The sequence below is a fragment of the Myodes glareolus genome, chromosome 7, assembly GCF_982192425.1.
Source record: "Myodes glareolus chromosome 7, mMyoGla1.1, whole genome shotgun sequence".
Lineage (NCBI taxonomy): Eukaryota > Metazoa > Chordata > Mammalia > Rodentia > Cricetidae > Myodes > Myodes glareolus.
The window spans coordinates 98407596-98479684 of NC_142032.1; the positions used below are offsets into that span (position 1 = coordinate 98407596).

The window sequence follows — 72089 nt, forward strand, 5'->3', positions numbered from 1 at the left end:
GCATTATCTTCACAGCGGCAAAAATGTTGACAAGCAGGCAAACATGATAGCTGAGAATTGTACATCCAAATCCTAAAGGCAGCAAGAAGAGTGAGCTATTGGGCCTACTTTGAGTTTTGAAACCTCAAAGCCCATTATTAGTACACAAGTACACTTAGTACACAAGACCACATCTCCTGTTCCTCTCAAACAGCACCAATTTCTGGGACTAAGCATTCAAATACACGAACCTATAGGGAGGAATTCTTATTCAAACCACCACCTTCCACTCATTGGTCACCACAGGCTTGTAGCCACATCATAACCTAAAGATTATCTTCTTGTTCTCTTCATTTTGTCTTCCAACAGAACATAAATTTTTACTTTCAGTGGAGTTGCATGGTGCTATTCAGTTTTCTGTAAAATCAACTTAAAGGAGAAAAGCTTAATGTTGTTTAGAGTATCTGAAAATTCAGTTCATGACCAGCTCATTTCTTCTCATGGTTCTGTGAAAAGCATATCACCACAGTGCAAATATGGGACAGAGCAAACAAAATACTTAGACCGACAAATAGACAAAAAGCAGAATACACCATTCAAATGCTTGCTTCTGAATAACCTACTTCATCCAAATAGGCAGTGCCTCCTAAGGTTTATGTTGTCACCCAGTAGGAGCACCAAATGGATACTAAGTCCTAACATGTCCCTTTGGAAAGAAAGTTTAGATATGAATTGAATTACTGACCAATCAATACATTATTTCATTTGGTTTATACCTAAAACATTATAATCATGACTGGAAAATCTAGGATTTTCCTCATTTTAACTTTTAAGAGACTTGAGCTTTATGCTCTACATTTAACTTGTGTTTCCATTTATACTTAATTTTACAAATGCTTATAATTTTTGAGTTTTTTTTACAGTGTGATTTGATCATATATAGCTATTTCCACCATCTCTTAACAGACCCACCTCTGTTCCCTATTGACTAAACTCTATATCTTCTCTTTTATTTTTCCAAACCCAACAAGTGCAGTCTTGGGTGTGTGTTCATCCACAACAGCATAGTCAACTACATTGAGGAAAACTAACTCTCAGTCTCAGCAGGTTTCAGATATCGTGGGTCCCTGTGCCTAACTCCATTGTCAATGCTGGGATTTTGTTAGACCTGGATTTGTGCAAATCTTGTGCATTGAACTCAAAACTCCCAATTGTTGTTAGTTCACATATTCTTCTTCCCTGATGTATCTAGAAAATACTGTTTCTTTGCAGTTATCTACCACCTCTGACTCTTCAATCTTTCTGCCTCATCTCCTGCAAGGATACCTAAATCTACTAAATTGTAGGTATGATAATGATGTCCCCAAAATGGCTGGGAACTGCAGTTTCTTATTCTCTGAGCCATGAAAATTTGTGAGTCTCTCTTAACTGCAACCTTCTAAAAAAAGAAATTTCTCTAATGAGGTTTGATAGGTACATTGATCCATGGGTGTAATCATTAGGAGTCACACTAATGCTATGTAGATTTAGAAGACAGTAAGACAAGGTTCTCCTATAGGGCCTATGACATGTGTAGGCACAGGCTCACTTAATGGTACCAGGTTTGGGTATCATCTTTAAAAGTTTGTAAATCTGGAAAAAAGTGATCCATTGGTCCTGTTATATTCAGGTCACTATTGCCATAGAAGGCATGTCTTTCCAGGTTGTTTATTAATGTACCTTACAGAGTTTTCAGATGGGTAAGATTGTTGTACATTTTTTTGTCAGAAACAAAAAGGCATTGACTGAATGCGTGAGCAACAGATGAAGTTCTGAGTAAATGTGTGTTATTGACATAACATAGCACGTCAAAGATTCCAATAATTCAGAACAATAATTCAGGCTTCCGCTTCTGAGGCTCTGAGGGAAATGATAAATTCTTCCTCTGGTCTGAGTGTAAATGCTGACAGTGTAAACAGAAACTTTCTACCTCAGTGTCCTCCTCCTGCATGACTGCAGATTGTATTCCTTCCTGAGATTGCTTTTCTACAAAGTCCTCCTACTACGATGAGCTAAACTGCCTTCTCCTTCAGATGTGTAAAATAAACACATTGAATCTTTGGTTTGTGCTTGGTGCCTTCTAAAAGGTTTTTGTACCCTGATAAACCTCTCCACTGACACAATAATCAAATCATACCAAATCAAACTAAATTAGAAAAAGCACAGTTATAATGTTTACTAGTTATCCTGGGTGGTGTTCTATCTCCCCAGTGTGGAGACAGGAAGGAAGACTGGAAACCATGTGTTTGTTCTTTGGGTTGCTGCTTAAATACCCTGTGGGAGTGGTCTTAAGCATCTCTAAGGAGGGGTCATCTTTTGGCAGGCTTTGTGGGAGGTGGAGTCTGGACTGAGGAAACTTCCAGGGGAGGGGGCTTGGGATGAAACTTCCACCCAAACATCCCATACTCTTTCGGTATATGGATGCCAGGTGGTTGGGATGGAATTTCCATCAAACATCCCAGACTCTTCTGGCATATAGATGCCAGGTGCTTGGAATGGAATTTCCATTAAACATACCAGACTCTTTGGGTATATGGATGCCAGGGACTGAGGTGAAGCTTTCACCCAAACATCCCAGACTCATTCCAGTTCATATCTGGCTGCTTCCTGGAAGCATGGGCAATGTGTGGGAGGGGAGAACTGAGAGTTGGTGGGCTTGCCCTCAATGGGAGGTGTGACTGGAGAGGCATGCAGTTACCTGACATCCTGGAGACCTCAGGCATTTGTTCCTTGAGGGAAATGAGAAGGCAGGTTGCTAGGAGAAAAAGTAGATTGTTATCATCTGTTTTTGTTGTACTGACAAAGATGACTGTGCCAGGAAGAAGAGCAGATAGACTCTCCATTGTGGCATCTTGGAAAACGGGAGGGTGGTAAGAACTAACTGCTGGACAGACCAAGTATCCTGAATATGTGCCCACTTGAGACTGAAGAAATGGTAGTAGCATTGTGTCCCAGAAGCTTGGCAGCCAAAGTATTGGCCCCTCACTGTGTGAGGTGCTGTTCAATAAGGTCAGTGAGATCTAGGAACTAAATGTTCGAGGAGTATCTATCTGTCCCTGGAGAAGAGAGGTGCTGTAGCACATGCACCACTCCAACATGCCACCACTTTTACGAGCACCAGAGTGAGTTTTCAAAAGTTCCACATGTAGTTTCTTATTGACCTGGTGACCTGAGGCCAGTCCCAGCAGGGGACATCATGCTATTGCCTCTCTCTGCCTCTTAAGTCAGTCTTCATTTTCCCATGCAAACTGTCATCATCTTCTTTAAATTTTTTTATTTATATATTTTTTTAATTATGAGTGCATGCCAGAAAAGAGCATCAGATCTCATTAGAGATGGTTGTGAATTACCATGTGATTGCTGGGAATTGAACTCGGGACCTCTGTAAGATCAGTCAGTGCTTTTATCTGCTGAGCCAGCTTATCTCTCCAGCCCCCAATAATCATTTTCTTGCTTCTCACTTTCTCTATTAAGCAAGACCTGCAATTAAATACATTAATAATAACATTCATTGTATTATTTAGATGAGAACAGGCCCCCATTGGCTCAGATATTTCAATGATTGGTCTCCAGCTGGTGAACCTGTTTGGGAAGAATGAGAGGGCATGTTCTTGTTAAGAGAAAGTGTGTCACTAGGGGATACGCTTTGAGATTTTAAACTCCCATACCATTTCCAGTTAGCTTACACTCTGTCTGTGCTTTAAGCTTGTGTCTGAAGTAGTAAGAGCTTAGGAACTGCTTTAACATCATGCCTGTCTTCATGATGTCATTCTCCTTTCTACAATAGTCATAGACTCTAACCCTCTGGAACCGTGAGCTCTACATTATAAAAGTTTCTTCTATATGTTGCCTTGGTCATGATGTTTTGTTATGGCAATAGAAAAGTAAATAAAACATTCAAATTTTATAATAGAAAATGGTTATTTTTATAACTGAGACTTTCATTACAGTAATAAATCAATATCCTTATTTACTTCATACAATTGCATTCTCACCACTATTTTTCATATTTAGTTCTCGTGATTTTACTTCTCACCTCAGTATCTTTGAAATATTATGTTTACTTGACAGGTAATAATTACATTTTATTGACTAGTAAGTTTCTTTCAAAGTAACTCTGTCAGGTAGAGATTATTTAAAAGTCGTATTACAATTATTTGGTCATGGTGCAAATTGAAAATCATCTTTTAGAGTCGGGTGGTAGTGACACACACCTTTAATCCCAGCACTCAGGAGGCAGAGGCAGGCAGATCTCTGAGTTTGAGATCAGCCTGGTCTACAAGAGCTACTTCCAGGACGGGCTCCAAAGCTACATAGAAACCCTGTCTCAAAAAACCAAGGGGAAAAAAAGAAAGATAAAAGAAAAAAGCAAAGAAGAAAAGTGTCTAAATGGTCTGGATTGTCTATCATATAGAAAAGACCCTTAGTTGATCCTGGGCAGTGAAGTTAGGTAAAGATTACAACTATTTATATTCTAGGAAAACAAACTTGGCTAAGGAAAATGATCATTTATGTTCTTGCAGTATACTTAAAATTAATGTGAACTAACTTGGGTACAACTTAATCCCTTATGAAAGGTTCCTACATTTTTCAGTTAATAATTATGTTGAAGCATTAATTCAAAATAAATATTATAAAATAGATAAATTATGTTTCTTGAAGTATAAATAGTATCAGAATCATGAAAACAATCATAATATTTGTTTATTGTTATTCTTATTTTGGAAGAATGGAATAGTAATTTCATTATTAGGAATAATTGTATCTAAAAATGGATAGCATTTCCAACAATAATTTTAATTGTTTCTATTACTTTAAGACTTTAGTCTTATGTACATGGGTGTTGTGCCTGCATGCATATCTGTGCATCACATGAATTTTTGGTGCACATGGAAATAGAAGAAAGAATCAGATCCCCAGGACCTGAATCTACATATGGAGAGTCCATATAACGTAGAACAATAAGATAATTAAGAATGACAACCACTGACTGATTATTTCAAAATAAGAGTGAGTTGATGGTGCTGTAACAACATAGAAATGGCAACTATAGTAGGAAAGAGATATGACAACCACTCCCACTTAAGGCTGGGGTGAAGCCTTAACCCAAACATTCCAGACTCTTTGGGTATTGGGGCACCAGCTTAAATCTTTCTACTTGCTATGGGTATGATGGGATGTCGGGGAGGAGAGTTGAGAGTTGGTGGGCTCACACTTAGTGGGAGGTGTGGCTGGAAAGGCATCCAATTAACTACCATCTTGAAGACCTCAGATTTTGCCAGGTCTCTGGCAGAAAGATCCTCACACGGGGCACCAATCTGCCAGATTCTCTACCAGAAAGAGTAGGGGCAGAGGTGGACCCACCAGACTCTCCCTGGGGTGGAACGGGATGGTGAGTGTTGCAACTCAGCCCTACTCCCTGGGCACCAGGAAGAAACACACCCACTGAGTCGGGGGTCTGTCAAAGCAGGAATTCATTTAATGGTATCAAGCAGGGACTTATATAGGGTTGTAATGGGGGTGGAGAAGCCTGGGATGTGCCAAGGCAGAGCAAGGAGCCATGTTAGTGGTGGCTGGGCAGATGCGGGCCTAGGTTGGATAGCCAGAGACAGGTCTCCAAATTTGAGTTAGGCTCAGGAAGTTACACTAGGCCTCACCAAACTGAAATTAGACTTATGAAGTTACACTGGGCCTCATGCCCAGAGCTCATGAGGCCCAACAAGGCATCTATTCCCTGAGAGAGCTGAGAAGGCAGGTTGCTAGGAGAAGCTATAGATTGTTATCATCTGTCTTGGTTGTACTGACAAAGGTGAATATGCCAGGATAAGGAACAGGTAGGCCCTTCATTGTGACATCTTAGAAAACCAGCGGGTGGAGGGTCCTAGCTTTTGTACAGACCAAGAATCCTGAATAGGTGCCTGCATGAGCTTGGAGATGTGGTAACAAAATGAGTATCTTAGAAGCTTGGCAACCAAAAGGGTGGTAAGGATTACCTGGTGGGGTCCTGTCTATCATTATTTGAGAGACACAGGAACAAGCTGCTTGATGAGTACCTGGGGAGAGTGGGACATGTTCAGATGCATTTGTGTTCACTGGTTTGGGATCAGGGAGACAACTGTCAACATGTGAACTGAGAGGGGATCTCAGAAGGGAGAGGCAGGGTAAGTACCCAGCCAATAGAGGAGTTTGGTCTGGTAGGTAGTGATTAGGGAGGAAGGGCCTGCTATAAAGGATCTTGAAAGGGCTTAAACCCATAGGAGAACATGGGGTGACTAAGAGACAGATAAGGGCCATGGGGAGAAAGGAGGGCCCAGATAACCGGAGTTCAATGAAAAGCTTGAGTAGTTGTTGTTTGATGAGACCATTGGCCCTCTACACCTTTCCCAAGGATTGTGGTCATAAGGGATGTGGAGTTTCCATGAGATGTTGAGAGATTCTGGCATGAGCTCTATGACTCTGGAAGTGAAGGTTAGCCCATTGTTCATTTGGATGGTCTGTAGAATGCCAAACCAAGAAATGATGTTGTCCAGGAGTACCTGAGCCACCATATCTGCTGTTTCCCTGGAGACCAGAAAACTTTCTATCCATCCTGTAAAAGTGTTCACAAATGTTAGGAGATAGTGGCGTTTTTTATGACTAGGCATATGAGTGAAATCAACCCTCATTCTTTGCATGGTTGATGCCCATTAAGCTGATGCAGAGACTGACATATATGGAAAACCCCTGTGGAATGGCCTTGGTACACGCCTTGCAGGAGGAGTAAACCTGTGAAATACAAGCTCGAAGATGGTTGAGGTCAAAGAGTGACTTTAAGAAATGGAATAAAACTTTGGGGCCTCTGCATAAGGTCTGGTGAATGTCTGAAATGATCAACAATGCCCAGTCTGAAGGAAGGGTGAGACAGCTATTTAATTAGAACCTTCCATTCTTTGGTTTTTTGGCCCCCTTTTTTATGAGTTCATCTCTCTCTTCTGGTTGATCATAGGGACGATAGGAGGGAGTCCAAAACAAAATGTGTTCTGTAGAATCAGACTTGCTGGAGACCAAATGCTGGGATGACTGAGTCAGCTGGAATTGCCTAAGGCCACTGGATCCTTGGAGGATTGGTGTCCCCGACAGTGAATTATGGCTCCTTCTGCAGGGAGCTGGAATGCTTCCAAGAGATTGGCTATAAGGGGTCTATTAACTATGGGAGTATCCTTGGTAGTAAGAAAGCCCCCTTCTTTCCAAGGTACAGAATGGGTAATAGCTATAAAGAATGCATATTTGGAGTCAGTATAGATATTAGTCTTTTGGTCTTTGGCTATCTGGAGTGCTCTAGTCAAGTCAATTAATTGGCCTTTTATGAAGAGGTTCCCATTGGCAGGCAGGTCACTTCAACTGTTTTATTGGGAGTAACCACTGCATATGCTGCCTAGCTGTTTCCTCACTTGTCTCTAAGGGAACTTACATCAGCAAACAGGGTGAGTTGGGGATTTCTAAGTGGTTGATCTAAAAGACTGGGCCAAGGTGAGCATAGGCCTGCACAGCCTCTGTGCAAGAATAAAAGGAGGTATCAGAGGTGGGAGGGAACAGGAAGGAGGGCTGCAGGGTTTAGGGCAGGACTAGAGGCCAAGGTAATTTTGGGGTTTTCTAGAAACAGTAAGTGAATGACTTGAACTCATGAAGGCCCAAGGAGGGAGAGAGAATGACTTAGAAGGTCTGAGAGGCAGTGGTTGGAATATACTATGATTGGCCTGAACAGGGTGATCTTGAGAGCCTCCCATGTGAGTTCAGTTGCTGCTACCAGAGCTCTCAAGCATGTCTGCCATCCACAGATGGTGAGGTCCAGCTGTTTGGGCAAAAAGGCGACAGCCTAATTCAAAGGCCCAACCAGTTAGGTTAGAACTCCAGTGGCCACTCCTAACCGTTCAACTGTATAAAGGTGGTAAGATCTTGTGGGGTATGGAAGAACAAGGGCAGAAACTGTTACAAGGGCATCTTTCAGCAGAGAGAAGTTAAGGAAGATGATGGCCAGGTGAGTTACAGGCCACTCTCTGGCTGCCACTCTCTGGCTGCCTGGTACAGAGGCTTGACTATAATGGCAAAGTTAGGGATTCAATGACAGAAGAATCCCATCAGGTCCAAAATTGAGAGAATCTGAGTCACTGTGCTTTGGGGCTGTAAATCCTGCAAGGCCTGAACCCTGTTCAGAGGACAGGGTCTTAGACCCTGGATTGAGTTAAACACTCAAATACACCACGGTGGGAGAGTACAGCTGAGCCTTAGCTGGTGAGACTCAATATCCCAGGGATCCAAGGAAGTTCAAGAGCAAAGAGATGGCCTGTTGGGACAGAGGCAATGTGGGACTGCAGGGAAGGAAATCATCAAATACTGGAAGCATGATAGGACCAGGGTCAAAACTCAGAGATCCCGAGTCAAGGTTTGGCCAAAGAAGCTGTCTGGAGGACCGGGTGTCAGTGTCCTCCCAGGTGAAGGCAACGAGGAAGTATGAGTCAGGGTATAAAGGGTAAGTAAGTAAGGTATCTTTCAGGTCCAGAACAGTAAAGTGGGAGGTGGCACGATGGACATTAGACAGGAGATTGTATAGGTTGTTAACTACTAGATGAACTGGAATAACTACCTCATTTATGAGGCAGAGATTTTGAACCAAATGGTAAGCACCAGAAGGCTTACACAAGGGAAGGATTGAAGTGTTGCAGGGTGGGTCGCTGGGAGTCAAAAGTCCCTGAGATAGAAGGTGGATGCTAATAGTCTTTAGACCTCAGTGGTGGGTTTCAGGAATAAGAAACTTGGGACTGGAAAGGAAGGTCTTTAAAGTAAACTAGGTCTGGCTGCTGGTGAGTAGCAACCACAGTGGTTTAAATAACCCATACTTGAGGATCTACTGATTAAGGGAGAGTAGGGATAGGACAGTCTGAGGTAGGAACTTGTGAGGCTATTAATGTGAGAAGAAAGTGGGACTCAGAAGAGGGGGTGGGGGCCAAGGTTGGTGTGGCCCCTAAGTGGCTGAGACTATCATGACCAAGGAGGAATGCAGGGTAAGTAGGTATGTCTAGGAAAGAGTGAGAAAGGAATCATCTGTAAGAATACAGGGCAGTAACAAGGTCTTAAGTGGGGAGGAAAGTGTCCCATCCACCCCTATGACAGAAATTGATGAGGGAATTATAGGACCCAAGTAAGATGTTAAAACAGAGTAGGTAGCTCCTGCGTCCAAAAGAAAAGTAATGGACTTACCTGCTAACTGCAGCATTACTCTAGGCTTGGAGAAGGCAATGGGAGTCACCAAGTCTGGGCCCTGTCGATCTTGTCAGGCTGAGTAGTTTGAAGACTGGCACAGTCTTACTTGCCAGTTTTGGTGAGGCTGAACTTTCATGGCATGGCATAGAGGATGATACCACATGGGGCATTGTGATTTCCAGTGTCCAGGCTGCTGGCAGATAGGGCATGGCCTCGTAGGTAGTTGAAGCTCTGGGCAATATCGTGACAAATGACCATTATGACTACATTTGTAGCAGGCTACTGATGAAGTTGACTTAGGCTGAACTCCGGTGGGATGGAGCCTTGTTCATGGTCGACTTCCCTTTTCCCCCTTCTGGGGGTCCCGGTGACCTCCAGGCAACTGCTAAGACCTGGGCATGGAGCATAGCTGCCTATTGCAGCCTTGTCTGTCCGGAAGGCTCAGCTGCCTCTTTTCGGGTATTAAAAACTTTGAAGGGGGGCTGGAGAGATGGCTCAGAGGTTAAGAGCATTGCCTGCTCTTCCAAAGTTCCTGAGTTCAATTCCCAGCAACCACATGGTGGCTCACAACCACCTGTAGTGGGGTCTGGTGCCCTCTTCTGGTCTGCAGACAGAATATTTTATACATAATAAATAAATAAATATTTAAAAAAAAACTTTGAAGGTCATTTTCACCAATTCCTGTAAGGGAGTTTGAGAACCTTCCTCAGTCTTTTTTAATTTCTTTCTAATATCTGATGCTGACAAAGAAATAAAATGGGTAGCCAGGACCGTGACTCCCACTGGAAAGGCTAGGTCTAGTCAAGTATACTGAACCATGGTCTCTTGTAATCAGTTTTAAAGAATGACCAGATTTCCATCAGTTAGCTGTGTGATCTCTCAGAGCTTGTGGAAATTAACAACATTTTATGAGACCATCTCCATACCCTGAAGGAGGCAACAAACCATGGCCTCTGCCAGCCTTTCTGGCCTGGTTGATAATCCCAGTATGGTTCTGTACCTGGCACAGACAAGTTCCCCACAGGGACTGCATTGTCCCGACTGTACTGTGGGTCTGGTCTGTGTACTGTCTAGCTGCTGTCTGAACCCTACTTTGATCTTCAGGAGTGAGAGTAGAGGCCTGGATGGCATAGAGATCATGCCAGGTTAAATTGATAGTGAATCTCCTTGATATAAACAGAAGGAATAGCAGAGAAGGGACCCAACTGCTTTTCTAATTGTGAGAGGTCCTGAAGAGAGAAGGGAACGTGGACTCTAACAATTCCATCAGCTCCTGCTACCTCTCGGAGAGGGCAGAGAAGAGCAGGGGTTTGGTGGGACCTGGTATGAGAAGAGACAATGGGAGGGGTTAGGCCAGTGTGTAGAAGGGGTCCAAGAGGTGGTTTGTGGGATGGAAGGGTAAAGAGAGGCAATAGGAGGAAGGGGAGGGGAGCAAGGAGGGTAAGGAGAAGGAAGTTGGCCTTCAACCTTCTCTTTGGCTAGGGAGGAAATGGGAGGGAGTGGATAGGGTGAGGAATGTAAAGAATGCTGGGTAGTCAGGGTTTGAGGGAGTGCAGGAAGGGACAGTGTCTCTAGGGTCATGGTTAAGACAGAACTTTCAGGGTCTCAATTCCCAGATAGTCAGGAATCTGGAAGTGCTATGGCCATGGTGACCAAAGACAGTGCTGTAAGACATTGGCAACTGAGGGAGGGGCAGTAGTGCAGTGCCCCTCTGTGAGAACTCTGTCCACTTCGGAAAAAATTTTCAAGGTCATGGAGGATGGAAAATTCCAGATTTCCCTCCAGGTGGACACTGTGTCCCATAGCCAAGATCACATTGAGGCCAGATCTTAAACCACAGAGAGATTAGGCATTAGGGACAGACGATATCGAACAGTCATAATTGAGAAAGATTTTGTAAAAGGCAGCCCAAGGGCATTTGAGAATCTGACTTCAAATTGCAGGTGCCGATCTCACAAGTCTATGCACAACCCAAAGCCTATCACAAAGTGTCCACAGTGGTAGATTTTGGGGTCAAGAAAACAGAGGGGTATGAGAAATTCCTTTAAATGATATCTCCTATTGAATGTACCCCATGGGGACAAAACAGGTCAGGTCAGGATCCTGGCACGGCCTGACACAGCAAGGCACAGCCATGTCTTTCGTAGAAAAGCCTAATTTGTATGGGGTCCTTGGCCTCTAAAGGCAATGACTTGAAAACTGGAACTTACCCAGATAAAGCCAATCTTAGCCTGGCAGAGAGCAGGTGCAAGAGAGGGTATTTCCCCAATATGTGTCCCTGGGCCATTAGGAAAAACAGCCTCTCAGTGGGACCTCCAGATGAGAAGTTTTTGCACCCTGATTAAACCTGTCTGCTGATGAAATAATCTGAATCAGACCAAATCACACCAAATTATATAAATGTGCACATATTCTACCAGCACTCCCAGGAGGCATTCCAGCTCCCCAGACAGGAAGGAAGACTGGAAACCACATGTTTGTTCTATGGGTTGCTGTTTAAATAACTTGTGGGAGTGGTCTTTAGAATCTCTAGGGAGGAGTCATCATTTGGCAGGCTTTCTTGGGGATGGAGTCAGGACTGAGGTAACTCCCAGGGGATAGGACTTCCACCCAAACATTCCAGACTCTTTGGGTATATGGATGTCAGGGGCTGGGCTGAAACGTTAACCCAAACACCTTCAGCAGTGAGTAATAGTCTATTAGATCTCAGTCTTTCTGCTGTGTGTCTGTGCTTTCTCCATTCCCTGATCATCCTAAATAGGTCAGTCCTAGAAGCCATTCTGGTCAGGCTTTCCCCTCAAGGAGCATGTTTAGCACACCATATTTAGCTAACAAATAGGGATGGAGTTCCCAAGGAAGTACCAGCTTTATCTATTCATATTCTAAGACTCAAATAATATGTAGTGCATTCAGAAATGAGTTAAAAACAAATTCTAGAATAGAAAAAAGAGCATTGACCATAGTTTGCTTATTTTTATGTCTTTAGGTCCCCACTAGCCAACAACTCCAAGATAGCTAATACAATATTTTCTATCTTGTTTTTACTTGTCAGCCTATGGTGTTTAGTAGAATATGTGCACATTTATATAATAAATAAATTTTAACTCTTTTAAAATATGTGTACATATATAGCCTTAAAAAGCATTTACAATAGTAGGTTTCCTAATGACATTTTTGAAGGGTCTTCAGTTTATTTATCCATCCATATATTCCCTCCTTTATCCTACCTTCTCAATACCCACCATTCTTTTCCCACAGATGTGTTCTGTTAGTATCTTTGACCCATTTAAGCCACTCTGATGTGTCTCCCTACTCTTAAAATCCTGTTTGGCCTTTTAATAATTTCTTAAAATTCACACATATACATTATAGATGGTAATAAATTTCATAAAAATATTTCAATTCAAGTATATCACAGAGTTTATACATATTCAAAAGATTTCATATTACTAGTTCCAAGATATACTAATGTCATATACAGACAAGCAGACAGCAGTACAGCAAAGATGCTAAGTCAGTATCAGGCAAACAAGACAAAAAGAACGTCCCTTCTCATACACTTTAGAAGAAGAAGTAGGTTCTATGCCAGTGACTGATTGGCAGTCCATAGTGAATGCATGCAGTCAGACTGTCTAATGGTTGCAGGGACAGAAGGGAGTCTGCCTCTCAGAGACCTGTGTCAAAATCTTATATGGTTGTGGTTAAGAGCAAAAATATAGAAGAATCAAGATAATAGAATAGCTTTACAAAATGGCGGGGTCCTACCTAATATATTTATACTTTATAACATATTCCTTTGCACCTCCCATCTCCTTGCCCCATTCATTCTCAAAACACTTTTTCTAAGTTTATTTATTGCTACTTATGTGCACCCATTGTTTGCCAGCATGTATGTTTGTGCACAGCATGCGAGCCTGGTTGTTGTGGAGGCCAGAAGGCGCATGGTCCTCTAAAGCTGTTATTACAGATAAATGCATGCTACCATGTGGTTACTAGGAGCCAAGAGCTGGTCTTCTGCTAGAACAAGTACTGTTAACCTCTGGGTCATCTCTCTAGGTCATTCGCACAGTCTGCTTCTGCTTTAACATCATGTAAGCTATATATCTACATATAAAGGATCTCATCATTTATGTAACATTTAAATGCCATGAAAGGAATCAAATGTTGGGACCAGTTACCTGTTCCAGCATCAGAAATCTCCACTGTAACAGGGACAGGGGAGCAACCACTGAGCGAGTAAGCCAGGGAGGGCCAGAGACTGCTGAGGGTCCAAACGTGAATCTGCGACCTTCAAGGGAGTAGACCTAAGCCAGGACCCCTGTGGGTCATGGTGTGAGTCTAGGACCTCCCAGGAACTAGGTGTGAGCCAGGACCTCTGCCAATCTGAGTGTGAATCTGGGTCCTCCAAGGGAGTAGGCAGGAACCAGAGATCTCTGCAGGCCCAGGCATGAGTCTGGGACCTCAGAAGGAGTAGGCCTGAGCCAGGACCTCTGTCGGTCCTAGTATTGGTCTGGGACATCAAAGGGAATAGGCAGGAACCTGGAACATCTCTGGGTCTGGAGTGTGAGTCTGAGACCTCTGAGGGAGTAATTCCTCTGTGGTCCTGGGTGCACCCAGAACTCCGAGCTTGGGAACTCCGAGGCACTAGTCCAGAATCAGAAACCTTTGTAGAATCAACTCTAAGCCAGGAAGTTCTGTGGGAGGTGATCCAGACCAGGATTTGCAGAAGCAGGTCAAGGCTGGTAACCTAGGCCAAACTCAGCCTGAGGCAAGGAACTCCACCTTGAAAAATAAATTCCACAGGAGTGGGACTGAACCAGCTACCTAGGACACAGAGAGAACAAGCTCCACTGGAGCAGAAGCCAGGAGACAATTCAGTTCCTGGATACTGGCGGATCAGAATTGAGCCAGCAACCTGATCCAGAGTCAGCAGCCTCCACTGGAACAAGTACAGGGGAGTAACTGCCAAGTAAGTGAGCCAGAGACAGAGACTACTGAGGGTCTGGACATGAACCTGGGACCTTCAAAGGAATAGACCTAAACCAGGACCCCTGTGGGTCAGGGCACGAGTCTAGGACTTCCCAGGAACTAGGCTTGAGCCAGGAACCTGCCAGTCTGGGCATGAATCTGGGACCCCTGAGGGAGTAGGCAGGAACCAGAGATCTCTGCAGGCCAAGACATGAATCTGGGACCACAGAAGGAGTAGGCCTGAGCCAGGACCTCTGTGGGTCTGGGAACTGGTCTGGGAAATCAAAGGGAACAGGCAGGAACCCGAAACCTCTGCTGGTCTGAACGTGAGTCTAGGACTTCTAAGGGAGTAATCCTGAGCCAGGTCCTCTCCAGTTCTGGGCACACCCGAGCCTGGGATCTCTGAGGCAGTAGACCAGAGACAAAAACTTTTGCAGAACCAACTCCAAGCCGTGACTTCTACAGGAAGGAATCCAGACCAGGATTTATAGAAACAGATCAAAGCCAGTAACCTTGGTCAAGTAGGCCTGAAACAGCAAACTCAGAGTGAGGGGAAAAAAAAAACACAGGAGCACTGAGCTACCTCCAGGAACACGAAGTAACCAATGGGGTAACTAGAACTGTGGCACTGACTGTACCACGAGGAACAACCATCTGAGCTTTGGATTCTATGGCACCTAGAAGATTATTCAACAAAATCTCAGACAACCTCAACCACATCTATTAGAGGAAAAGATGAGTAGAAAAGGTAAGAACATATGCAATACCACAAAGAGCAATACAACACCAGTAAAACCTAAAGACCTTAAAACAGTAAGACCTGAACAATCAAATATAGATGAAGCAGAAGAAAATGACTAAAAGAATAACTTCAAGTGAATGTTTGAAACTCTTAAAGAGGAAATGAAAAATTTCCTTAAAGAAATGGAGGAAAAGACAAACAAAAAATTAGAAGACATCAGCAAATTCCTTAAAGGAAACCAAGAAAAAGAAATCAAACATATGAAAGAAAATATTCAAGACTTGAAAACAGAAATAGAGACAATAAAGCTAACACAAACTGAGGGATTATAGAAACAGAAATCATGAGAAAACAAACAGTGACCACAAATGCAAGCATGGACAGCAGAATACAAGAGATGGAAGACTCTCAAGTGCTGAAGGTAAAATAGAGGAAGTAGACTCATCAGTTAAAGAAAACATTAAATCTAACAAAAGCTTAACCCAAAATATCCAGGAAATATGAGACACCATGAAAAAGCCAAATCTAAGAATAATAGGTATAAAAGAAGGAGGAGTTTCACTCAAAAGCACAAAAAATATATCTAACAAAATCATAGAAGAAAATTTTCTCAAACTAAAGAAAGATATGCCTGTGAAAATACAAGACGCTTACAGAACACCAAATAGACTGGATCCATATAAAACATCTTCTCGCCACACAATAATCAAAACACTAAACATACAGAGTAAAGGGAGAATATTAAGAGCTGCAAAGGAAAAAGGCAAGCAACATAACAGACCTATCAGAATTACACCTGACTTTTCATTGGAGACAAAGAAATACAGAAGGTTGTGGTCAAGCATTATGCAGACATAAAGAGACCATAGATGTCATCCCAGATTACTATACCCAGTAAAACTTTCAATCACCATAGAAGGACAAAACAAGATACTCCATGACAAATCTAGATTTCACCAATACCTAGACACCAACCCAGCACTACACAAAATACCAGAGGAAAATTCGAACCCAAGGAAGATGGCTATACCAATAAAAACACAGACAATTGATGGTCTCATAGCAGCAAACACCAAAGAAGGGGAAAAAGCACAAATTAATATTACCAACAATGAAAATAAATTAACAGGAGATATCAATCACTGGTCAGTAATATCCCCTAATGTAAATGGACTTAACTCATCTATAAAAAGTCAAAGACTAACAGATTAGATACCAAAACAGAATCCATCCTTCTTCTCCTTTCAAGACACACATCTCAAACTCAAAGACAAACATTGTCTCAGAGAAAAGGGTTGGGAAAAATGGACCTAAGAAACATGCTGGTGTAGCTATGCTAATATCTAACAAAATAGACCTAAACTAAAATCAGTCAAAAAAGACAAAGAAGGTCATTTCATATTAGTCACAGGAAAAAATCCATCCAGAGGTAATCTCAATACTGAACTTCTATGCCCCAAATACAGGGCACCCTCACATGTAAAAGAAACACTTCTAAAGCTTAAATCATGCATTAAACCCCACACACTAATGGTGGGAGACTTAAACACTTCCTCCTCACCACTGGACAGGTCAGTCAGACAAAAAAGTGAACAGAGAAATAAGAGAACTAACAGATGTTATGACTCAAATTACTTAACAGACATCTATAGAATATTCCATCCAAACATAAGAAATACATACCTTACTCAGCACCACATGGAACCTTCTCAAAAATTGACCAAATACTCAGTAACAAAACAAACCTCAACAAATAAAAAAAATGGAATAACCCAATGTAATTCATCAGATCATCATGGTTTAAAACTAGAAGTCAACGACAATACTAATTCTAGAAAACCCACAAACACATGGAAATTAAACAATGCTCACCTGACTCATCAATGGGTCAAGAAAGAAACAAAGGGAGAAATTAAAGACTTCCTAAAATTCAATGAAAGTGACCACACTACATACCCAAATTTATGGGACACAATGAAAGCAGTGTTAAGAGGAAAGTTCATAGCCCTAAATGCCTACATAAAGAAACTGGAAAAATCCCACACTAATGAATTAACAGATCATTTGAAAACTTTAGAACAAAAAGAAGCAAACTCATCTAAAAGAACTAGACAGCAGGAAATAATCACATTGAGAGCTGAAATCAACAAAATAGAAACAAAGAAGACAATATAAAAAATCAATGAGACAAAGAGTTGGTTCTTTGAGAAAATTAACAAAATAAATGAAACTTTATACAAACTAACCAAAAGGCAGAGATAGAATATCTAAATTAACAAAATCAGAAATGGAATATAACAATAGACATGGAAGAAATACAGAGAATCATCAGGTCATATTTCCAAAACCTGTGCTCCACAAAATTGTAAAACATAAAGGAATGGACAACTTTCTGGATAAATCTCACTTACCAAAATTTAATAAACACCAGATATGCAAATTAAACAGACATATAACTGCTGAAAAAATAGAAACAGTCATCAAAATTCTCACAACCAAAAAAAGCCCAACACCAGATAGTTTCAGCTCAGAATTCTACAAGACTTTCAAAGAAGAACTAATAACAATATTCCTCAAATTATTCTACACAATAGAAACAAAAGGAACAACTCCAAAGTCTTTAATGATGCTACAATTACCCTGATAACTAAACTACAAAAAGACATTACTAAGAAGGAGAATTACAGACCAATCTCACTCATGAACATTGATGCAAAAGTACTAAATAAAACACTGGCAAATCGAATTCAAGAAAACATCAGAACCATCATCCACCATGATCAAGCTGGCTTTAACCCAGAGATGCAGGTATAGTTTAACATATAAAAATTTTTCACTGTAATCCACCTTATAAACAAACTGAAAAACAAAAACCCCATGATCATCTCATTGGATGCCAAAAACATTTTCTACAAAATACAACATCCCTTCATGATAAAAGTCTTGGAAAGAGCAGGGATACAAAGAACATATCTAAACATAATAAGGGCAATATACACTAACTAAATGGAGAGAAACTCCCAGAGATCCCACTGAAATCAGGAACAAGACAGGGTTGTCCACTCTCTCCATATCTATTCAATATAGTTCTTGATGTTCTAGCTAGAGCAATAAGACAACAAAAGGAAAACAATAGGATACAAATCAGAAAAGAAGTCAAACTCTCACTATTTGCTGATGAGATGATAGTTTACAAAAGTGATCTCCAAAACTCTACCAAAGAACTTCTATGACACATAAACACTTTCAGTAATGTAGCAGGATACAAGATTAACTCAAAAAATGTCAGTAGTTCTCCTGTACAGAGATGATAAAAGGGCTGGGGAAGAAATCAGAGAAACATCACCCTTCACAATAGCTACAAATAGGATAAAAATATCTTGGAGTATCTCTAACCAAACAAGTGGAAGATTTGTATGACAAGAACTTTATATCTTTGAAGAAAGAAATTGAAGATGACACCAGAAAGTGGAAAGATCTCCCATGCTCTTGGGTAGGCAGAATTAACATAGTAAAAAAATGGTAATCTTAACAAAAGCAATCTATAGATTGAACACAATAACCATCAAAATCCCAGCAAAATTCTTCACAGACCTCAAAAGAACAGTACTAAACTTCATATGGAAAAGCAAAAAACAAACAAACAAACAAACAAAAACAAAACCCACAATAGCAAAAACAATCCTGTATGATAAAATACTTCTGGAGGCATCACAATCCCTGACTTCAAACTCTACTACAAAGCTACAGTACTGAAAACAACCTGGTGTTGGCCTAAAAACAGACAGCAGAACCAATGGAACCGAATAGAAGACCCAGATATTAATCCACACACCTTCAAACACCAGATTTTTTACAAAGAAGCAAAAAAAATATCAAGTGGAAAAAAGAAAGCATATGTAACAAATGGTGCTGGCATAACTGGATATCAACCTTTAGAAGAATGAAAATAGACCCATATCTATCACCATGCACAAAACTCAAGTCCAAATGGATCAAAGACCTCAACATAAAGCCAGTCACATTGAACCTTAGAAAAGAGAAAGTGGGACTTACACTTGAATGCATTGGCACGGAAGACCACTTCCTAAATATAACCCATGCAGCACAGACACTGAGAAAAACAATTAATAAATGGGATATCTTGAAACTGAAAAGCTTCTGCAAAGCAAAGGACATGGTCAACAAAACAAAATGACAGCCTGCAGAATGGGAGAAGATTTTCACCAACCCCACATCAGACAGAGGTCTAATCTACAAAATATACAAAGAACTCAAGAAATTAGTCATCAAAAGAACAAATAATCCAATAAAAAAAATGGAGTACAGAACTAAACAGAGAACCTTCAACAGAGGAATCTAAAATGCCTAAAGACACTTAAGGAAAAATTTTCAACAGCCTTAGTCATTAGAGAAATGCAAATCAAAACAACTCTGAGATTCCATCTTACACCTGTAAGAATGGCCAAGATCAAAAACACTGATGATAACTTATATTAGAGAGGATGTGGGGAAAAGGGAACACTTCTGCATTGCTGGTGGGAATGCTAGCTGGGACAACCCCTTTGGATGTAAGTGTGGTGATTTCTCAGAAAATTAGGAAACAATCTTCCTCAAGACCCAGTAATACCACTTTTGGATATATCTCCAAAGGATGCTCAATCATGCCACAAGGACATGTGCTCAACTATATTCATAGCAGTTTTGTTTGTCATAGCCAGAACCTGGAAACAACCTAAATGCCCCTCTATCAAAGAATGGATAAGGAAAATGTGGTACATTTACACAATGGAATACTACACAGCAGAAAAAAATAATGACAGCTTGAATAATGCAGAAAAATATAACAACTGCTAGAAAACGTTATTTTGAGTGAGGTAACCCAGACACAGAAAGTCATTTATCACAATTTATCACGTGCACTCATTCATAGTTGGTTTTTAAACAAAGCAAAGAAAGCCAGCCTACAAACCACAATCGTAGAGAACATAGACAACAGTGAGGACACTAAGAGAGACTTCCGTAGATCCAATTTACATGGGAAGTAGAAAAAGAGAAGATCTACTGAGTAAATTGGGAGCATGGGGACCTTGGGGGAGGTTTGAAGGGTGGAGGGGAGAGGTAGGGAGAAAAATTTAGAGCTCAATAAAAATCAATAAAAAAATGAAATCAAATGTTGCATTTGTCATAGCATGGTATATTTTATTTAATATAATTATTTCTTTATTCACCCATTTTCCAGCAAATGATTTAATTATTTTGACAGAATAAATCATAAAGTACATATATTCTATATTTTTGCTTTTGTTGATTAATTTATTTATTCATTTTACAACCCAGCTACAGTTTCCCCTTCCTCTTTTCCTCCCATTCCCTCCCTCCTCTCCCCTCTCTTTCCAGCTCCAGTCCACTCCTCCATTTCTGTTCAGGAAGGGGCAAGTCTTCCACAGATAGCAACAAAGCATGGCATATCAAGAAACCCCATGTATTAAGATGACCCAGTGTGAGAAGTAGAGTCCCAATGCCAGTAAAACAGTTTTTTTCCATATTTTTATTATTCAGTCATTTACTGTGAATGAAATATTTTTTATCAATTTCTTTCTTTCCAAGTTCATTATTAGTATTTGGAAAGATCGTGATACTTTTAATATTTATATTGTATACTAATGTATGATGAAAGTGTTCTTCAATTATAACAGTTTTATCATGGAGACTTTAGAGTATCTAATGTATAGGATCACATCATCCTCAGATGGTGATACTTGGATTTTTTTCCCTTCCTTATTTGTTCACCTTTATTTATTTCTAATTCCTAGTTAATCTACCTATGACCTTAAGGACTGTATGATTAAGAGATCAGAAAATGGACTTCCTTCTCTCAACCCTGATTTTAAAGTAAGTACTATTATTTTTTCCTCATTGATATAGTGCTGGATATATGTTTGTCAGAGGTGCCCTGTAGTATGTTGAGATGTGTTCCAAACTTTCAAACCTATCTTGTGGACAAGCTTTGTTATTCTATCTTGGCATTCATTCAGTCTTTCAGTTTCCCAGTGAATATTTCTATATTAATATCAAGGTTTATTTGGGGGTTAATCTCATTAAACCTCCCAGGGTCCAGAAAGATTCCCTATGGCAGGCAGAATCTGGATGACTGGATCTGAGGGTAAACAGAATAAATCAGCTCCTGTACGGTACCACTGCATGTTCTTTATTCCTTTGTGTGAAGAAGCAGGGAGAAGAAGAACAAGGGGTGTCTCCACGAGGTTTCTAGTCTTTACAAACATAGTTGGCAAATTCCGTAGAAAAAGGCAATGATAATATGCACATTAAAGTCACAAAGAGGGCAGGTAGAAGCTGACAAAACAGCACTCTGAAACAGGTGACTCCACCCAGGAAAGAGCCAGCATCCAGGGGGAAATATCTGACATTCCAAACCATTAGATAAAGTTACTAAAGATCTCTGAACCTGGACTTCACCCACAGGCAGACCTGCCTGTCTGCTGAGGGCAGGGCATGCTGCCTTTCTGCTCAGTGCCTATCTTTTATAAAAATTTCCATTTGGTCTGTTAGCAAGTAATTTTGTGGGATTGAATCTCTGTAAATTTGACTGTTAGAATGAAGAATTTAAGGTCTCATGATATGGGAGAATGGAAAGGTCATTGCATTGCCCCTGCAGAAGTTACACAGCTCAATGTTTTGAGAATGAATCCCATTTTTAAGGGAGAAACATCATGATTTCACAATATTTAACAGAACTGACAGCAATTTATCCAAAAGTCAAGTCTTCTCACAGGCTCTGCAAAACAGGGTGCCCCATAAGATGTACACTTGTGGGTCTTCCTTTATTAATCTGTAAGCAGTACATTTACTGCACAATACTGTGGCTTCTGATATATTAATTGATTAATTTGCTTTTACACTGTCCACAGTTTTTTATCCCTCTTCTTCCAGTCTCTTCCCCACGCCTAGCTTTGTTGTAGCCAGCAAAGCTAGAAGAATAAAGCCATCTAAGTTCTAGCCTTTGATGTCAGACATGAAGCTGTGGAATTTGCTGTGTGTGCTGCTGTAGTTTGGTCTTGCATTGGTCCAGTAAGCTCTCACTATACCCCCTTTCCTCATTTATGGAATGGTAATTATATTCCTTGCCCTTAGAAGTTGAAAGTATGCAATTTGTTTTTTTATTTTACAGAGTTACAATTCAGAAATTGTCTTTAGTCTCAGAAGAATCTTTTGAACTTGGATTTTTAAACAGTGTTGAGAATTAAAGATGATAAGACCATTTGAAGTTAGATAAAATGGATTTTGCATTATACATTTATTGGGGGCTGGAAGTAGAATACAGAGGTTTGAATTAAAATTATACCAATGGGCTCATATTTGAATGTTTGTTCCACAAGGGTGGAAATTCCTGAGAAGGATTGGTAATTGTGAACTTGTTGGAGAAGGTTTGTCACTAGGTATGAGCTTTGAGGTTTTAAAAGATCCCAGCCATTCCCTACCCCTCTCTCTTTATTGTGGTTTTGTCTTAAGACAAGACCTCTCATCAACTGTTCTAGTACCATGTCTTCCTGACTACTATCATCCTCCCAGTCATGATGGTGATAGGCTCTAACCATGTGACATCACCAGCCCCAAATTAGACAATTTTTGTAAGATTCTAACACAATATCCTTGGGCAAGAGAAAATGTTAGAAGCAAGTGACAAAGCATAAAACAGAAATTCATTTATAATGATAAGAGATCAACACAATATTACATAATTTGATTTGTATTTAGGAAGATATAAATTGCAACAGTCAACACAGTTTTCATAGAAACAAATACAGAAATGTTAATCAGCATAAGAAAATTACTTTTATGTCAAATAAAAAGTTGGTTATCACCTCTTAATGTATTCAGATTTCACCATAAGTTGTTCTGGCTTGGCAGCTAGACATATAAATTATTCACACTAAACAGAAAATGACAGGACAAATATTTTCAGTAAACATAATTTAGACAATTCAAAGAAAGCATAGAAGTATTCAATAACAAGCCTCCTAGGAAGACTTACACTTTGGGTCACATGGATCAGATGTCTTATATTTGGACACAGACTAAATAATTATCTGTTCTTCACAGAGCCATGGCAACAACCAAGCGCGTTCAGTCCAGAAGCAGAAAGCAGCTTGATCTCCAGGAGAAGCTGTCCAACATGGGTTTGTCTGTTGACTACTGGCTGCCTAAGCTTCAGGAAGACCTGGGTGTGACCTGTGCCCAGGCCTTACAACACTTAGGAGAAAAAGACCTCCAGAAGCTGAAGTCCCAGACACAGCACACATGGGAGAAAAAGGCTCTGGAGAAGCTGCTTGACCTCTCACAGCCAAATGGTGTTGCAGAGTTCCAGGAGACTCCTGGGGAGATGATAGAGAGCAGAGAGCAGCAGGCAAAACAGGCACTGCAGGAACTGAGGGCCTTGCAGTCAGAAGGGAGGCACAGAGAAGAAGAAAATGTTAAGAGGAAAGAAGCAGAGCTGAGACAAGCAATGGAGATCCCTGAAGAGTGCTGGCCAGGACCTGCAGTGCCCCTAAAAGATGTCACTGAAACAATGGAAAGACATCTCAACAATATGGAGCAAAAACTTTCCTACAGTGGAAACCTCCCAGATAGAGATCTGGTAAAATGGGCATCTGGAGGGCTGGCTCTGCAGGGAATTTATAAGACAAGCAAGGTAGAGGACCAATTAGCAGAGAGAGAAGAGCTGCTCAGGGTCCCCAAGGAATTCTTTGTCTTTGGACCTGAACAAGGAAAAATGATGGACACAAAAAAATTCATGTCTTCTCAAGAAGAATCTCTGTTCACTGAAACTGTGGAGAAGCTGGGATTTAGAACAATGATATCAGCCAAGGGTGAACACTTGGGATTTAGTCAAGAATGTGGTAAAGATCAAAGCAAACAATCCGAATCTAAGGACACACAGCAATCAAATTCAGAGCACTCTTATTTCTCTTCAGTCAAGTACAGCTACGTGCCCCTGGCCTCTTTTCACTTTCGAAGTCATCAGCTCCAGCTCTCTGAGGCTGCTCTCAATGAACTGAAAATCATTGAGGAACAACTGGAACACACTGATGGACCAGACAGATCCCTATTACTGAGAAACAGTACTGAAAACTTTTTCAACAGATTTGGCTCTCATGCTAACCAAGGCCCTTTGCATCTTGGGGGAATCTACTGCTGGAAGGCCATTTCAGAGGGTTTCCAAAGTGATCAGCTAGATTTTGTGAAGCAGCAGACAGCAGAGGCTTTAGATTGTTACATAAAAGAGAGCTCCAGTGGCTTTGAAGGTGAAGTTGAGGCAAGGATGAAAATGTCAGAATCATGTTATATAAGATCATGCCAGAATATACCTAATCAACAGCTCCAAATCAACGTCCAATTATCTGTGTCCAAGGTAGGTGGACCATCAGAAGCAAATGGAATTTTCCAGTGGACAGCTGGTCTACTTGCCAACAACAAAACATGGTCTGTTATTGATAAGGGAATTAGGCTGGTGCCTGTTTGGAGCATCATCCTCAGAAGTCACAAAAGTGATTTTAAGAACCCTTTTCAGATGGCTAAATGCCTGAAAGAAAACTATTCTGTGCTGTCTGGCCTTCCTACTCAGATTCAGGATGAAGAATTCTTCAGTATAATCCAAGAAACTAGACTTCTGCAAAAGAATATTAAATCCCAAACAGGTTATGATAGTGATGGGAAACTTAAGAAAGTGATAGATGTTTGTGTGTACAAATTGACAAACTTTCTGAAGGACCCTTCTAGCATGGAGTGGATATACCAGTTAGAATCAGGGGGAGAACAAGAAAAAATCACCTCATTTTCTGAATTTCTTCAGACCCTAAAGGAAATACAAAAAAACCTGGAAGGGAATATGAAAAAGAAATCTCAACAAACAGTGGAAGCAGCTCAAAGAAAGGCCACATGTGAAGTCATCACAGTTTTTGGTACCTTCTTGAACTATCTTAGAGAAACAGATCAGTCTGACCAGCAGTTGCTACTAATCTCTATGGCTGTGGGTTCAGGTTATAGGGTTGACAGCCATGTTTTTCATGCTCTCTTGGGATGTGCTGAGTTAAACTTCCTCCTGGATGAAATACAAACTGCCCTACACACATATCAGGAACTCAAAACTATCTGCCCAGATGAGGCACAGACATTTCTAGCACTGAAAGCTCTGACAAGCACAGTGGGATTCACAGCCATTTCTCCAGAAGAGAAAACAGAATGCTTAGCATTAGTATGGCAGCATATAGAACAGCTAGTGTCTCCCAACGTTCCAAATGTCCTCACAAAATCTGGAACAGGTCACAAATGCAAGAATCAAGAGACTGACATGAGATTACACAGTGATGGGAATTACAGACACAACATCTCTCCTTTGAGGATGGATGAGGCGAAAGAAGAGTCACAGTGCCTCACCCATGAAAACAATGAGACTTGTAACCAGCAACAGAATGAAAACAGCAAAGAGGAAAGGATAGACAAAGGACCTTTCTTAGGCTTACTACAACGCCTAGGCCTAGATCATCTCTACCCAAAAAAGATGAGCAAAGCTGATTTCCATCTGATCTGCAAGACTTCTGTACACAAGTCCCAACCAGCATCTGAACAGGAACTTCCCTTCTATTTCCTACAAAAGCTAATGATGCTTGATTGTAGGTTCAGACATCTGATCCTCAAAAAGGCTGAAAATGATGAAGCTGATAATTTAGTTGGTCCCTATTATGAAGAAATTGATACTTTTGATCCATTCGAAGAGTTGTCTGATGACATAGATGAACTTACTGATCCTCTAGACACAGAGTCCCGGCCACGCATTCACCCAATGGACATCCAGATGGCCATTTTTCACTGTGCAGATGATCTTGCCAGGCAATACATTCTGTCCAAACTTTCCATTTGTCAGTTTGCACTCCCCCTAGTGGTGCCAAATCCCAATACCTCTCAGATGGAATTTTTTCTCTGGTCTCTCAGACAAATCAGGAAAAGTTGGAAAGAGTCAAGTAAATCACCACAGGACAAGAGCTACAGTCACAGGAATCAGCAGATGTGCGGTGTCCCTACCCCCATTGTGTCCTTCATTAGAGTTGGAAAAGGCCTCTCTGCTTCCAAATCTCAGATCATGAACTCTCTGCTCAGTAAACATAAACACGATGTGTTTTTTCACAGGTTCTGCAGAGAAAGCAGCAAATATTGTTTCCTGATGGAGGGAGTGGTGGAGATCTCCTGGTTCTGTCCTGGGGGTCAAGGTGAGGACACATTTGATAAGTGTGTGGCCTTCACCAATCTTCATGGAGATGCCAAGGACCACAGGCAACAACTCAGCTTTCTGCAGGATATCTCCTCTGTCATTGTGATGCTCATCTCATCTTCTGATGACAATAAAGAAAACCAGAATATTGTCAGACACTTGAGTCAGGCTTCAACACCTCTATTGTGTTTGCTGGATGATAAAAAAATTGTTTCAGTCAATAATTCTGGTAGAAGAGTAAGAATTGGCATCAGGGATAGAAATGAGGCAGAATTAACAGAAAAACTCGCAAATGCCATAAAACATTTATTAAAACACTCTAATACTTCTTTGAGCTTAGAAGATTGTTCACAGATGGCTCGAAAACAAGGATTCCTTGTTGATGAAGACCAGAAAGACTGCAGGAAGGCTAAAGAAAAGGCTGAGATTATAATGGCCCTACTAGCAAAACAGACATTATCAAAGATAAAAGAAAACTTACTACCACTTCAGGGAAACCTCTGGCACAATTGGTGTAAGAAGGACAAAGAACTCTATCATCTAACAGAAAAAGGAAATCGGAGTATTGAACAACATAAAAGTGATATTGACACAGAGAAACAAAAAATACGCCATCAACAATTAGAAAAAGCCTTTCCTCTAAATGATGTCATGTGCTCTTTCCTTAAAATCCTTCAAGAAAATGAAGAAACTCCTTCCAAAGAGTATATCTTGACCTGGTTGAATCTGCTTTTACATAACTTTACTAAAGGACAATTAGAAAAATTACAGGAGAGACAATGGTCTTTGTGGTCATTGGAACAAACAGAAGAACATAAAAAATGTGAAAGCAACATCTTGATTGATCAGCAGAAGCAGATAGAAGCCATCTCTATTGAGATTCTTAACTGCACTTTAGGAATTGAGCACCTTCTCCGAGAAGTGGCCCAGATGTATGAAGCTCTGGAAGAAACTTCCTCCCCTAGAGATAGCCTTTTTCTCTGCCTCCCCCAGATTTGTGCAGATTTGATGATAGCTGGTGTTCCCATTGAGCTGATGGATGGGGATGCTTCATATGTGCCTATAAACTGGGTGGCATCTGTTTTCGACAAGCTTTCGGAAATACTTGGAGACAAAAGGTTGTTTGTTCTCTCTGTCCTAGGACTGCAGAGCTCAGGGAAATCCACCCTACTGAATGCCCTGTTTGGGCTGCAGTTCACAGCCAGTGCAGGCAGGTGCACCAAGGGGGCCTACATGCAGCTCCTGAAGGTAGAAGAGACATTCACAGATGAACTTGGTTTTGATTTTGTGCTCATTGTTGACACAGAAGGACTTCGGGCTCCAGAACTCCAAAACAAATCCCAGAACTGGGACAATGAGATGGCAACATTTGTTACTGGTCTTGGAAATTTGACTTTGATCAATATTTTTGGGGAGAATCCAGCAGAGATGCAGGATGTCCTACAAATAGTTGTCCAGGCTTTTCTCAGAATGAAACAAGTGAAAATCTCCCCGAGTTGCATCTTTGTCCATCAAAATGTGGGAGAAGTTACAGCTAAAGACCAAACTGTGGAAGGACGAATGAGACTGGAGCAGAGACTGAATGAGATGACAGCATTAGCTGCTGAGGTGGAAGAGTGCTCAGACATAACTCGCTTCAGCGATGTAATTAAATTTAATGTTAAGTATCATGTCTACTACTTTGCTCACCTCTGGGATGGCAATCCCCCAATGGCTTCTCCCAACCCTTATTATAGCTACAATGTCCAGGAATTGAAGAGTGTGATTCTTCAGACTGCCCAGCAGGAATCCAGGAGAAGGATCATGAAAATCTCAGACGTAAAATTCCGAGTTCAAGATTTGTGGAAAGCCCTGGTCAGTGAAAATTTCATTTTCAATTTCAGAAACACTAAGGAAGTCATAGCCATGAGCAAACTGGAGACTATATATAATCACTGGACCTGGGAGTTGAGGAGCCATGTGCTGGAATTACAAAACCAGTTGAACAATCAGATTCTGAATTCAAAAATAAAGACAATCACAACCAATACACTAGAGGGTCCACTTCACAGAAAATATGAAGCCATCAAGAAAGAATTTGACAAGTATTTTGAAGAAGATCCAGACAGTGAAACATTGGTCCAATGGAAAGCTTATTTTGAACAGAAGTTACAAATGCTTAACGAATTACTTATTTCAGACACTAGAAAGAAAGGCAATGAGCTTCTCAGTCTTAAACAAAGCCAAGAAAGACTAGATAACCAAGTGTCACAATATGAAAATGAATTGTTAGAGAGGAGCCGAGAGTTGGCTTTAAGTGTGAAGGGTAAAGAATTCAGTGATGAAGAGTTACATGAGAAATTCAATCAACTTTGGACAAATTGGATCTCCAATGTGACTCCGAATGTTCCTCTTTTGACAGATCCTAACATTGATTTGGATTCTGAAAATATTCTTTTGGAGCATTTCAAGAAAGAGAAAAATATTATAGAAAAACTAAAAAGGAACTTTGGAGGGATGTTTGAAATCAACTATGACAAACATATCCAAATGAAAAAACAACATGGTTTAATCTCCACGAATTTAGAAACCTTTCATAAAGAATCCATTAAAAATGTTACTCATAATATTGATTTAAGATTTAATGAAACAATTAAAAACATTTGGAAGCAACAGTGTGGTTACAGTGAGAATGATTTTCATGAAATCCTGAGGATAATAGAAAATGAAGTGAAATCTGTTCCCCCTGAGGAAGAATACACGTTTACCAGAGACTACACCATTGACTTATCCTTGTGCTTATTCCAGAAAGCATCAAAGAGTTTCAAGGAAATGCATGAGGCGTTCAAGATTGCAAACGATCCTGTGAACTATATGAAGAGAAAGAAAGATGACTTCTTCATGAGTTTTAAGATGCGCTGCCAAGGTACTGCTGCCATCACATCCTTTGTTGACTTCCTTTGTCTTAAGCTCACTCCTGCTGTTTCTTCCACCATATGGGGAGAAATGGGTCGTAAAGTAACTAAGGACATGAAATCCACTTGCCCTGCATTCAATAGAAATAGGGCTAACCTGGAGAAACACATTCTCATTTCTCTGGCAGAAGAAGAAAATTTTGAGAAGTATTGGAATTACATTCATCAACCAGAACCATTTTTTAGAGAATACATTAAAGACCACATTGTAAGGTACTGTTCAGAAAAAGAAGGAGAAAAATTAAAGACTTTTTTAAAAATAAGTTTAGAAGACATCAAGAATGCCATCCTCTCTGCCGTTCAAAATGCCACAGCAGTAACTAAAGATGAAAGCAGCACTGCTTCTCGCTGGTTGGATTTGTTCTGTGATCATCTAGGGAGCAACCTGGTCTTTCCAAGAAGAGACCTGAATAGCATCGAGCACCTGGAGATAAATGATACTGAGTTTCTCAAAGAAGCCATGAATGCAGCTTTGGATCCTGCACTGAGGAAAGTCGAAGAGAACTGCTCAAGTAAGCCCGTAGATGAAATGGTTGCTGACATTGAGAAAATTCTCTCTGACCAGCTCTGTGGCTGCTGGAAACAGTGTCCTTTTTGTAAAGCAGTTTGTACCAACACCATTCCGGAACATGAAGGAGACCACAGTGTGTCACTCCACCGCCCTCAGGCTGTACGAGGAGCTAAATGGAAAAACTCAGAGGATTTTGTCACTGATTTCTGTACTAGTTTAGTAGCAAGTGATTATCCTTTTTATGTAAATGACATGCAATTCACATACAAAAGATATCGAGATGCAGGAGAAAACTATGCCAGGTGGAGCATCACTCCAGACTCATCTACTCAGTCATACTGGAAATGGTTTGTCTGTCGCTTTAAAACAGAGCTAGAAAACAGACATGGCAAAACATTTACTGGAAAAGGAACAATACCTGATTCATGGTTCAAAATCACAAAGCAAGAAGTACTCGATGACTTAAAAAATCACAATTAGAATACTAGCAGTTCCACAGAAATTTCAAATTAACCCAGGGACCCTAATATTGATTTAGGACCTACATTCAAGATTCTACCTTATAAATGAAAAAAGTAACCCTTAATAAGTTACTATTTCCATTTTAGAAGTTTTTCTACTAAGGAGATTTTTGCACTTTGTCTTTATTATTCCTGCTGACATATAATGTGAATATATGATCAAACCAATATCCTTTCAATAGTCTATTTCATAGTTTATTATTCTGAATATTTTTTAATCTTATAGTGTACTCGTGGGAAGTTACATCGTAAGACAAATTTTCTAGCCTCTTAGGTTGCTGCAGATCTCTAGATCTTCTAATAGGAAATTCAACCAAAATATGTATCTAAGGAAAAACTACATTTTGCATTGCAATCCTTTAAGTGAATTTTTCCCCACACTTGCTGACTTCAATGTAACAATCTTCCTTGAGAACTGAGGATCCCAAAGCAGATCAATTTAAGAAGCTTCTCTTCTGCAAAGTAGTAAAGCAGGTTTGATCAGGACAAAACCATAATATCAAGGATCACTAACAAGCCAATAAAGGAAAGATAAACAAGAACTATTTTTCTGATCATAGTTGTACTCTTTTCATACTTTCTGTCTTGGCACTTTTTCTGTTCAGTTTACAAATGAAATAACAAGTCATAAATGTCTGTATTTGAAACACAGTGCTGCCCAACTACAAACCCCAAACCTACCTCAGTTACCTGCATGCAAGATCAACTTGTTCAATACTTGCAGACATTGTGGTCTTAACACTTTCTGATTTGATTTATGGATCACTCCATAAGATGGAACCTATATGTATTCTGCTTTAGTAGCCAAGAACCTCAGATTAAACAGGTCTCATACCTAGGGGAAACCTATTACTATTATTCTGCTAAAGTAACAAAGCAACAAAATTATTTTTATGTTAATAAATCAATCCATTGATCAACACACATCAGAGAAGCTTTTTCTTATAGTCGATGGGAATTAACACAGAAACCCACTGTGGACAACATGCAGAGAGTGAGAGACTTTGGAGCACTCTCTCCTAAATGGGATGTCTTTATCCTCATGGCTCAGGTAGCTATACAGTAGAGAGGGCAGAAAGTTTGGAAGAGTTAGAGGTGATGTACAACTTCAAGAAAACAGTATCAATCAAACATAACAGGACTGATGTGCATAGGAACTCAAGGCACACAAGGTCTTAATACAGTAAAGCCAGGCACTGTTGCAACACTAAAAGGGAGAAGTGAACACAGGGTACCACCCCTAAATAAGAAGTTGTCAGAAATTGATACACACTGAAAAGGAAAAATCTGTTTCAACGAATAGAATCCCATGTGCGTATTATCTACACAGCAGGACATGCCCCATGCACAGGAGTATTTGGCTAACAGAAAACAAACTCAGTGGTATTTTTCTGGAATTTTTGCCTAATTTGACTATCTTTGAGGATTTTCTTTTTTTGGTGCCACAATTTTTTGTTGATGATTCTATCTTTTCTATCTTGTTAACTTTAATTTCACTTTTTGTGGGTTTTTGGTTTTGTTTGGGTGAAGGGGGTTATTGTAGTTTATTTCTTTTTATAATTTTAGTTTTTATGTAAAAAAATTTTTTTCATAATACATTCCAAAACCTGTTCCCTCTCTCTCCCCTTCTCCAGTCTTCTCACTTTCCCCCATCCCAAACCCATCTACTCTTCAGAGAGGGTATGTCCTCCCTTGGGGAGTCAACAAAGTCTGGGATACCAAGTTGAGGCAGGACCAAGTTCCTGAATCAGGATGGGCAAGGTATTCCACCATAGGTAATGAATGGACTCCAAAAAGACAGTTCATGAACCCAGGATAAGCCCTGGGTCTACTGCCATTCCTCCCTCCCTGAACAGATCAAGTCACACAGTCGTCACCCTCATTCAGAGGGTGTAGTTTGGTCCCATGAATGTTCCCCAGGTGTCAGTCCAGAGTCTGTGTTCTGCAACTAGCTCAAGTTGGCGGTCTCTGTGGTTTTCCCCATCATGATATTGATCCCACCTTGCTCATATGATCCCTCCTCTCTCTCTTCACCTGACTCTAAAAGCTCAGTCCAGTGCTTGACTGTGGATCTCTGCATCTGCTTCCATCAGTTGCTGGATGTAGGTGCTATGGTAGGAATTAGGGTGGTCACCACTCTGATATCAGCAGGCCAGTTCAAGCACCCTCTCCACTATTGCTAGGAGTCTTAAGTATTTTGTTTCCAATGTTTTTGTTTTTGTGCGTTTGTTTGAAAAAAGAGGGAAAATAGTCAAGTAGTATTTGATGGGGAATGCAAAGGACTTAAAATGAATTGGAAATGGGTGAAAAATATGATCAGAATATAAAAATTAATTTTTTCAATAAAATTAATACAGTAAAATAAAATAAAAGCCTGTTGGTGTATGTTAGTGTTGTGATCCAGTTGTCCTCGCTACCCCTGACTAACAGCAGAACTTCCTTGTGGTCTGTAATTGGCAAGGATGTTTGTAGTCTTTCTGGCCAGTGGGTCTTCACAGTAGGAGCAGAGGTATAAAAGGTTGCTGGGCAAAATAAAGGGGGCTATTCTTCCATCTGAAAAGAAGCCTCCATGTCTCAATCCCAGCACCCTCTACCAATCTTGTCTATCCAGACTGCACTGGGTGCAGCATGTTAGGTCGGAGAATTAATTATTTCTGAAATTACATTATGGTGGTCTTGTAAAATATGGCTATAATGTTTAATACTGGTTGTCAGTTTGACAGAATCTAGAGTCACCTAGGAGGCAAGACTGTAGGAACATACCGTTAAAAGGTTTTTTTTTTCAGATTGTATTAGTCTATGTCTTGAGAGATAATACTGATTAGATTCATGGAGGTGGGAGGACCTTCCCTAACTGGTAAGCCCCATTTCCTGGGCTGAAGAAAAAGGAAGAGTGACCTGAGCACAGGGCATTCACTGATCTCCATTTACTGACTGATGATATAATGAGATCACTTGGATTAATTACTGGAGCTGTAATTTCCCCACTCTGAAGTCAAACCATGAGCTGGAACTCTTCTTCCTTCATTTGACTTTGTCAGGTATTTTAGTCAGCAATGTGTATTGTCACCTAATCATATCAGGTAATTTTCAATTCTTGAGATAAAATACTACCACCCAAAGCAGCATGAAGAGTATAAAAAATAGTTTGGCCAAGGTTCCAGGAGTCTAAGCATCCATTATAGTGCAATAAAATATATATTGCAATATAGAGCAATAAAAGCAGGAATGAGAAGCTGAGAGATCATATTTCAGCTGCACGCAAGAAACAGAGTGTGGACTCTTAAGTCAGTGGGGCTACAAATTCTCAAGTCAGGGTCTTATTTTATACATCCTACAGCAAAGGTCTAAGGTCTAAGAAGAAATGATATATGTCCTAGAATTCCCATATCTTCCCAAAACAGTGGCAGCAACAGGTGACCAAATGTTAAAATCTATACACTTTGGGCCATTTCTCATTTAAATCATACTATTTCACTCCTGATCCTGTTAAGTTTATGGTCATACCACAATGAAAAATGCATTGAGTCCAACATCAAAAATCCCCTAAGTGTTTAATTAATCCCCTAAGTGTTTAATGTTTGATTAATATTAATCAAAACTCTAAAATCCAAAGTCAATTCTTGGACATAAAGATAACTCTTCACTGAGACCACCTGAACAATAACTAAAAGTGAACAGAGATTTTAGAAAGAATTACATCTTCCCCCAAACAGTAGAGAATATGCCTTCCCATTTTGAATTATGGGGATGGAGATATAGTAAGGAAAGAGTAAAACAATACAAGACAGAAATAAACAATGGAAAATACCAAATCCAGAATCCAGCTCTATGTCTGGCATATGATGCTTAAGTCTCCAAAAACTTTGATGACTCCAGCTCTCCAGCTTTGCTCCCTGTAACATAGAATTCTTACTTATGCTTGTTCTAATATCTGTACACCCCTCGGCAAATATCTCATGTCTCAGATATACCAACACCTTGGAGACCTGGGTTTTTCTATTTTTCTCTTTATGAGGAAGCTTTACATTGGTTCCCATATTGGCTGTAATAGTTTGCATTCCAATTCACAGTGAAGAAGTGATCTCCTTTCCCCAAATACTCACAAAGATTTCTTTTAGTTTGTATTCTTGACTTTGGAATTTCTGACTGTTTTACAAGAAAATCCAAAGTAGTTTTACTTTGCATTTCACTGAGGGTTAAGGACATTGAACATTGTAGACTATATATTATTATTTGAGTTTAATTCTATACCCTATTCTGTAATAGGGTTGATTTCTTGATTTTCAGGTTTTTTGGTGTTTTATATATTCTAGACAATAAACCTCTGTCATATGTAAATCTGGTAAAGTTTTTTTTCCGTTCTTTCTCTTTACCATCATGATCATATTCTTTGCTCTTTAGTCTCATGATGTCCAATTAGTTGATTGTTGCCTTAATGTCTATGATACCAGAGCCATTGTTCAGAAAATTTTCTCTTATGCATGTGAATTAAAGTGTATTTTCTGGTTTTTCATCTATTGGATTTGGACTATTAGGTTGTGCTAGTGAAATATTTTTCACATGGCACAAACTAGAGATTTATGGGAAGAGGGAATATCAATTTGGGAATTGCCTCTATCGGATCAGCTCATTTGTCAATTTTTGAGGTTACTTCCTGGATTAATCTCAGTCTTTTTCAAAAGTTTCTTTCTTTAGACTTTAGTTACATACCCTTACATAGATACAAGTATGTATTATAGGTCAGATCTGCATATGAGAGAGATAATATTATTTTTCCCGTTCTGAACTTTTGTAGCCTCACTTAAATTTATCTTTTCCATGTCCACTGAACTCGAATTCTGGAATATCCAGGTGGGTTAGCCTGGGTACTTGGTCATAGAGAAGAGACAGGTCAGCCGTGGTCAAGAGCTTTCACATATGATTACTGCACTGAGGAGTGCTCAAATGTTACTTAAAGGCTTTCTGAGAAAAATTTCAGTTTCTGTTTCTTAGGGGGAAAAAATCAAGTCTTTTAGCATGGCCAAACCCTGCTGAGAGGTGGACAATCTCCCTAAAATATTGGCATCAGCACTGCCATTTTGGAGGCCCTGTCTTGGAGCCCTAATATCTCTATACCCTCATCGCAGTGCTAAAGCTGTATGGGACCTGGATCATCTTAAATCCTCTTAAGACATTTGGAAGAACTTCTTTAAGTACAATTTATCAAACAAGTTCAGACTTTTTCAAATAGGTTTTAAACTTGGAAAGTGAAAGTAAGAGTAAAGAAGAAGAGAAGAGGAAGAGGAAAGAGAAGAAGATGAAGGAGGAGGAGGAAGAGGGGGAGGAGAAGGAGAGGAGGAGGAGGAGCCTGGGGGTAATACAGTTTATAAAAATATTCATAACTCAAAATTAACACCTGGGTTCCCTGAGGTAAGAAAAAGCATGTCCAAATAAATTTGGGGAAAATGTGAGTCTTATACTAGCTCTAACCAGACAAAATTACAGCATAGCAGAAGGAGTCACTGAAAGACCCCCGCCTGGCTAAGGTGCTGTAATGCCATTTTATAGCAAGGCTTGAACTAAGAACTAGGGCTCATAATAAGGTCACAGATGATATTGCCAAGTCTGCACAAACAGGATATCTGTGGTCAGGCACCAGGAGCTATGCCACCTGCATGAGAAAGATTAAGGGGGAAAGGAAATTCCCCAAACTGCCAACATAGCTGTTATGCACCCAGCGGAGAGCCAACACCCTGTCTCAGGCATAACCTCATGGCCTCATTAAAATTGACCAATGAGACCCCTGTAACTATGCATCCGCTTCTGTATGACTGCTTCTGCCTACCCCAACCCTATATAATCTGCCCCAAACCCAGCCCGGGGCACTCAGTCCTCCACATGACTGCAGCACCCACAGGCCCTGTGTGAACAATAAAAATTGCCTCTTGCTCTTGCATCCAGTGGCTCAGACTTGGTTCTTGGGCGAGGGTCTTCAAGTGTTAAAGACACCCTCTGGGGGGCCTTTCATCACTAGCTGAAGTGCCACTGACATATTATAGCATCTCGGGGAGGGAAACCAACTCCAGTTCAGGTCCCACTCCCACCAGGAATTAGGCAACCCAAACTTGACTCAATGGTGGAAAAAAAAGAAGTAGAAGGAAGAGGAAGAGAAACAGGTAGAGAAGACAGCACCTCAGAGTTAGCTGAATTGGGAGTCAAGGACAGAGAAAATGACCTGTGAAAACTTGAGATTGATATTATGATCAAAGTACATTATCTTAAATTCTCAAGGAATTATTAAAAATAATTTTAGAGTTGAATTTGTAGCTTCACCTAAGAGTGATGCTCTTTATTGTTTTGGGCTAGTGGTTGCAATCATTTATAATAACTGCTAAAAGAAACCAATATACTTAAGGAACTTACTCAACTAATGGGAAACACACTGAAGATCAAGACAAGGTACTCAAGAATGCTAGACTTTTTTGAGAGTCATTCCTTTTCCTTTTCTTTTTTGTTTTTATTTAAAAATACTACATTTTGAATTCAGACAGACACCCCCTGTTCAAACATGGGCCAACTATTTCATGAGACCAGTTAGGTCATTCACCCTCAGAACTTCCCCACTCTCCACCTTCCAATAGAAGTTAACCCTCCCATGCTCCATGATTACTCAGGCAGATATTTCCTATTCAAACACAGTCCATGCCTACCAAAAGACCAGATAGGCCACCCACCCCAAGACCTTCTCCACTCTCTCTGTTACCCCAGTTCGAATCCTCAGGATATTCTCCAGCCCTTCAACAGGACACTAAGGGGAGCTTCCTCTCCAACACCCATCCATGATTTTTGAGGATCTCACAGGCCAGTGACCTCTGTATACTTCTTCCCTTAGCTTCCAACAATCTCCTAAAATCCAGAGAGGAAACAAAAACCAAGGAACAAAAAAAACCCAGAAATCTGCATCTACAACTCACCCTAAACCCAGATGACTAGATGCCAGAATAAGAACAAAATCAATGGCAATCAGGGCAAAATGTCTCTACCAGAGTCCAGCAATCCTGCCACAGCATGCTGTAAATATTGCAACATAGCTGTAGCATAAGAAAGGAATTTAAAAACCAACTGTAAGAATATGATAGAGTTCTGAAGGAAGGAAACGAATAAATCTCCAATGGAAAATCAGGAAAACACAAACAAACAACTGGACAAAATGAATGAATCCCTTAAAGAATGCCAAGAAACTATAAACAAACAACTGAAGGAAAAGAATAAAACTGTCCAAGACCTGAAAATGGAAATAGAAGCAATAAAGTCCAAACTCAGGGAATTTGGGAAATGAAAAATAAATGAACAGGAACTACTGAGGAATGCTGCACCAACAGAATACAGGATATGAAATAGAGAATCTCCCTCAGTCATTGAAAATATAATATAAGAAAAAGATACATTGGTCAAAGAAAATGTTTAATCTAGGAAAACACAACTTACTATCTATCATACAGTAGGGACCAACAGGTGATTAACCAGGCACCCGGCCAGACACCCCACTCTCTAGGATTTCTACAGTGGGGCAAAACCCCAGGTTCCTACCCCAACTGCCTCGCTTTTCTAGCCAGCCACCAAGAGAGTTTCCTGAATGTAGGTTGCCCCAATACCCACTCCCGTCTACCAGACTCCACAAGCTACAAGATAAATCCTGGCCCCAAACTCACCTATCTTCCTGCAACCTTGGTGGAACTCTGAAACACAGATTGCTACAATTCAGAGAGGATCAAGGGGTGAGTGACCAGCCATGCGGCTGGACATGCCACATTCTAGGACCCATATAGTTGGGCAAAACCCTGGGGTCCTACTTCAACTTCTGTGGCTTATCTAGCCAGCAAGCAGGAGAGTTTCCTGCAGGTAGGCTGCTCCAACAACCACCCCCATCCACTGAACCCTCTCCTTCCACAAGCTCATTTCTCATCCTGCAACCACAGTGGAACTCTAAAACATAGCTTGTTACAATATTGAACGGATCAAGAGGTAAGGGACCAAACTGTCTGGTGGGACACCCCACTCTCTAAGACCTCCTTAGAGGGGCAAAACCTCGGGTCTCTCCCCCTACCTGCCTCAGCATAGCTAGCCAGCCCACAGGCAGGAGAGTTTCCTTCTAAGATGACCAGGAGAGAGGGCCAAAAGAGGATCTCTAAAGCACAAGCTGCACAGAGTGGACCAAGTTAGCAAACCTGGAGAGAAGACCAAGAGAACAGGCTAAAAGAGACCTCAGTGGCTCCCTGAGATACAGACATTGACAGTACAGAGTAGACAAAGAACATTTCCGAAAAACTCAGACAGCCACTGCAAGGATTGGACCATGACACAAAGACACTGCTAGCATCACCAGAAGGAAAAGATGGGTAGGCATCAATACAAGAATTCTTCCAACAATCCAAAAAACACCATGGTACACCAGAACCCAGTGGTCACACAACAGGATGACTTTGTCATCCTAATTCAGAAGAAGCAGAAGAATATGACCTTAAATGTAACCTTATGAAGATGATGGAGACCTTTAAAGAGGAAATGAAAAATTCCCTTAAAGAAATGGAGAAAAAGACAAACAAAAAAATGAAAGAAATTATTTAATCTTTCAAAGAAAACTCAAGAAAAAACAATCAAACAGGTGAAGCAAACTGTTTAAGACTTGAAGACTGAAATAGAGTCAATAAAGAAAATAAAATAGAAAAAACTCTGGATATGGAAAATCTGGGTAAACAAACAGGAACTACAGAGGCAAGTAAAACAAACAGAATATAAGAGACAGAAGAAACAATCTTAGGTGTTGAAGATACAATAGAGGAAATACATGCATTGGTCAAAAAAAACATTAAAAGTTAACAAATTTTTAACAAAACACATCCAGGAAATCTGGGATACCATGAAAAGATTAAACCTAAGAATAACAGGAATAGAAGAAGAAGAACTACAGCACAAGGCACAAAAAAATATATAAAACAAAATTATTGAAGAAAACTTTCTTTATCTAAAGTAAAACATCCTTATGAAAGTACAAGAAGCTTACAGAACACCAAATAGACTGTATCAAAAAATTACTCCCCTCACCATACAATAATCAAATACTCAGACACAAAGCAAGACTCAGTAGATACAATACATCCCTTCATCCTCTCAGCTGGGTTTCAACAACGAAAAGAATAGAAAGCTTATAAAGTCATGGAGACAGAACAGCTCTTTATGAAATAAAAATGAATCAAGACAGAAATGAGAAAGAAATTAAACACTTTCTAGATTTCAATGAAAATAAATACAGAACATACACAAACTTATGGGGTACAATGAAATTGCTGCTCAAAGGAAAGTTTATAGCACTAAGGGCTGACATAATGAAATTTGAGATCTTATATTTGCAACTTAACAGCACACCTGAGAGCTCTAGAACAAAAAGAAGTAAGAATACCCAAGAAGAGTAGACAGAAAGAAATAATCAACATGATGCTGCGGGAGCTCCTTCTGCTCCTTCAGCCAATAGCCACTGAGGGGCCAGCCCATTGGGGCATGGTCTCTCTCTCTCTTTAAAAAAGCAGCGGCTGTCCTCCACTCTCTCTCTGGCTTCCGGCTCTGCTTCTGGCTCCTAGACTCCTTTCCTGTTCGCGCAGAGGGGCTGTTGTCTAGGGCAGTAATCTGTAAGTTTTCCCCCTTTTGAATAAATAACCATTCTATTAATCATAATTCCAAACTGGTGTGGGACTGGTTGTGACTTACGCCTTCATCTGGCGCCCCACGTTTGGTTGTAGAACCCCCCCCCACTCAACTGCTTGCCGCCAGCTTGGCTAGTCACGAGCCCTCCATCAGCTGCAGCCTGTGCCCTGTGTTTGGAGCCAGCAGTTCAATTAAACCCCACGCCTCTCGAGCTTCACAGGCTTGGGACAGTCTCTGCCTGCCTGGTTTGTTCTTTTCTAAGTTGTTTTTAAATTTACCTTGTAAGTGCGGCACTTGAGTGGCGTGAATCAGAATGCAAGCAGTTGCCAAAAGCTGCAACTCCTCGGGGCGACTCGGTCACGTGGAAGCATACGCGGCTTCCAGGTTGCTTTTTTCTACCCCTGGATTCTGGGTTTCTGGTTCCATGTATGGAATTGATTTAATTACATTTTCTTTGTTGAGCAACTTATATTTCCTAGTTTTTAACAAATACTCAGGCGGACACTGAAACAGGACCCCATTTCCGTCACCTTTGCAGTGGTTCTAGTCACAACTCGGCAACAGCACCGCCTACTAGACAAAGAGCTAATATGGCAGTTTTTGTTTCCAACGCCAGTTTTACTGTTTTCTTTATTAATACAATGGATTATGTCATGCAAGCTTTATATGACTATGGGGATACATTAATTTACTTGTTACTAGGTTTGAGTTTTCTTTTCAATATTTTATCATTAAGAAAGATATGATTTTTATGGACTAATAATAAACAACTAGTTGAAAGGATTAAAATTATTGAAAATCAGGGGTTATCTGAACAAGTGGATACTATGATAGACAAAATTGACTCCATATCCAAGGGTACTAGGAAGTTACCTGAAAGGGTTCAGGCTACTGTTGAAATTGACATTCAGACGTTAACACAAAGTTTTGATAAGGTAACAGATAGAATGTACCTCCAGAATGGGAACCAAAAAACTGATACCTTAGTGAAATTCCTAGAAACACGGGTAGGTCAGGAGATTCAGGATTTAAGGGAGACAATGATAAGATTAGAAATAAATGAAGAAATTATTGGAGCTGGTGAACAGAGTAAGAAGGCACAAGGACAGGATACAATGTCACCACCAGCTGTTAGAACTGGCTTACCCAGGGTTCTAACGACATACCCTGTAATTTATTCTGACAAAGGGTCAACTTCTAAAGTCTCAAAGGGAGTTAAAGAAGCTAAATGGACACCAATAGCAATGAATGATTTAAAAGAAATTAAGCAAGCTGTCGTTAATTATGGCTTGCACTCTGTATTTGTTAAGGAAATGATAAGGACTTGGGCTTCTAATGTCAGAGCTACCCCCATGATTTCTCTCAGCTAGTGTCTGCAGTTTTAGATGATGGACCTTTCTTGATGTTTGGAATTTATTTCAGAGAAGAATCCAAGCATATGGAACAGCAAGGAGGAGCAAAAGGTGTGGAGGTTTCCCAAGATCAAATTCTTGGTGTAGGAGCATATGCTGATCCACAGGTTCAAGCTCTTTATGATGAAGAAGTGCTTTCCTTATGTCACAAAGCAGCCTTGAATGCTTTGAATAGAATACAAGATCCAGCAAAAAGGCCGTCCCAGCCTTTATCCAGGTACACCTTCCTGTCTCCCCCCCTCCCCTCTGGAGCCACAAGATCTCCCCAGAACTGCTCCCTTGCACGCTGGGCCTGGGCTGTGGGCTCAGTCCAGCAGGGGCAGCTCTGGTGCTTTGAGAGCCTGCCTGAGGACAGGCAAGCCCTGTGTCAGCTCAATCACATTCTTGGTCAGCAAGAGAGAGTGAACTTCTAGCAGACTTCCATTGGAGGAGGGGTGAGTTTTCTCCTGGCCCAAGGGCTTCGGCTAGGAGGAATTCAGTCTTTCCCCGCCCCCCTCGACAATCTGGTCACCGGGCAGAGGCAACTCCTCCCTGTGGAGCTCTCCCGAATCCCATCCCAGCCTTTATCCAGGTACACCTTCCTCTCTTCCCCTCTTCCCTCTGGGGCCACAAGATCTCCCCAGAGCAACTCCCTTGCTCCCTGGGCCTGGGTGGTGAGTGCAACCCAGTAGTAGGGAGTGCCTGTGTTTCAATAGACTGCCTGAGGAAAGGTAGGCCTTCTGTCAATGAAGTCCCTGCCCAAAAAGGGAACCTGACCTGGTACTAGAAGATCCAGTAGAGAGCATTTGAAGGAAGAGATGCGCAGATGCCAAGGCAAGAACTCCTCCAACAATCTAAAAAACAACATGAAAACACCAGATACCAATGACACTACAATAGAAGGACTTGAACCTTTTAATTCAGAAGAAGCGGGAAAAAATGTCATTATGAAAGCAATAGAGTCCCTTAAACAGGATATGAATAACTCCCTTAAAGAACTGGATGAGAAGTATAACAAAAAGATTGAAGAAATGAGTAAAGAAATGGATGAAAAATATAACAAAAAGATCGAAGAAATGAGTAAATCCATGAATGATACACTGGGAAACCAAGAAAAAACAATCAAACAGGTAATGGAAACAGTTCAAGAATTGAAAACTGAAATGGAGGCAATGAAGAAAACACAAAACGAGGGCCAGCTGGATATGGAAAATATCTGTAAACGAACAGAGATTACAGAATCAAGCATAACCAATAGGATACAAGAGATGGAAGAACGAATCTCAGAGTCTGAAGATACCATAGAGAAAATAAACGCTCTGATCAAAGAAAACAGCAAATCCAACAAATTCTCATCAAAAAACATTCTAGAAATCTGGGACACAATAAAAAAACCAAATCTAAGAATAATAGGGATGGAAGAAGGAGACGAACTGCAGATCAAAGGACCAGAAAATATATTCAACAAAATTATAGAAGAAAACTTTCCCAATCTAAAGAATGATATTCCTATGAAGATTCAAGAAGCATACAGAACACCGAATAGGCTTGATCAAAAAAAACATCCCCTCGCCATATAATAATCAAAACACAGAACATACAGATTAAAGAAAGAATATTAAGAGCTGCAAAGGAAAAAGGGCAAGTAACTTATAAAGGTAAACCTATCAGACTTACACCGGACTTCTCTATGGAAACCATGAAAGCCAGAAGGTCCCGGATAGAGATACTGCAGAAACTAAGAGACCATGGATGCAAGTCCAGACTACTATACCCAGCCAAGCTATCATTCACTATCAATGGAGAAAACAAAATATTCCAGGAGAAGAACAAATTTAAACAATTCGCAGCCACAAACCCAGCCTTACAGAAAGTATTAGAAGGAAAATCGCAACCCAATGAGTCCAACATTGCCAGCACTGCTTACAATAACTCAGATATCTAGCGACCCTTCACGAGCTTAACTCAAAGAAGGGACACATACAAACTCTATTAATCAAACAAACAAAAATAATAATAACCGGAGTCAACAATCACTGGTCCTTAATATCACTTAATATTAATGGTCTCAATTCACCTATAAAAAGGCACAGACTAAGAGACTAGATACGAAAACAGGATCAAACATTCTGCTGTTTACAAGAAACACACCTCAACCACAAAGATAGACATCTACTCAGAGTAAGGGGCTGGGAAAAGGTTTTTCAAGCAAACGGACCTAAGAAACAAGCAGGTGTGGCCATTCTAATCTCCAACAAAATCGACTTCAAACTAAAATCAACCAGAAGAGATGGAGATGGACATTTTATACTCATAACAGGAACAATTCATCAGGAGGAAGTCTCAATCCTGAATATCTGTGCTCCTAATATAAAGCCTCCTACTTATGTAAAAGAAACACTTCTAGAATTCAAGGCAGTCATCAAACCACACACACTAATAGTAGGAGACTTCAACACTCCTCTCTCACCAATGGACAGGTCAATCAGACAGAAACCTAACAGAGAAATAAGAGAATTATTGGAGGTACTGAATCAAATGGACTTAACAGACATCTATAGAACATTCCACCCAAATAGGAGAGAATATACCTTCCTCTCTGCAGCTCATGTAACCTTCTCGAAAATTGACCACATACTGGGTAACAAAGCAAACTTCCACAGATACAAAAAAATATTAGTAACCACATGTGTCTTGTCAGAACACCATGGATTAAAGTTAGAATTCAACAACAGTGCTATCCCCAGGATGCCAACAAATTCATGGAAGTTGAACAGTCAACTACTGAATCACCCCTGGGTGAAGGAAGAAATAAAGAAAGAAATTAAAGTATTCCTTGAATTTAATGAAAATAAAGACAAAACATACTCAAACCTATGGGACACTATGAAAGCAGTGCTAAGAGGAAAGTTCATAGCACTAAGTGCCCAATTAAAGAAAACGGAGAAAGCACACATTGGAGACTTAACAGCACACTTGAAAGCTCTTGAAAAAAAAAGAAGCTGATTCACCCAGGAGGAGTAGAAGACTGGAAATAATCAAACTGAGGGCTGAAATCAACAAAATAAAAACACAGAAAACAATCCAAAGAATCAATGAATCAAAAAGCTGGTTCTTGGAGAAAATCAACAAGATTGACAAACCCCTATCCAAATTAATCAAACGGCAGAGAGAGAACATGCAAATTAATAAGATCAGAAATGAAAAGGGGGACATAACCACAGACACAGAGGAAATTCAGAAAATCATTAGCTATTACTACGAAAATTTATATGCCACAAAGTTGGAAAATGTGAAAGAAATGGACATTTTTTTAGATAAGTACCATATACCAAAGTTGAACCAAGACCAGGTGAACAATCTAAATAGACCTGTCAGTCATGAAGAATTAGAAGCTGTTATTAAAAATCTCTCTACCAAAAAAAGCCAAGGACCAGATGGTTTCAATGCAGAATTCTACCAGAACATCCTGGAAGAGCTAATACCTATACTCCTTAATGTATTTCACAATATAGAAACAGAAGAATCATTGCCAAACTCTTTTTATGAAGCTACAGTTACCCTGATACCAAAACCACACAGAGACACAACCAGGAAAGAGAATTACAGACCAATATCACTCATGAACATTGACGCAAAAATACTCAATAAAATACTGGCAAACAGAATCCAAGAATACATTAGAAAAATTATCCATTATGATCAAGTGGGCTTCATCCCGGAGATGCATGGTTGGTTCAACATAAGCAAATCTATCAATGTAATCCATCAAATAAATAAACTGAAAGATAAAAACCATATGATCATATCATTGGATGTTGAAAAGCATTTGACAAAATTCAACACGCATTTATGATAAAGGTGTTGGAGAGACTGGGGATACAAGGATCATACCTAAATATAATAAAATCAATATACAACAAGCCGTCAGCTAACATCAAATTGAAAGGAGAGAAACTCAAAGCCATTCCACTAAAATCAGGAACACGACAAGGCTGTCCACTCTCTCCATACCTCTTCAATATAGTGCTTGAAGTCCTAGCAATAGCAATAAGAAAACATAAGGGGATCAAGGGGATTTGAACCGAAGCCTTTCTGAAAAGCCATTGACAATGACACTGGGACTTGCTTCCTCTGCATATACTGGATTTTGGCGATCCAGTCTGTTTGGACTCTCACCTTCCCTGGACCTGGAGGGAGGGCGAAGGAACTTGAACTTCCCACAGCGCAGGAAACCCTGACTGCTCTAGGGGAGGGAGAGGGAGGTGGAGAGGGAGTGGGGGGAGTGGAAGGGTGTTGGGAGGAGGGGCTGAAATGGAAACTTTTATAATTTAATAAAAAAAAAGATCCAGCAAAAAGGGTCGAATCATACACCAGGGTTAGGCAGGGACAGAAAGAACACTTTGCTGACTTTGTGCAAAGATTAATTAAGGCTCTGGACATACTTCTTGAATCTATAGCTTTTGAAAATGCAAATACAAAATGTAAAAAGATAATTGGGCCTTTAAGATCTAGATCAGCACCTGTGGAAGAATGGATACAGCATACAATGAATGTTCAGATGTTTAGCTATAATGATGAATCCTGGGTAGGAGAAGCGATTTCCAAGGCTATGAGTAGACATCAAACTACCAGGTGTTTTAATTGTGGTAAATTAGGACATCTGGAAAGTGATTGCAGGCAAAGAAATTATAGGAATAATATCTCCTCTGGGAATGACAAAAGTAGGAGACCTCAGCCTTCAGGTATATGTAGGAGATGCGGTAAAGGCCAACATTGGTCCAACGAATGCAGGTCAGACAACGTGACCCGATACCATTGGGAAACTCCTTGAGGGGCCTCTCACAGGCCCCCAAGCCAAAAGTGGCCCAGTCATTCCCAGTTACAGTGGAAAATGTATCTCACCAAGAAAATTGAAAACTCCAATGTCTGCTATAAAAAGTAATACTGGTCTAAATGATGAATTACATGTGGAGAATGAGTCAAAAAATTCAGTAGGACAGAGTAAACCCATATTTTGGCAGACTTCTATTAACGATAAAAGACCAAAGCTAAGAGTCTGTATAAATGGCGTTTTTATTAAAGGCTTATTAGACACAGGTGCAGATGTAAGTATCATTACTCCAGAATCTTGGTATCCGAATTGGCCTCTTCAAGAGGTAGATGTTGAGTTCCTGGGAATTGGAACCCTATCTCGTGTAAAACAAAGCACAATATGGGTGGAATGCATAGGGCCTGAAGGGCAAATAGGAAGACTAAGGCCATATATAGCCAATATTGCAATAAATTTATGGGGCCATTACCTGCTACAGCAATGGAATACCCAGATTAACATTTCTGTAGTTCCAGGAACTCACAATTTTGGGAAGGATATAATGAGGTATTATGGAAAAAGGTCACCAACCATTCAGGCTGTACAAGAACATACAGCCAATAGCAAACCTTTAGAGGTACCAATAGCCCTACCTTTAAAATGGCTAACTGAGAAGCCAATATGGATCAAGCAGTGGCCTCTAGCTGAAGATAAATTACAGGCTTTGGAACAGCTGGTACAAGAGCAACTAGATGCTAACCATATTGAAGAATCAACCAGCCCTTGGAATTCTCCTGTGTTTGTTGTAAAAAAGAAATCTGGTAAATGGAGAATGGTGACAGATCTAAGAGCTGTCAACAAGGTAATTCAACTTATGGGTCTGCTACAATCTGGAATTCCTTTGCCTTCTCTATTACCAAGAGGATGGCCTCTTATAGTTATTGATTTGAAAGATTGTTTTTTTCACTATACCTTTGCAAGAAAAGAATAGAGAAAAATTTGCCTTCACAGTGCCTACTTATAATAATTCTCAGCCTACTAGGAGATATCAATGGACTATCCTCCCACAGGGGATGCTCAACAGTCCCACATTGTGCCAATATTTTGTTAATAAGTCATTGGAAATAATTCATAAGCAATTCCCCAAGTCCATAATTGGTGCGGGAAAATTATCTGTATTCTGTCCATCATATTTTAATAAAACACTGATTGGCCAGGCAGGCAGTATAGGCAGGAAAGCCAGACAGGAAGTAGAGGTGGAGCAAAGAGACTGGGAGTATTCTAGGAAGCTCCCTCTGCCAGTTCTGCCCAGACCACTGGAGAGGAAAGATGTAAGCTGCCCCACTGGAAAAGGTACTGAGCCATATGCTAATGTAGATAAAGATAACGGGGTAACATAAGTTATAAGAGCTAACAAGTAGCCTGACCTAATGGGCCAATCAGCTTTATAACTTACAGAGATCTCTGTGTGATTTTCTTTGGGCTTGTCGGTTGTGGGGTACCAGACAGGACAGAAACCCCAACAAGTCAGCCCTTTATGTTACAAATGGCGCCCAATATTTTAATAAAACGTTGATTGGCCAGGCAGGCAGTATAGGCAGGAAAGCCAGACAGGAAGTAGAGGTGGAGCAAAGAGACTGGGAGTATTCTAGGAAGCTCCCTCTACCACTCCTGCGCAGACCACTGAAGAGGCAGCATGTAGCTTGCCCAGCTGAGAAAGGTACGGACCCAAATGGCTAATGTAGAAAAGGATAATGGGGTAACATAAGTTATAAGAGTTAACAAGAAGCCTGATCTAATGGGACAATTAGTTTATAACCTTATGGAGTCCTGTGTGTCATTTCTCTTTGGGATTTGCCAGCTGTGGGGTACCAGGCAGGACGGAAAGCCCAACAAGCCAGCCCCCTCATGCTACATATGGCGCCCAGACGTGGATAACTGAATCCACAGAAAGCTTGAGAAAGTTTGGGAAAGAATAGACTAAAGCATGTTTTCTTGGTAGCAGCAATTTCTCAGGTCTGCTCTGCTTGCTAGAGGCAAGCAAATGCTCTCATCTAAGAGAGGCTTCCTGACTCAGCTTTAGCTGCAAAACTTTGTAGCTCATTAAGAGGTCCTGCCATGAAACACTTAAACAGTGTTGGTGAAAAGCTGAACACATGCTTTTTGGCTTTCAACCATAGTAGGAAAAAAGCTGCACTGTTTTAAATTGCCAGTTTTCTGGGCTGTCCTTCCAGGGCAATCTCTGACTCTTTCAGACAGGCAGTCCAACTGAGTGTGGTCTGTGAGCAGAATGCTGCAGCTTGCTTGATAGCAAGGACCTTGAAACGCCATAGAGTTGCGGCAGTGAACACAGCTCTGGCTGGTATCTCAGCCATGAGCCTGGAAAGCTAAGGAATGGGCTGGATCTAACTATCAAAGCTACAGCTTTAGTCCTACCCATTAAAGACTCGTGTGGTCAGGAAAAGAGAGATATACGGTAAAGAGAGATTCAAAGAGGAAGAAAACTTCTACATGGTTTACAGTGTGTTAAAAATATATGCAGGCTAAAAGTTAAAGTCATTAAAAGTAAAAAAGAAAGAAAGGGAGAAATAGGGTGTGGTGGTACACAGCTTTAATCCCAACACAAGGGAGGCAGAGGTAGATTGACCTCTGTGACTTCAAGGAGCAGAGGCAGATTGACCTCTGTGACCTCAAGGTGTGGTAGTACACGCCATTAATCCCTATGCCTGGGAGGCAGAGACAGACCTCTGTGAGTTTAAGGTGTGGTAGCACATGCCTTTAATCCCAGCACTGGGGAGGTAGAGACAGGCAGATTTCTGTGAGGTCAAGGACAGCTTGGTCTGCAGAGTTATTCCAGGACAAAGATGTATACAGAGAACCTGTCTCAAAAAGCCAAAAGTTAAAAGTAAAAATAAAAGAAATAGAAGTTGAAATAAAGCCACATAAAGATGGAAAATACACAGAGAATCTTGATACTGTATGTTATTGTGCTCTCTTTGAATTGTTTGATTGTTGAGGAAGGAGCAACAGCTGCTAAAAGACTTTATTTATTTATTTATTTATAAATGCTGCTGAACTAACCCAAGATAGGTATTTTGAAAATACCTTGGCTTCAAAACTGAAGTCAAAAGGTATGTTACTTTGGAGAAGAGATTTTGCTTTAGTTTCCACAGAAAATGAGAGGACTCATTCTGAGTTAAGAAAAATCAGCTTTGATCAAGGGAGGCCAACTGAGAAATCTCTGACAGGAACAGATGGCCCAGATGTCTGAGTTCTTCTTCCAGAACAGGTTCAAGACTGCTGCCTGAGATGATCAAGACTCACAGGATACTCCAGTCAGAACTTGATTATAACTCTAAATTTTCTTTAGGTCTCCATAAGATCATCGGCGCCCCCAACCAGCAGGAAGTAGCCTAAAATACTGGGCCCACATTCCCAACAAATGGATTATGGGTATTTTCCTTTGTTTAAAAAAAAAGAACGAAATGGTGCAGGAGAATTATCTGTTTTCTGTCAATCATATTTTAATTAAATGCTGATTGGCCAGGCAGGCAGTATAGGCAGGAAAGCCAGACAGGAAGTAGAAGCAGAGCAAAGAGACTGGGAGTATTCTAGGAAGCTCCCTCTTCCATTCCTGAGCAGACCACCAAAGAGGCAGCATGTAAGTTGCCCAGCTGAGAAAGGTACGGAGCCATGTGGCTAATGTAGATAAGGATAATGGGGTAACATAAGTTATAAGAGTTAACAAGAAGCCTGACCTAATGGGCCAATCAGTTTATAACCTTATGGAGTCCTGTGTGTGTTTCTCTTTGGGATTTGCCGGTTGTGGGGTACTGGGTAGGACGGAAACCCGAACAAGCCAGCCCTCTCATGCTACACATAATTTATCATTACATTGATGACATTTTATTAACTGATTCAAATAAAGATATGTTGAAAAGTATGTTTGAAGAAGTAAAGAAAGTCTTGCCTAGGTGAGAATTACAAATTGCCCCTGAAAAGATTCAAAGAGGAGATTCTATTAATTACCTAGGTTACAGAATAGGGTTAGAGAAAATTTGAATGCAAAAGACACAAATTAGGAGAGACCAGTTACAGACTCTTAATGACTTCCAAAGATTGTTAGGAGACATTTCCAGTCTACGACCAGTTGTGGGGATAACACCTGATTTAATAGTTCATTTAAGAAAAACCTTAGATGGTGATAAAGATTTGAATAGTCCCAGAAAATTGACAGTTGAAGCAGAAAAGGAACTGACAATGATTGAGGAAAAATTACAGGAGGCACATGTGGATAGGGTGGACCCGAATCTTAGTACAATCCTAGTCATACTGCCTTCCAGAATTTCTCCTACAGGGATTTTAATGCAGAGGGAAGATATTATTTTAGAGTGGATATTTATACCTCATAAACCAAGTAAAAATTAAAAACTTATGTGGAAAAAGTCTCTGAATTAATTATAAAAGGTAAACTGAGACTTCGTCGACTAGCAGGTATAGATTCAGCAGAAATTATAGTGCCTTTTACTACTGAGGAAATAAGAAAGTCATGGGAAGATAATGAACCATGGCAAAGAGCTTGTGTTAATTTTTTGGGAGAAATAGCAGCAACTATCCCAAAAGTGATAGACTTAACCTCATAAAGAGAACTTCTCGGATTCTTCCTAGAATTGTATGTGATGCTCCAATAACTGGAGCCCAGACATTTTATATCGATGCAAATAAATCAGGGAAAGCAGGTTATAAATCAGAAGAACTGAGTAAGGTGGAACAAAACCCTTATAATTCTGTCCAGAAGGCAGAATTATATGCCATTCTTATGGTGCTAAGGGATTTTAAAGAACCTCTTAATATTGTTACAGATTCACAATATGCAGAAAGAGTTATCATGCATATTGAAACTGCTGAATTCATACCAGATGACACAGAGTTGACTTCATTGTTTATCCAGGTGCAGTACATAATTAGGAATAGGCTTTGTCCAATGTACATAGCACACATCCAGTCCCATATGGGTCTGCCTGGTCCTCTAGCACAAGGTAACGCTGAAATTGACCAATTATTGATTGGAAGCGTTCTGCAGGCTTCAGAATTTCATAAAAAACATCACGTCAATAGTAAAGGCTTAAAGAAAGAGTTTTCCATTACATGGCAACAAGCTAAGGACATTATAAAGAGATGTCCTACTTGTTCTTTCTATAATCAAACACCGTTGCCTGCAGGGAGTAACCCAGAGGGTACTCAAAGGAATGAAATCTAGCAGATGGATGTGTTCCACTTTATGGAATTTGGTAAATTAAAATATGTACACCACACCATAGACACGTATTCAGGTTTTCAATGGGCAACTGCCCTGAGCTCAGAAAAGGCTGATTCGGTAATCACACATTTATTGGAAGTTATGGCCATCATGGGTATACCTGCACAAATAAAGACAGACAATGGTCCAGCATATGTATCTAAGAAAATGAATTGTTTTTTTGCTTATTATAATATAAAACACATTACAGGTATACCAAATAATCCAACAGGTCAGGCAGTTATAGAAAGATCAAAACGTACTATAAAGAATATGCTGAACAAACAGAAAGGGACGAAAGATACCCCCAGAAATAGATTGCATAATGCTTTATTAACCTTGAATTTTCTTAATGCTAAGGAGAAAGGAACAACAGCAGCAGAGAGGCATTGGATAATGGAAAAAATTTCTGAACTAAACCAACCTGTTTATTTCAAAGTTGTGCTGACCTCTCAATGGAAGCCAGGAGATGTGCTACATTGGGGAAGGGGTTTTGCTCTTGTTTCCACAGGAGAAGAAAAATTATGGATGCCATCAAAATTAATAAAGGTTTGATTTGAAGAGGAGAAACCTCTTAGAAAGGAGAAATGACAGCTCATCTACAATGATGATATTCATACAGGTGGTAAGAAAAACATGTAGAATGAGGGCAGGGTTCTGTTCTTATCTCCAAAGGAAAACACTCATCTTTGAAAAATTCAAGGGACCCTGGATATTTGTATAATGACAGATGAAAAATAATGGCCCAATAGGGACTATTAAGAAAACTGAATAGGTTCTGTAAGTAAAATATACTAAATCATATTTCTAAATTTATAGAGCTGGTTTTGGAGTTGGACTCTGGCTCAGTCCCTCTCTAATTCCAAGCCTGTTGTTAAAAGAAAAACTCAGAGTTTCTGGAGTTTCTGTCTCATGTCAAGAGCTATGATATGGGACAGAAAGAAATGTGAGTTTAGAAAACATCTTTACTTTTCTTCATATCTATCATACCTTTCATTAAATATATCTATCGTGCCTTTCATTGAATATATGTATGTCTGTATATGTCTATATGGTTACTGTTTAAGTTTTCCGCAATGAACAATGAGTTTTTGCTGCAGTGACATTTGAAGTTTCCAGGAAGAAGATGGGGCCCCATAACAACTCCACCTGGTTGATATGATGTCATGATACTGATAGCGCTACTACAAGACCTGTTTTGGGTACCAGCTGCACAAGACGGTTCCAATGTGGTTAGCTGAAATGGTGCACATCTTGTACAACATTCTGGCCAGACCTCCACAAAATACTCAGAGACTATTTGCAATTTTAAAAGACATTGATCTTGAAATTTAACCATAATTTTACTTTCACAGGATCCCCCAGAAAGAACGTCGCCCCCATGACATTTGGAAGTAATTCTAGAGAATGACGTCCCCTTTCCCAGTAAAGTTTGTCCTTGGGTTTAGGGACATCATTTAGGTGTTGGTTGTAATTAGTATTGGCTGAGGGTTGGGGGAGGAATTTTATAAGCACAGGAATCTTAAAAAAATAAAATAAAAAAAGATGGGTAATTGGATTATGGAATAATAAATTTGTACTTGTGAGTTATTGTTTTTTGACAAATATATTGGTATCGATTCTTATATGCTGATACAAAGTTAAAATGTGTTGACTATTGCATGCATGCATGCTTCTACCTCTGTTAAAACATTTTTGTGTATTGATATATGTATATTTACCATATTGCATTGTACACTTTTACCTCTGATTAAGATACTTATATATTGTTTATGTATCGATATATATATATATATATATTTACCATATTGCAATGTATACTTGCACATTGTTTATATTTGGAGGTCATATTGTCCTCATTTATTGCACAGTTGTTTATTATCTAAGTGTTTATGTTAGATAGGTATTGAGAATTATATAGATCAATAGTCACTAAGTTTGTCATTTATAATTAGACTAATCAGGTTCTTTAGATACATAGAGATTATATTCAGTATAGATAGATAATCTTCAACCTCTTCAAAGAGCAGTAGAAAATGGCCTATAATCTAATTCAGAGATCTGTGGTAGTGAGACACAATCGCTCCTGGCAACACTGATCTATTTCCTAGAGAATGTTGAGCACCAAAGACACTCCACCTGGAGTCTTTCTTCTTGCCAGAACTGGCCTTTGGGTAAAGAAATGCCCATACCTCAACTACTGACAGAGTTACAGAATATCTGTAAATGGATAAAACAGGACTGTCATATCCTGCCAAGAAAGGGTAAGATGGTTTTGAAAAGTTTCTTGCCTTTGAAAATGGTATGTCAGTTTTGTCAGGCCTTTGCTAAAGTTGGTTGCTTCAACACTGCAAACGTGACTTTGGGTGTTTGCCCAGGTATCCAGTTGTCTCTGTGATTTGTTACATGTTCTGGAAGTTGTTTGATTGCACTTCCTAATTACTCAGGTAACATTATTTCCCTTCTCAGATCTTTGATGGGATTGAAGATTATATAAATGTAGTTACTTTTCTCTCATGACTTGGCCAAGTTATTTGTTGTACAAGATTTAAGCTAGTTAGAATAGGATATTTGTATTTATTGTATATAATTTTGTAGGTTTGTACTTATTGTATATAATTTTATAGTAGGCTTAGAACTCTCTTACTTAAACAAAAGGGGGAGATGCTGTGGGAGTTCCTTCCTCTCCTTCTGTCAATAGCTGCTGAGAGACCAGCCCATTGGGGCATGGTCTCTCTCTCTCTCTTTAAAAAAGCAGTGGCTGTCATCCACTCTTTCTCTGGTTTCCGACTCTGCTTCCGGCTCCTAGACTCCTTTCCTGTTCGCACAGAGGGACTGTTGTCTGGGATGGTAATCTGTAAGTTTTCTCTCCTTTGAATAAATAACCATTCTATTAATCATAATTCCAAACTGGTGTGGGACTGTTTGTGACTTATGTCTTCAAACACAGGACTTAAATCAGTAAAACAGAACAAAATAAAACTTCAAAGGATCAGTGAATCAAAGAGATTTTTTAAGAAAATCAACAAGATAGCTGAAGTCTTACATAAACAAATTAAAAGGCAAAGAAGTACTGCACAAATAAAAAACAGAAATGAAAAAACATAGGATATAGTAAGAGACACCAAGACAGTCCAAATGATCATTAGGTCATACTTATAAAACATATACTCCACAAAATTGGAAAATCTTAATTTTCCCCTTACTCTGTGTCCTGTCCAGCATAAGCTATCATTGTTGTTTTTGATCTTAGCCATTCTTACAGGTGTAAAATGGAACCTCAGAGTGGGTTTTTTTGCATTTCCCTGATGGCTAAGGATGTTGAACTTTTCGTTACATGTCTTTCAACCATTTGAAATTCCTATACTGAGAATTCTATGTTTAGTTCTGTACCCCATTTTAATTGGATTATTTGATATTTTGATGTCTAATTACTTGAGTTCTTTATATTTTTTGAAAATAAGTCCTATATCTGATGAGAGCTTGGTAGAAATCTTTTCCCATTCAGTAGGCTGCCTTTTTGTCTTACTAACTGTGTCCTTTGCTTTACAAAAGCTTCTCATTTCAGGAGGTCCCATTTATTTATGGTTGTTCTCAGTGTCTGTGGTACTGGGGTTATGTTTATGAAGTGATCTCCTGTATCCATGCATTGACGTCTACTTGCCACTTTCTCTTCTGTCAGGATCTGGTATGGGAGAATTATCTGTATTCTGTCAATCATGTATTTTAATAAAACGCTGTTTGACCAGGCAGGCAGTATAGGCAGGAAAGCCAGACAGGAAGTAGGAGTAGAGCAAAGAGACTGGGAGTATTCTGGGAAGCAGGAAGCTCTCTCCACTAAAAAGCTCAAGACCACCAAAAAAGCAACATGTGAGCTGATAGCTGAAAAAGGTACCAAGCCATATGGCTAACATACATGAGAATAATGGGTTACTATAAGCTATAAGAGTTAACAAGAAGCCAGAGCTGATGGGCGCCAATCAGTTTATAACTTATGGAGTCCTTTGTGTGATTTTCTTTGGGACTTGCCGGTTTTGGGGTACCTGGCAGGACAGAAACCTCAACAAGCCGGACCTCATGTTACAAGGATCAGTGTGGCCAGATTTACATTGAGGTATTTAATCCATTTGAACTTGAGTTTTGTGCATGAAGATAGGTATGGATCTATTTGCCTTCTTCTACATACCGACACCCAGTTATGCAAGCACCATTTGTTGAACATGCTTTCTTTTCTCTATTGTATAATTTTAGCTTCTTTGTCAAAAATCAGGAGTTCATAGGTATGTGGATTAATATCCAGTTCTTTGATTCAATTCCATTGGTCAACATTTCTGTTTTTATGCTAAAACTAAGCTGTTTTCATTACTGTAGCTCTATAATAGAACTTGATATCAACAATGGTGCTACCTCTGAAATTCCTTTATTGTACAGGATTGTATTGGCTGTCCTGAGTTTTTGATTTTTCCATATGAAGGTGTCTGTTGTTTTTTCAAGGTTTGTGAAAAATTATGTTGGGATTTTGATGAGGATTGCATTGAATCTAAAGATTGTTTTGGGTAGGATTGCCATTTTTGTTATGTTGATCCTACCTATTGAAGAGCATGGAAGATCTTTCAATTTTCTGGTATCTTCTTCAGTTTTTTTCTTCAAAAATTTACAGTTCTTGATGAACAGCCCTTTCACTTCTTTGATTAGTGTTACCCCAAGGTATTTTATGTTACTTTTGGTTAATGTGAAGGGCAAGTTTTCTCTGGTTTCTCTCTTAGTTCCTGTATTATTTGTATATAGGAGGGCTACTGATCTTTTTGAGTTAATCTAGTATCCTGCCACATTACTGAAGGTGTTTGTTTATGTTTATGTATATTATATCATCTGTGAATAGCAAAACTTTGACTTCTTCCTTTCCAATTTGTATCCCCTTGATCTTTCATTGTCTTATTGCTCTAGCTTTAACTTCAAGAATTATGATGAATATATATAAAGCTCCTGCTGCAGGGTCTTCTGTGTTCTACTCGACCCTGTCTTGCCCCCACAGTCACCCTTTTTTCTCCTGTGTTCTTGGACTATCAGTTATCTTTGTGTCTGTGCTGAGCAGTTGCATCCAGAGGAGTAACTGTGTGTTATCTGGGGGACGGTCTGTCCCAGAAGAGAGCACAGCCCTCCCCCCAGCTCCTGTTGCAGGGTCTTCTGTGTTCCACTTGACCCTACCCTGCCCCCACATCTGCCCTTTTGTCTCCTGTGTCCTTTGAATAACAGCTATACCTATTTCAGTGCTGAGAAGTTCCATCCAGAGGGGTGAGTGTATGCTATCCTGGGTGTACTGTCCCGGAAGAGAGCACATCCCCCCACCAGCTCCTGCTGCAGGGTCTTCTGTGTTCCACTCGACCCAGTTCTCCCCCAACGTTCGCCCTTTTGTCTGCAGTGTCCTTGGACTACCAGCTATCCCTGTGTCTCTGCTGAGGAGTTCCATTCAGAGGGTGCTGAGGAGTTCCATCTAGAGGGACAGGAACAGTTCCTGCTTCTGCACTAAAGAGATCCACCCAGAGAGTCAGTCACAGCAAAGACTGATCCAAGACACCAAGACTCTTCTGGTTCCATTTGAAAGAAGAGATGGGCAGGCACCAATGCAAGAATTCCTCCAACAACCTGAAAGGCAACAAGACATCATCAGAATCCAGGGATCATGAAACTAGAAGAATTGAACACCCCACTCAAGAAGAAATAGAAGAAATCTACTCTAAGTGGAACTATATGAAAATAATAGAGGAACTTAAACAGGAGGTGAAAAACTGCCATAAAGAAATGGAGATAACAAACAAAAAAGTAGATGAAATGAATAAATCTCTCAAAGATACCAAGAAAAACAAGAAAACCAAGAAAAAGCAATCAAACAGGTAAGGGAAACAGTTCAAGACTTGAAAAATGAAATGGAGGTAATGAAGAAAACACAAACCGAGGGAAGACTGGATATGGAAAATCTGGATAAATGAATAGGAACTGCAAAGACAAGTTTTACCAACAGAATATAAGAGATAGAAGAAAGAATCTCACACTGAAGATACTGTAGAGGAAATGAACTCACTGATTAAAGGACAAAACAAATCCAACAAATTCTTAACACAAAACATTCAGGAAATCTAGTACACCGTGAAAAGTCCAAACCTAAGAATAATAGGTGTAGAAGAAGGAGAAGATTTACAGTTCAAAGGCCCAGAAAATATATTCACCAAAATTATTAAATAAACTTTTCCCAATCTAAAGAAGGATATTCCTATGAAGATACAAGAATCATACAGAACACCAAGTAGACTGGACCAAATAAAAAACATCCCCTTGCCATATAATAATAAAAACATAAAACATACAGAATAAAGAAAAAATATTAAGAGCTGCAAGGGGAAAAGGTCAAGTAACATAGAAAGGGAAACATATCACTCTAGTAGTGGGTGATTTCAGCACTCCTCTCTCACCAATGGACAGGTAAACAAGACAGAAACTTAACAGATAAATAAGAGAACTAACAGATGCAATGAACCAAGTGGACCTAACAAACATCTATAGAACATTCCACTCAAACAGAAAAGAATATGCCTTCTTCTCACCATCTCATGGAACCTTCTCAAAAATTGATCACATTAATTGGTAACAAAGTAAACACCCATAGATATAAAGAAATTGTAGTAATTACCTGTGTACTATTGGATCACCATGGAATAAAGTTAGAATTCAACAACAATTCTACTCACAGAAAGCCTACAAACTCATGGAAACTGAACAGTAAACTACTGAACCATCCCTGGGTCAAGGAAGAAATAAAGAGAGAAATTAAAGTCTTCTTTGAATTCAACGAAAGTAAAGACACAACATACCCATACCTATGGGACACTATGAAAGCAGTGGTAAGAGGAAGTTCATAGCACTAAGTGCCCACATAAACAAAACAGAGAAAGCACACATTAGGGACTTAAGAGCATACCTGAAAGCTCTAGAGAAAAAGAAACAGACTCACCCAGGAGGAGTAGAAGAGTGAAAATGATGAAACTGAGGGCTGAAATCAACAAAATTGAATCAGAGAAAACAATCCAAAGAATCAATGAACTAAAAAGCTGGTTCCTCTAGAAAATCAACAAGATTGACAAACCCCATCCAAACTAATCAAAGGACAGAGAGAGAACACACAAATTAACAAGATCAGAAATGAAAAGAGGGATATAACCACAGACACAGAGGAAATTCAGAGAATCATTAGATCTTACTACAAAAGCATGTATGCCACAAAATTGGAAAATGTGGAAGAAATGGACACTTTTTTAGATAAATACCATAGACTAAAATTAAGTAAAGACCAGGTGAGCAGTTTAAATAGACCTGTAAGTCATGAGGAAATAGAAGCTGTCATCAGAAACCTCCATACCAATAAAAGCCCTGGACCAGATGGTTTCAATGCAGAATTCTATCAGAACTTCCAAGTAGAGCTAATACCTATAGTTCTTTTATGAAGCTACAGTCATCTTGATACCAAAACAACACAAAAACTTAACCAAGAAAGAGAACTACAGGCTAATCTCACTCATGAACATTGATGCAAAAATTCTCAATAAAATACTGGCAAACAGAATCCAAGAACACATCTAAAAATTTATACATTATGATCATAAAGGCTTCATCCCAGAAAGGCAGGACTGGTTCAACATATGAAAATCTATCAATGTAATCCATCATATAAATAAATTGAAGGAAAAAACCATATGATCATTACATTAGATGCTGTAAAAGCATTTGACAAAATTCAACACCCCTTTATGATAAAGGTCTTGGAGAGATTAGGAATGCAAGGTTCATTTCTAAATATAATAAAGGCAAAATACAACAAGCCAACAGCTAACATTAAAGTAAATGGAGAGAAACTCAAAACCATCCCACTAAAATCCGGAAAATGACAAGGCTGCCCACTCTCTCATTACCTCTTCAATATAGTGCTTGAAGTTCTACAAATAGCAATAAGACAGCATAAAGAGATCAAGGGGATTCGAATTGGAAAGGAAGAAGTCAAACTTTCATTATTTGCAGATGATATGATAGTGTCCATAAGCGACCCCAAAAACTCTACCAGAGAAGCCCTACAGTTGATCAACACTTTTAGTTCTGTGGCAAGACACAAGATCAACTCCAAAAAATCAGTTGCCCTCCTATACACAAAGAACAAAGTTACAGAGAGGGAAATCAGAGAAATATCATCTTTCACAATAGTCACAAATAGCATAAAGTATCCTGGGGTAACTCTAACCAAGGAAGTGAAAGATCTACTTGACAAGAACTATAAGGTTTTAAAGAAAGAAATTGAAGACGATACCAGAAAATGGAAGAATCTCCCATGCTCTTGGATTGGGAGGATCAACATAGTAAAAATGGCAATTCTACCAAAAGCAATCTATAGATTCAATGCAATCCCCATCAAAATCGCAGCGAAATTTGACACAGACCTTGAGAAAACAATAATAAATTTTATATGGAAAAACAAAAAACTCAGGATAGCCAAAACAATCCTATACAATAAGAGTACTTCTGGAGGTATTATCATCCCTGACTTCAAACTCTATTACAGAGTTACAGTAATGAAAACTGCTTGGTATTGGCACAAAAACAGAGATGTTAACAAATGGAATCAAATCGAAGACCCAGATATTAATCCACAAACCTATGAACACCTGATTTTTGACACAGGAGCTAAAACTAAACAATGGAAGAAAGAAAGCATCTTTAACAAATGGTGCTGGCATAACTGTATGTCAACCTGTAGAAGAATGAAAGTAGATTCATATCTATCACCATGCACAAAACTCAAGTCCAAATGGATTTAAGACCTCAATATTAATCTGACCACATTGAACATGATAGAAGAGAAAGTGGGAAGTAGTACTACAAGACATGGGCACAGGAGACCACTTTCTAGGTAGAACCCTAGTAGCACAGACAATAAGAGCAACAATGAATAAATGGGACTTCCTGAAACAGAGAAGCTTCTGTAAAGCAAAGGACACTGTCATTAAGACACAAAGGCAACCTACTGATTGGGAGAAGATCTTCACCAACCCCTCATCAGACAAAAGTCTGATCTCCAAATTATACAAAGAACTCAAGAAACTAGACACTAAAACTCAAATTAACCCAATTTAAAAATGGGGTACTGAACTGAACAGAGAATTCTCAACAGAAGAAGTCTGAATGGCCAAAAGACACTTAAGGTCACTCTAACCTCCTTATCGATCAGGAAATGCAAGTCAAAACAACTTTGAGATACCATCTTACACTTGTCAGAATAGCCAAAATCAAAAACACAAATGATAGCCTATGCTGGAGAGAATGTGGAGTAAGGGGAACACTCATCCATTGTTGGTGGGAATGCAAACTTGTACAGCCACTGTGGAAATCAGTGTGGTGGTTTCTCTGGAAACTGGGAGTCAACCTACCTCAGGACCCAGCAATTTCACTCTTGGTAATATACCCAAGAGATGCCATATCATACTACAAAAGCATTTGTTCAACTATGTTCATAGCAGCACTATTTGTAATAGCCAGAACCTGGAAACAACCTAGGTGTCCCTCAATAGAAGAATGGTTAAAGAAGGTGTGGAACATATACACATTGGTGTTTTACTCAGTGGTAAAATCAATGACATCCTGAATTTTGATGCAAATCGATGGAAGTAGAAAATGCTTTACTGAGTAAGGTAGCCCAGCCCCCAAAAGAAGAATATGGTATGTACTCACTCATAAGTGGATTCTAGCCATAATTAAAGGACATTGAGCCTATAATTAGTGATCCTAGAGAAGCTAAATAAGAAAGTGAACCTGAAGAAAATCATATAGTTATCCTCCTCGATATTGGAAGTAGACAAGATTGGCAGGCAAATTGGGTGCACGGGAGTGTGGGGGGCGGGTGGATGTAAGGGGAGATGGTTAGGAAGAGGGGAGAGGGGAGTATTGGGGATGGCTTGGGGGAATGGGAGGGGGAGGGAGGAAGGATGGTTATGGGAGCAGGGAACTAAATATCACAATTAAGGAAGCCATTTTATGGTTTGCAAGAGACTTGTCTCTACAGGGGTTTCCAGTTCCAAGGAGAGGTCCCCAGATTGTTCCTTGGGCAGCAGAGGAGAGAGTGCCTGCACTGGCCTTGTCCCATAGACACACTGATGAATATTTTGTATATCACCATAGAACCGTCATCTGGCGATGGATGGAGATAGAGACAGAGACCCACATTGGAGTACTGGACTTAGCTCCTTAGGTCCAAATGAGGAGCAAAAGGAGTAAGAACATGAGCAAGGAAGTCAGGATCACGAGGGGTGCATCCACCCACTGAGATGGTGGGACTGATCTAATGGGAGCTCACCAAGGCCAGCTGGACTGGGAGTGATGGAGCATGTGATCAAACTGGACACTCTGAATGTGGCTGGCCATGAGGGCTGATTGAGAAGACAAGGACAATGGAACTGGGTTTTCATTCTGCTGCATGGACTGACTTTGTGGGAGCCTGGTTTGTTTAGATGCTCACCTTTATAGACTTGGATGGAGAGGGGAGGACCTTGGACTTCCCATGGGGCAGGGAACCCTGACTGCTCTTAAGATTAGAGAGGGAGGGAGAAGTGGGGAGGGGGAGGGAAAAGGGAGGCGGGGAGGAGGTGGACATTTTAAATAAATAAATAAATAAACAAACAAACAAATAAATAAATAAATAATTCTCTTGCTCTTCATGTTTGATATGTGGTAAGTATCCTGAAAATTGTCCAATCGTTTACATTTTTCAATTTTGGGAAGTATAGGTTTTTTTAGTATGACCTAATGATTCTCTGGATTTTCTCAATATCTGTTGTTATGCCCCCCTTTTCATTTCTGATTTTGTTAATTTGGATGTTCTTCTCTGCTTTTTGATTAGTTTAGATAATGGTTTGCCTATCTTGATGTTTTTCTCAAAGAACCAGCTTTTGTTTCATTAATGCATATTCTTACAATTATTCTTTTGAACTCTTTGTCTAAGATTTCATTGAATACACGCTCTTTGCCATAGGTTATCATGGAGTTAGTTATTTTTTATAACCTCTATAGACTCTTTAATTTTTTTGATATCTCAAACTTTCAAGTGTCTTTGGAAATTTCATCTCTGGAATTAGTGCCTTGTGTCTGCATAGCAAAATTATCCATGTGTTTTAGTTTTAGTTTTACAGTGTCCAAGCATGACTAGAATAGGTTGATGAACAAAATTAAGAGCACTACTCTTTGCATGTTTGAGAATAAATGTGCATAAATGTGGTTTTTTAAAAAAATTAAAACTTTACCATACTGTCCCAAAATATTCATTATAACTGAGGAAATGAGGGAAGGGAAGGGTCCAGAGGTAGGAGGCCATAAGACATGGAAGCAGAGGTACAGCAGGTAGAGAAGTTATACAAAGAAACACCATCTGAATAGTCCTCAAACCTAGTCTCACTTTTTACATATAATGGTCACCCCCTAATCTCCACACACCAAATTAAGTTGGTTTTTGGGGGGGTGACTTTGTGTGTGTTTCTGATATGAAATCACATTTTGTACAGCTGAAATGAGACTATTTCAATGTGTGTGCATACTACTTAATTAATTAAAATTTTCAGTTTGCTTTGAAAAATAAAACTAGGTAACAGGATAAAAGACCACTTTTACCTATCATTCTACTGAAGTTAAATTCTCCTTGAATTGAAAAATCCAGGACTATAGTGGTATATTATTTGTGTTTTAATAAACAATTTTGTCAGAAGGTCAGTGCTAAGCAACCACACTAGTCAGCCATCCAGGCCCAGCAGTGATTGCATACACCTTTAATCCCAGCAGCCAAAATGGTTAGCTACAGAAGCACAGCAGTGATGGTGCACACCTTTAATCATAGATTTTAATCATAGATTTTATGAGGCAACAGTTACCCTAATACCCAAACCACATAAAGACCTAACAAAGGAAAAGAATGATAAACCAATTTCTCTTATAAACATACATGTAAAAATGCTCAGGATAAAACTTGCAAACCAGATTAAACTCTGCAAATAACCAGATTCAACAGCATATCATCCACCATGGTCATCTGGATACATCTCTGAAATGCAAGGATGGGTCAACAACTGAAGGAGGTCAAGGGGTTATAAACTGAATAGGAAGAAGTCAAGTTTATTGCAGATGTTACAGTAGTTTACATAAGTGACCCTAAAAATTGTATCAAGGAAACTCTACAACTGATAAACACTTTCAACAATGTAGTTGGATACAAAATTAATGCACAAACATCAGTAGTTCTCTACATACAAATGACAAACTGAGAATGAATCCAGAATAATAGCATCTTTTACAGTCTCAAATCATATAGAATATCTTGAGGTAACTCTAACCAATAAATAAAAGTTATATATGATAAAAACTTTAAGATATTGGAGAAAATAACTGAAGAATATATCGGAAGATGGAAAGATCTCACTTGTTCTTGGATTGATAGGATTAACATATAAAACATGGCCATCCTACTAAAAGCAATTTACTAATTCAATGCAATCCCCATCAGAATTCTAAGACAATTCTTCACAGACCTTGAAAGGAAAAAACTTTAGAAAGTATCACTAAAAACCATTCCCAGTTTCAACATGTACTACAAAACCATAATAATTTTAAAATGCAGAATGGAATTAACATATAAACAGATATTCTGCTAAGGGAATTGGATTGATGACAGATAAAAATTTATACAGCTACTGATATCTGATTTTTTGTAAAGAAGGTAGGAACACACACTTGAAAATAATGCCATATTCTTCAAATGGTGCTGATCAAATTTGTTGACTAAATGTAAAAAAATCTAAATAAATACATGATTATCACCTTGCACCAAGATCAACTTTAAATGGATCAAATACCTCAATATAAAGCCAGATACACTCAACCTGATAAAGTGGGGAATAGTCTTGAGTACATTGGCACAGACGACAACTTCCTGAACATAAAACCATTATAACAGGCAGTAAGATCAATAATTAATTAATAAGACCTCATGAACCGGAAAACCTTCCACAAGGCAAAGGACACTGTCATTCAGACAGGGCAGTAGCCTACAGAATTGAAAAATACTTTCACCAACTACATATCTGATAGAAAGAGGATTAATATCCAGAATATATTTAGCATTCCAGAAACTAGATATTAAGAAAACAAATAACTCAAGTAAAATTTGGGTATAGTTCTAAATTGAGAATTCTCAATAAAGGAAAATCAAATGGCTGAGTAACACTTATAGAAGTGTCCAACATCCTTAGCCATCAGGGTAATGCAAAGCACAACCACCCTTAGATATAAACCCAAGCTCTATCTACCACAAGAAACCTTGCTCAGTCATATTCATTGCTGCATTATATATATATATACATATATATATATATATATATGTATGTATGTATATATATATATATATATATATATATATATATATATATATATATCAGCCAGAAACTGGAAACTGGATGTTTGGCAACAGAAAAATGGGTAAAGAAAATGGGGGACATTAACACAATGGATTATTCCTCAGCAATTAAAAAATGAGATCATGAAATTTTCAAGCAAATAAGTAGAACTTGAAAAAATCACACTGAGTAAGATATCCCAGAGGTAGAGGGAAAACTATGGTATACATTGACTTATATTTGGATATTGGTTGTTAAATCAGTGATAACCAAACTACAATTCATTGCACCACAGAGAGTAAGGATACAGTAAAGAATTAAGGGTACAGATAGTTCTTGGTTGTAAAGACACAGAGTAGATACTTGTGGATAGATGTGCTTGGGAACTAGGGCAGGAGACCCAAGCAGGGAAGAGGAGAGAAGCAAATGAAGAACACTATAGGGAGAAAGACAACAAAAACTTAATGGTCACTTGAGGGATGGTATGGAAATCTGATACAGCAGAAGTTTCTAAAATATATACTTCCATGAAGGTGATATAAATGAAATTGCACAATAATAACAGAGACAAAGTTCCAACTAGGTATCTCTTGCAACCCAAAGAAACTCCTAGTACCAGTGAAAGACCACCGAATTGGGTGTCCTCCCTCTGGTGCCCTCCGTGCCCAATAACAGAGTCCAGACCACTGGATGCAAAAACAAGAAGCACTTATTGCTCACATGGGCGCCCGCGAACGCTACAGCCTTCGAGTGACTGAGCGTACTGGGCTCGTTTTTCTCCTCAGTAGGGGCCCATCTGGCCTCAGATATCCTGTTTTTCTTTTCAGTAGGAGCCCATCTGGCCTCAGGGTGATTATGTTGGTCTGGGAACAGTTTGACCTGGTTTGGACTATAGCTGTAATGGAAATTCTCCGAGGCGGGCGGGCGGGGGTCTTTCACTAGAATTAGATGATATCTAATTGAACTGTTGGCCAAAGGGATACTGTGGGAATCCCCCCAAAAAACAAGTTGTTTTTAAGACTCTAAGTTATTCTCCACAAATTGACAGCAAGGTTGCCTTGTTGAAGACAACTCATTGAACATAGAAAAGTCAAGCTGGTGCCTACATAGAGCCCTCAACCCTACAACATTCTATTGAAGTTGGTATAGGAAGGTAATTGGCAAGTTACCACGTACATCCACAAACCCTTTGAACCCAGTGATGACCACTCACATGCAGCTGATAGTCAATTTAATGTCTTTATTTCAGCCAGCGGGAATCATATCCAAATATTCAGAGACCTAGGTATGGCTCAGAATGTCCAGAACATGTAGTTATGAAAGCAAGACTAAGTCATGGCATTTCTCTCATCACTTTCATAGAGTAATAGGTAGGTTTCATGTAAATAAGCAATCTGACTTTAGCTAGGATAAGCTGTCAGCTGTAGGAGGTTATGCACAAGCAGGCTAGGACATACTAAACTTTAATTCCTACAAAAAGTTGGATAATTATCCATGGGATTCTCAATCAGGGAGATTAAATTCTAGTTAAACTTTGAATGGTTTCAGAAAGAATGCAAGATGGAGGAACCTTTGCCTTGCCTTGCCCTGGCCTACAGGGACCTAGGATAAATCTAAATATTGGTAGTTTAAAAAATACATAGTGAAAAAATGGTTTGAAATGGCATGTTGTTATCTCATAGATCACTGCCTTCCTTAGCAATCATCATAGAAGCTTCTTCCTGCTAAAGATGGGAACAAATACAAAGAAAAACAGCCAGCCATTGTTCAAAGGGCAAGACCTTGGATCATTCAGCTTTTAATAACTGGTCTCCTTGGAATTCCTCCTCTAAGTGCTCTAGAAACACCATAAAAGAGGACTTAGGAAGAGTGTAAAAACCAGAGGTGATGGAAGACACCAAAACAACCAAGAATTTCTAAATCGCTCGTGTGAACACATGAAGACTCAGGCAGTACCTTCTGAGTATGTATTATGGCTTCCAGTTTAGTGTTTTTATGGAATTTCGGGGTATGTGAACCATGGGTCTCTGATTGTTTTGCCATCTCCTGGTCTTTTTAAAAATTCTCTTTGTCTTTCCTGTCCAAATCTGAAATGATAGCTTCTGTTTTGTCCTACTATATTTTATTTTGTCAATCTTTATTATTATCCATTAGAAGTCTAATATTTTCTAATGAGATACAGGAAGGAATAAACCCAGATGGGCTGGAAAATGAAAAGGAACTGTCTTGAGCCTCTCTCTCTCTCTCTCTCTCTCTCTCTCTCTCTCTCTCTCTCTCTGTCTCTCTCTCTCTCTCTTTCCCTGTGTGTGTGTGTGTGTGTGTGTGTGTGTGTGTGTGTGTGTGTGTGTGTCTTTCTGTGTGTGTTTGTGTCCCCTAATCAGGGCATATTATGTGAAAAGACTCTATTTTCAATAAAAAGAAAAAATACTTGAACAAATTTTTAAATTTTGAAGCTTAGAATTTTCATTGGCTCAGAAATCAAAGCAAACATACTTAAATTTATGGTTCAAAAACGGAGTTTTGCAATTCATGAACAAGTAGTAGCTCTCTATTCATTTAGATGCTTCTTCATTTCTCTTTGCAGTATTTACAGTAGAACGATGTCCAAAAGTAGGCTTATTCATATCCTTAATCTATGACAAAACTGCCCAGAAATATCAGCAAAAGACAGTGTTTTCGGTAAATGGTGCCTAAAACAATAGGTAACTGAAATGTACAATAGAGGATTTGTCATTTATCACCTCATACAAATGCAAATATTAAATAAAATTAGATCACAGAAACTTTTTGTGAGAAGAATTATAGATTTCTTAGAAAATCATGTCAAAAGAGAGCAAGAGGTGTTTAATAAACTAATTTATTAATTGGTAGATTAAAATTAAACAATGAAATCATTAGATTTAAATAGATGTAGAGAACTAAATAGATTTTATTAAAACATGAAAATTGTTATGGTGAGAAAAATAGCTAAGAAAAGAAAATTTCAAGCTACAGAGCAATAGAATGTTTTTCATGAAGGTGTCTAGCCAAAGATTTAAGGAAATCTGGAATAAAAAAGTATAAAAACAGCCAATAAAAAACTGGTATAATATTTTAAAATATTTCATAAGAGAAGGATGTTAAAAATTAATAAGAGCAGTGGGTGGACCAACCCCTCGACAGTGTGCCTGTTCTAATGGGAAATCACCAAATTCAGCTGGACGGGGACTGAATGAGCATGCGACCAAACCAGACTCTCTGAATGTGGCTGAAATGGGGAGCTGATTGAGAAGCCATTGATAAAGATCCTTCATCTGGCAATGGACAGAAATAGAGACAGAGACCCACATTGGAGCACTGGTCTGAGCTCCCAAGGCCCAGATGAGGAGCAGAAGGAGGGAAAACATGATCAAGGAAGTCAGGACTATGAGGGATGTGTCCACCCACGGAGACAGTTGGACTGATATAATGGGAGCTCGCCAAGGTCAGCGGGAAAGGGACTGAACAAGCATGTGATCAAATCAGACTTTCTGAATGTGGCTGACAATGAGGGTGGACTGGGAAGCCAATGATAATGGCACCGGATATTGATTCTACTCCATGTACTGGCTTTTTGGGAGCCTAGTCTGTTTGGATGCACACCTTCCTAGACCTGGATGGAAGAGGGGCCTTGGACATTCCACAGGGCAGGGCCCCCTAACTTCTCATAGGATGAGAGAGCGAGGGGGCTGGAGGAGTGGAAGGGAAATGGCATGCTGAATGAGCATGCAACCAAACCAGACTCTCTGAATGTGGCTGAAATGGGGAGCTGATTGAGAAGCCGTTGATAAAGATCCTTCATCTGGGTTGGGAGGAGGTGGAAATTTTTAACAAATAAATAAATAAATAAAAATTTTTAAAAAATTAATAAGAGCATGAAAATTCATTTAACATGGCCCCACAGTGACCCAAATTTAAACACAGTGTAATATCATATCAAGTTCATTCAAACAACTACCAGTATAAGCGATGACCATGGCACAAGATCAATTCACATACATTGTGAGGATGACAAGCGTTTCTGTCACTTAAGAAAACACCATGTCTCTACTTAAAGGTAAATTTCTGTAGTCAGAGGCTGCTTGTTCACTCCCAACTGCCCAGACCGAAAATAATCACATAGAAACTGTATTAATTAAAAAAATTGCTTGTTCTATTAGCTCAGGCTACTTATTAACTAATTCTTACATCTTAAATTAACATATTTCTATTGTGCTGTGTATTGCCACGAAGCCTGAGGATTAACCTGTAACATTCTGGCATCTGTCTCCTTCGACAGATACATGATGCCTCACTGACTTTGCCTACTCTCTCTCCGTATCAAATTTCCTGCCTGGCTATATTCTGCCCTGCTGTAGGCTCAAAGCAGCTTTTTAATTAATCAATAGTAACAAAACATGTTCACACCATACAGAGGGGAATTCCACATCAAACTTCCATTTACCATGTCATCCTAGATAACCCCTCGATATCTTTTTAGATGATATCTACATATTCAAAAACAAAAGCAGAACTCACAAAATATTTTGTAGAAAGGAGAAATTAAACTTACTAGGAAGAAGAATTTATTCAAGATTTTTTTTGAGAAAAAATGTTCAGTCATGTTCTTTGCTTCTCTATTCATAATAGTTAATAAGAAGATCATTGCAAATATCCTCAACTAATGAATATATGATGAAAATGGAGTTCATATACACTATGGAATATATTCAACTAAAGAAAAATGAAACCACAAAATATGGAGGTGAATTAATAGAACTAGAAAAGATCATATTGAATGAGGTAATCCTGACCCAGAAAGGCAATGTCACATGTGCTTTCCCATGTGAGACTCCTAGATCCAAATCTTCAGATGTGAGATTATCCTAAGGTAATTACAGAATCCAGGAAAGTTAAACAGATCTATTGTCATGAAAAATGTCTGGTGAGCAACACAGTCGGGGAATAGCAAAGTAAATATGGTTGATCAGGTAAATAGATAAAGAACTCTTAAGGGATTGGGAAAGGAATAAACATAGAAGAAGTAGAGGGAGATAAAGGGGAATAGCAGGTTACAAATGATATCATGGGAGAAATGGGGGAAATAGAGGGTTTTCTAGAAAGAGAAAAAGAGGTAAATACAGAAGAAAGAGAGAGGGGTAAAATAACAGGGATGACGTCTGTAAAAGTCATAAAGAATCATACTACTCACTATTTAAGAAAAACCCTATAGTACATGTAATTCTTTTCATCAATACTCATGTATAGTTTTAATAAACTTTTCTAACCTGGACTGATAATGTTCTCTTCAAAAATCAAAAACTACCTAACAAAATCCCCAGAACCAAGCAGAAATGCTGTCTTTTACCTCATTGGACAAAATTATCCATAGATTCTCAAACATACAGACTATTACTATTTCCATGATTTCCCTCCTGAGATGAACTTACCCAAAGTAAAATCACTATGGCTGAACATACACACCATGTACTTAGAAACAGGGCCCATCTGGTTCATATCTTGAACTGTCATGATTGTACCCTCCCTGAGGACTAGTTTTCATTTACCAGAAGTCATAATGAAGGCATCCAATGGAAGGAGTCAACCAATTGTCCTACCCACTTGTGATATCTATGGACAACATCAACAACCATCATGGTACAATAACCCTGAGTGTTGTAGTGATATGCATACCTGGGCAGTAACCACAGTTCTCTAATTGGACTTAAGATCTACTCAACAAGAGGGAAACCATGACTCTTTATAGAAATCTAGCTAATAAGTCAGTGCTTGTGAAGTCATGTCTATTTGAGGAGAGCCCTCAACTACTAGTTTACTAAAACAGCTTAATACATAGAAACAATTTAAACATTTTCCCGTATTCCAACAGCTAATAACTTCCTCACCCCTCATCAAGGAACTTTCTCTTTGCATCAGATACAAATCAACACAGAACACCCACCATCAATCAAAATGCAAAGTTGTGGGGCCTAGTCCCAAGTGATACATCTACAAAACATTTCCAAACTTGAGGCTCAAAGAACGTTGTAGAAGTGGAGTTAGAAAGATTGTGAAAACTGAGAGTTAGAGTTTGCTTTGAGATTGTTTCTTCCATAACGTCAAAAGTTATACCCATAAAGTCACACCAATATGACTGCCTAAGCATGAGCTAAGAACAAAACCAATAGACATGTCAAGTGAACAAGGAAAAGCTGATGAGACGTCAGCCCTAAAATTATAGGCAAATAACGAATACTGAGAGAGGTAGAAATATTCTTTTGTGTGGAAGAACACATCAATTGGTTATCCACAACCAATTTTGGATTAGTCAGCCCTAAAAACATATATACAAATAATATTATATGAACTAAACATGTTATATTTAGAAACATATACATGCACAAATACACATATGTTATGTAACCAAGATATCAGCAATATGATAAGAAAAATGGAATGTTAAAAAATAGGGAAGTTGTTCAAAGGGTTAGAATATGAAATATGAGTGACTGATTATTAAGGAATTCCTTACAGAGAGACTCTATGTGAACTTGCTTTAGAAAGATGAATGTAGTAGAATAAGAAAGTATTTTTCTCAAGGTAATAAATGGGCAACATTCTTCAAACCCCATAATAAGAATCTTATCAGAGCTTCCGAACTGGTACAGTGGTTAAGAACATTTGTTGTTCTTGCAGAGGTCCCAGGTTTGATTGCCAACACCAACATGGTAATTAGGGACTATCTGTGACTTCAGTCTTAGGATATTCAATGCCTTCTTCTGACCTCCAGGAACACCAGGCAACAATGTGGTACACATCCACACTCTCAGAAAAAATATTCATCCACGTAAAATAGTAAAAATATATCATGGAAGGTCTTCTAATCCCATTATTTACTTGGATACATGTCTTTTGTGTATAAATTGCCATTGATTCATCGTTTCTCTCTCTGTTTTTTAGTGTGTGTGTGTGCGTGTGTCTGTGTGTGTGTTTTCCTGGATGATAATATCAAAGTACATAGAGTTTACAGACAGAGTAATAGACTGCTTTAAATGTATGGTTTGAAATAGTTTTGAGAATACTCAGATGGGAAACTTGAAAAACAGTAATTTGACCATGTAACAACTCATTTTTTCACTATAATGTAATAGATGGAAAAGGTAAGTCCTATGTTTTTTTCTGATTT

General features: G+C 39.4%; 1 protein-coding gene across 1 annotated transcript; it reads left to right on the forward strand.

Annotated features, from left to right (window-relative positions):
- The first annotated feature begins 14208 nt into the window (after nt 1-14208).
- Nucleotides 14209-31168, forward strand: LOC146893405 (interferon-induced very large GTPase 1-like). Its single transcript, XM_087908596.1, has 3 exons — nt 14209-14227; nt 20785-20863; nt 23093-31168. Exons 2-3 carry the CDS (start codon nt 20832-20834, stop codon nt 30201-30203), a joined length of 7143 nt encoding a protein of 2380 aa, XP_087764722.1. The 5' UTR covers nt 14209-14227; nt 20785-20831; the 3' UTR covers nt 30204-31168.
- The last annotated feature ends 40921 nt before the right edge of the window (nt 31169-72089 follow it).

Bases quoted from the DNA above. Each gene is read 5' to 3' on its own strand.
- LOC146893405 (XM_087908596.1), top strand. From the start codon at position 20,832: ATGGACTTCCTTCTCTCAACCCTGATTTTAAA. The intron at 20,864-23,092 runs GTAAGTACTATT...TGTTCTTCACAG, and splicing joins CTCTCAACCCTGATTTTAAA to AGCCATGGCAACAACCAAGC.